The 72,089-nt window shown below is 39.3% G+C and overlaps 1 long non-coding RNA gene and 1 other non-coding gene across 2 annotated transcripts; both read left to right on the plus strand.

Annotated features, from left to right (window-relative positions):
• Nucleotides 1–14,814: 14,814 nt before the first annotated feature.
• Nucleotides 14,815–16,469, plus strand: LOC127102953 (uncharacterized). The gene is made up of 2 exons (XR_007794732.1): nt 14,815–15,232; nt 15,375–16,469. It is a non-coding gene; the product is annotated as an uncharacterized LOC127102953 (long non-coding RNA).
• A 29,787-nt stretch (nt 16,470–46,256) lies between these two features.
• LOC127108913 (small nucleolar RNA R71) lies at nt 46,257–46,363 on the plus strand. The gene has a single exon (XR_007796411.1). It is a non-coding gene; the product is annotated as a small nucleolar RNA R71 (small nucleolar RNA).
• The last annotated feature ends 25,726 nt before the right edge of the window (nt 46,364–72,089 follow it).

Below are 72,089 nucleotides of genomic sequence, written 5' to 3' on the forward strand. Positions count from 1 at the left end.
CCGTTTTATTCTTGTAGCAATTGATTACTTCACCAAGTGGGTTGAAGCGGCATCGTATGCAAACGTGACCAGGCAAGTGGTTGTCAAGTTTATCAAGGACCAGCTTATATGCCGATATGGTGTGTCGAACAAGATCGTTACTGATAATGGATCTAACTTGAACAACAAGATGATGAAAGAGCTGTGTAGCAAGTTCAAGATTGCACATCATAATTCTTCTCCCTATAGACCCAAGATGAATGGGGTTATTGAAGCTGCTAACAAGAACATCAAGAAGATTATTCAGAAGATGGTTGTTACGTACAAAGATTGGCATGAAATGCTACCATTTTCTTTGCATGGCTATCGTACATCCGTCCGCACTTCAACAGGGGCAACCCCTTTCTCCCTTGTATATCGCATGGAGGCTGTGCTCCCCGTAAAGGTCGAGATCCCATCAATGAGAGTCTTGATTGAAGCCAAGTTGACTGAGGCTGAATGGGTTCAGATTCGTTCTGACCAACTGAATTTGATTGAAGAGAAGAGATTAACTGCCATGTGCCATGGTCAGTTATATCAACAAAGGATGAAGAAAGCCTTTGATAAGAAGGTCAAGCCTCGTGTGTTCCGAGAAGGTGACCTCGTACTCAAGAAAGTCTTGTCTTTTGCGCCCGATTCCAGGGGCAAGTGGACTCCAAACTATGAAGGTCCATATGTTGTTAAGAGAGCCTTTTCAGGCGGTGCTTTGATACTTACAACTATGGATGGGGAGGATTTCACTCGTCCTGTGAATTCAGATGCAGTCAAGAAATACTTCACCTAAAATAAAAACAGAATAGCTCGCTAAGTTGAAAACCCGAAAGGGCGACTTAGGCAAAAATGAGCGTCTCGGTGGATTGAAAACCTGAAAGGGCGGTCCAGGCAAAAGTTAGAGACATAAAAAAATGATGAATATATATCCCTCTAGATTGAGTACTTCATCCTGGGGAAATCTAGGAAAAAATTAGGGATTTGGCAAGTAACTGCATCCTGACAAGACTTTGTTCTACAAGTTGTCTTCTGTCCAAGATTCTCGCTCAGTCATCGTCAACTGAAGCTTCAAATACATTGGATTCAGAGTTGGTGGAGAAATAGTCATTATGTTCAATGTAGCCCTTTTTCCAATATATATCACCAATTTCAAATTTGTAAAGATCCATGGAGTCTCGCCATTTGCGGACTACCATTCTATCAAATAAATTTAAGCCTTTATCCAATTCTTGGCACTCTTATTTGTTTCTGTTTAACAAATGTTTGCATGTTTTAATTTATAAATATCATTGTCTTAAAATTTTAAAGTTTTTATAAACTGTTTTTTAAACAAAGTGAACATTCACAATGACTGAAAGGATAAACGGAGTGTCTTCAGTGCTTTCCCAAGGATAGTAAGATTTCCAAAAGGGTAAGACATTTGTTCATATTCTGGCATGTTTGTATCCTCTTCATCATCTTTCAGGTTGTCTCCCCGCGAGCGCAGAGGAGAGTGATACATAATCAAATCCCCAGAGGGTCTGGAGTTTTGGCCTTGATCTTTTTAGAGATGTGTATACCTCTATCTCAAACATCCTTAACTCCCTAGGGAGTCTGAGTCTAGCATTTGTGTTTTATCAATTATATGGTTGTCATCCCTTGAGTGGACTGACCTAAAATCCCTTATAGATTGATAAAAGTTGATATGATATCTATTCATGAAGAAGTTGGTCTTCCCCCAGCATAAATGGAAATCTCCAATAGAGTGAGCAGGAATTCCCAGCATGAGTAGAAGTCCTCAGCCGAGTGAGCATATGTTCCCTGCATGGCTACCTTCCGGATATCTCCTTAGCAGTATTTTCCTAGAGCAGTTGGTGAAGGGTTTATTCCCCTTTTCATCCCTAGCATGGCACGTGTTGATGAATTTAGCCAAGACAGTTCCTCCGGAGATACTTGTAGTTATCCCCAGCAGGTTGGCTTACAGTCTCTCCTCAGCAAGTTTGGTTACAACTCATCCTCAGTAGGGTTGCTCACAGCAGACTGTCCCTAGTTAGATCGCCTACAGTCTATTCCTCAGTGGAGTTGCCTGATCAGAGCCTGATAATTTGTTTTTCCCTCCTTATTGGAAAGTTTCCTCCTAGCAGAGCTGGTGGTGAAGATGTTGTGTCCTTCCCCAGCGGAGCAGTGGTTCTCTCTCCTCCTAGCTGAGATGTCTCTCCCGCGGATGAGAAGGTTTTGTTTTGATTGTTAGAACTCCTATTTGGTGGTTGTTCCCCCACAAAGTTTCATATCATCCCTTGATAAGTTCCCTAGTAGAGTTTCTTCTATAACGGATCTTATCCGTGTTGGATCCCCCAGTAAAGTTTCCTCTAAATCGGATCTTTTGTATGTTCAGGAGCAAATCCCTGGCGGTGACGCTGTATGTTCCCCAGCTGACTTTGCCTGATCCTAGTTTGACATTGGTGTCCCCTCCGAGTGGAAGACATTTTCCAGTATTGAGGAATTTTGAGGAAGATGTGTTGTTTCCTTCCCCAACGGAGCAGTTTGTTCCTTCTCCCGGTAGTAGAGATATTTCTTCAACGGTTAGAAGAGAATGCTTGATTGATGTGTTTCTGTTTGGTGGTTGTTCCCCACAAAATTTCATATTATCCCCTGATAAGATCCCTAGTAGAGTTCTTCTATGGCATATCTTATCAATATCTCTGCATTTTCCCGAGAACTATTTGAAGATCCCCAATAGTTGACAGCTATGACCTTTGCCTATCCTCGGCAACGGTCTTGATCCCCGGCAGCGACTCTGCTTGATCCCCAGCAGCAGTCTGTGTCTCCTGGTATTTGATGCTCCCCACCAGATTGGATTTCTCCTATGGGCATGGCCTTTCTCTTTTTTAGATGTTATACCAGATGTCCGTCCATTGATTCTCAGACCTATTTGTGTTAGATATGTCTGTTTGTCAGCATTAATCATACATAAATCATGCATATACATGCATAATTATATCATTAAGATATTCATGTTGCATTCTTTGCCATATTATCTTTGCTTGTTATCTCCTGCTATTGGTGAAATATTCTTTCCCAAGCAGATGTTGGTGTCTGATCTCTCCATTTAGAGTCAGTCCTATAGGCATAAAGTGTCTATCTTTCCTTCGTCATTCCCCACTGAGTTAGGTCCTCGTGGATGATTATTGTTTCAGTTTCCTTCCTAAATATGTATTGGGATGGAATTACTCCCCCGAGTTATATCCTCATTGGGTTGAGTCTTGTTTCATTGTGTCTTTCTGGTTTGTTCCTGGATTGACTCCCTTCTTGTTATTCCACTGCAATTTACTGTGGTTCGGTTGTTCAATTACACAGTAACCAGTAATTGTCCATCTTCCCCAATGGATATTTCTTTGGCCTTCTACCCAGTAACTGGTAGTTGTAAGTCCTTATTTCTGTGGTTTTCTACCTAGTAACTGGTAGATGTAATCCCCTCTTTGTTGGTTATCCTTATCCAATATTCGGTATGGATATTCCTTCGTTTTGAGTATACCACCCAGTAACTGGTGATATATCTCTCGGATAATTGCTTTTGCTTAGCAATTTATCCCCCGCGAGTCATCTTTCATTTAGCCTTGTTTGGTAATGATTGTTTCTCCTTTTGATTGGTCGTCATTTTATACCCAGTAACCGGTATCCCGATGTCCTTTCTTCTCGGTCGATTTATCATTTATTAACCCAGTAACCGGTTGTGGATAATCTTCCATGCGAGTATGTTATCTACGTTCTGACGGTAATAGATAATGTATCTCATACGCTCTTCAGTCGAAGTCTTTTTCTTCCCCAGATGAGTAAGATTCGTATTTCCTTGTGGAATCGAATGTCCATCCTGTAAGTCGAGTTTGCTTTTTTCAGCCCTCCTTTTCGGATGATGAGTGTCTTGGATATGTTCCCAATTCATGCATGGTTGGTAACCTATTATGTGCCTAGTAACCGTATCCCTGGTGTTCCTTCCTTCTGCTCCCTATTATGACTTTTTGTCCCATGTGGAGTCAAATTTTCCTGAGTTGAGATATGCCTTTTAGGTCTTCCTTAGATGTTTTGGATGATTGATATCTCTCACCCTTATACCGGTCTTAGATATTCTTTCTCCCTGAGCGTGTCGTCCTCTCACCTTTATACCGGTGTTTTAATCATATGTCTCTTTGAGTTTATTACCCAGTAACCGGTAATATCTCATTGTTTCTTCCTCGACTGAGTCCTTTGTGGATTTCCCAATTTGAGTCTGGATTTTTATCCGAATTATCCTTCGTGGATAGTCTGCTGTATTGGCATATTCCCCAATACATGCATCTTTCTGCCAGCTCGAGTCTTTCCATTGATTTATTTTCATGGAATCCCTTCGTGTCTCCCAACAAGTTTGAGTCGTGACCTGCTCACGCATTTTACCCTTATTTCTCCCCAGAGTCTTTGTTTCCCTACTGAGCGTATTACTCCTATGGATTTTCAGTTTCTCCTGATTTCTTTTTCTTTGTGGCCATACTTCCCCATAGAGTATTAACCTTTGCATGCATATATTTGCATCATGAGGTCTCTTAGGGACCAAAATTCGTCTCTTTGTTATTATTTAAGCTCATTCTACCTCGTCAAGATGAAGATTTTAACCTTCATATCTTCGGCTAGAATGACCTTAAATAGGGGCATCTGTAAGACCCTAATTTTGACCCTAAGATCCCTCATGGCATCATATCATTGCTCATTGCATTGCCTCAAGGATCATAGCATGTTTGACCCCTTTACCCTAGGGTTGGGACTTGTGTGAGTTGGTTTGAGACCACCAAGCATGCTTGAATTGTATATTATTTATTTTCTTATTTTTTTTACTAACCAAAAGCACAAAAATATGTCACTAACTTGTTTTGTTTTGAAGCTCGAGCAATCATGAGATCCCTTGCTCCTAGGAGGCTCTTATGCTCAATGAAATGGCTAGATAAAGATGATAGCAAGCATGACAATGGTTCCCAAAGCTCTCAATAATCATATATGTCTCCCAAGTATTTCAATTTGGCAATTTGATCAAGATAAACCAAAGGGCTTGAAGATTGTTTCCCAAGGAAACCCTAATTCTACTGTGCATTGATTGTGCCTTGCTCATGAAGCAACCTCAACCCATGATCAAATTCAATCAAGGGAAGTTATTTCATTCACTATTTTATGCATATATGAGCTTATGTGAGTGTCCTAAATCATTCATTCATCAAGATTTGAAGTTTGGACTTGAGAAGTTGACCAGTCAAGTCATCTGACTATTTTGAGTTCCATTGAGGCCTAACTTTTTATGTGCTTGTCAAATGAAGATGACCCCAAGAGAAACATTGTTCTAAGAACCATGTGAACAACTTTCATGTTCATAAAAAATTCATTTGAAACTTGGAAGGTCATCATTCATTTCAAAACATTATAGGTCATTTTGACTGAAATCCTAATTTTGGGTCAACTTCCCAAGGACCTAACTCCTTATCTTTTATGATTTTGAGGTGATACAAATTGCATTGGAAATTTTAAGATGTCTAATTCAAATGTTATGTTGGACAAAATTTCATAATCCTAAAAGAAATACATGTGATAATACAAAACATTATAGGTCACTTTGGACCAAAACCATTGAATGTTGAAAAAGTCCAACTTTAAGTGCCCATAACGTTCTCATAAAAAATCCAAATGATGCAAAATGTAAGTCCAAATTGATCATCTTGAAACTTTTTATGTTGGAGGGTTTTCCATTTGAGGCTTGCATCATTGAAACAGAAGGGCTTGAAGTTGGTCACTTTTGGCAAATTTTTCAAATACATGTTTTGTACCTCAAACTTCATGATCCGTTTTCACAATTTTCCAAGCTCCAAATAGATTTTTGTCAAACATAGATTTTGTTCCTTATGTCAAGACCTTTCGAACCATTACTCACATGCCTATGTTTGGATTTTCTATATGGGACTTTCGAAGAGGGGAACATTTGTGACCAAATATGAAATTCACATGGAATCTTCATGCACAAGCAATTGCAATTCAAATTGCACGTCCAATTCAACTTGGAATGAGTTCAGCTTACATTTCCACTTGAGTTTGGGCCTCACATGCGCTTGTACAGGCCCATGCATGGAGGACCTAAAGCTTCATGCACACGGATTCTACACTTACTTGCTTGCAGTTCAGCTATAAATACATTGCCATGCCTAATTCAACTTCAACCTTAAGGCTACCTGAAGCTCTGCAAAATTCAAATCCCAACCACACTAAAGGAATTCTGAGTTTTCTTTTCTCAATTCAAGCTTGAATTTCAACAAAATCAGCTGATCTTCAAGACTTATTCCTTAGCCTTGCATTCATATCACACCTCAAGATCAATTTGGAAGCAAGAGATTGAGTGGATCATGCTGCACAAAGCTGCTCTTCAAAGGTAGATGCTCAAACTATTTTGATCTAAATCTCCTCATATGATGTGAATTGCTTGTGTTCAAATGGTTATATGAAGTCCTCGTGTGAGAGGCAAGCCAGTGGTGGCTTTGATTTTGTGAATTGAAGCATTTCAGTTTTCATACCTGGAAATTCAAGCTCGGTTTACTCATTCCATAGAGATCTTGAGAGAAATCCAAGGTTACAGGGGTGATGTACATCACCCTAGCTTCATTTTGGTATAAGGCTCGTGCATTTTGGTTGAGGTTTGAAGACCTGCAACTGGTGGCCGAAATCAGTTAGTCCACCGGAGAAGACGGTGGTTTCCACCACCGTCCCCACGTGGATGCCTTATGTCCATTGGATCTCATATGCGCGTTATAATCTCAGCCATGCATTGTGTTTACTTTTTTAAATCCATTGTGTCACGCGTTTAACTGATGCCTACCATGGAAACGCGCCTCTGAGCCTTTGATTGTGTCCACATCATTTAATGAAATGGATCAAACGCTTCCTGATTTTTCTCTTTTTTCTAATTTCTGTTTTATTTTCTTTTATTCTATTTTATTTCAAAAATTCATAACTATTTTATTTGGAATCACAAAAATATGAGACCAACACTAAAATTTTTCTTGAAAAATCTAGTTTCATAATCTGATTTTTAATTATTTTTGTGGTTCCATTTTATATTTTTTGTGAATTATTTTATTTTTGATAGTTTTTAATTCATTTTAAATACTTTTTGATATCCAAAAATTCCAAAAATATTTTCTTAATACATATGAATCATGATAAGTCTATGAAAAATATTCTCATCAATTTCTTAATTGATTTGAGATTTATTTAAGATTTTAGTTCATTTGTGTTATGTTTCTTGATTTTTAATTGTTTAAAAATAGTTTCTGTTTTCAAAAAATGTTGAGAAAATTTGTTAAAACTCGTTTGACCATGTTAGACTTATGATGGTTCAATTGGACTTATCCAAGTTGATTTGAATTTTATTTGAAGTTTGACCATACTTTGTTCATTTTATTTTATGCTTTATTTTAATTCCAAAAATACCAAAAAATATGTTTGATCTTTATTGACTTCTAATCTTCATTTCTCTTCTGTTTACCATTGGTTGATGTTGATTTCATTCACATTTGATCATTGTGTTTTGATTATGTCATTTGAATTCTTCTTTTGTCCATTTCATTTCATCTTCATCTTCATCTTCTTCTTTTTATTTTGGTCAATGAGTTAACGATTTGTGGTTAGTCTAGTCATATGAGAGGCTTAACCTTCTTTGATCCAAATCAAACTCAACTTGATCAAAGATCAAGTGATTTGCTTTGTGTCCAAGATAGGTTGCTTCTTGGTCAAGCAAAAAACCTAAAATCCATACAAGGCCTTTCTTCTTTTCTTTTGGCATGACAAGTTGTAGGAGCTTGGCTTACTAGTCATGATCTATAACTTGTGTTTATTTGCCTATAGTTTTATTGACCGACCTCAGATAGGTGTGACTACTACATTAGTCCACTTATGATTGCTTAACATAGCGCTAAATTATCTTATGACACACTAACATTAACTACTAACTACTAACTTTAATTCAAGCATTTAATTTCTTGCAATTTACTTTAATGCAATTTACTTTCTTGCTCATTTATTCATATTGCTTTTCCCTTTGCTCACTTGAGCACATACTTTATGTTTATGTCATTTTCCTTTTGCTCATTTGAGCTCATTATTGTATATAAATATATTGTTGCTTTGTGTTTGTTTTGTCTTTGTTTGTGTGAACCCAATGCAAAAAGGAGAAAGGACTTAGAATTAGGACCTTACATATGCTTAAAGGAGTTAAAGAGCAACTAGGCCTCATGCCTTTAGAATGCTAAACTTGTTGAAGAGCAACTAGGCCTCATGCGTTTAGAATGCTAAATCTCAAAGTTGACTTCAAAGGACCCCTAATCTAAACTCACCCTTTGTCCATTCCTCTTATTGCATTGTGAACTTTTTGATTGTTTGTTCTTGTGTGATAGGGATTCCAAACTTGAAATAGTAAGAAAGACCATTGTCATGGATAGCCAAGTTAAGAGAGACAAGCCAGATGGAGATCATAGGAGCTTGATTGAATATTTGTTTGATTGTTTGAGTTAATTGCTAAGTCCAAAGGAAAGGAGCATATTGAATCATACTTATGATCTCAAGAAAGGGAACTCCAAGGGTTTTATCTCTTCTCTTAACTTTGCATGTTTAGGACTAGCCCTTCTCTTCTTCTCTCCACTCTAACCCAAGCCAAACTCATTTTGTGTAAACATTGACATTGTTTTCAAACTAGAAACCTAGGCCTTATGCCTTTGATTTTTCAAACTCTATTCATTAGTACTCATTGTGAATAAATCTTAATTCAACTTTGACTTCATTTTATAAATAAGTCTAACTTGTAAATACAACTCACTTCAAGTTGATTTTGTGGTTCCAATGGCCACCTTTGTTAAAACTTTTCATAAACATTAGCCATAGGTTTGAGTTATCATAGTGGTTGATGTAAACCTCACCTTATCCTTAGTGATTGTACTATAAGTCTTCCATACTTATTATAGGGTGGATCCCTCACTATTATGTTGAAGCTCTCCTCACATGGTGGATTGTTGGTTTAGGTTGAGTTTTCTCCCTTTGATAACAAAAGACCTTATGGCTTTTGATCAAATCAATTCACCAATCTTTTGAGATTTTTACCCCGAACTACGAGGTTTTGATCCTACCTTTGTGATGGTACGTAGGCAATGGGTTCATCCATTCAAACAACAAAATTGTAAATAATGTGTACATTCTCTTCTCATCCCTCCAATCTTGTTTGCACAAATATTTTCACAAATACCAACCTACAATACACATTTGCAAAAAGGGCTCCCTTAGAGTACTAAGGATGTTTTGGGTGCTTAAAACCTTCCCATTTCATAACCAACCCCCTTACCTAGATCTCTGACATTTTTATTAGTTTTTGATTTGATAAAATTCTTACTTGGTTTTTATTCGCTTTCTAACCTTTCCTTTGGATAAATAGAAGTGCGGTGGCGACTCAAATTGTATGATTTACTTTGGATTTAGTCAATAAATCTAAAGGTAACGAATACCCTGCTACAATAGGGTTCGCCATGTTGAATGCCTAAAATTTGAGAAATCCAGAACGAGTAAACTCCATAAAAAAGAAAAAAAATCGCTTACATAGAGGCAAACAAGCATGTCTCCGACATAGGTGATAATTATTCTGAAGAAGGTGAGGTAAACATGTTTGAATTGAAGCCTGAACCTCCTTATGTGGGTAAATTACTAAAACTATCGAACGAGAAAAATCTTGTCGAAACTAACAAAAATGAGAAGTTCGCCACTGGAACTTACACTTTCGACATTACAAAATGTGATGAGATTTTTGATTTGTTAGTCAAAGATGGTCAAATTTTAGTACCCCTGGTTTAAAAATCCCTCCTCTAGAACAAAGGAAGACGAGAAGTTTTTGTAAGTACTATAACTTTTTAGGTCATAAAACTTCTCAATGTATTCTTTTCAGGGATTTGGTCCAGAAAGCTTTAAATGCTGGAAGATTTCAATTTTTCGAGAAGCTAAAGTCGTCGATGAAAGTTGACTCAGATCCCATGCAGATGGAGGATGCCCACTATGCTGAGCCTATAGAGATACGGATGGTGGAAGCTGTTGACGACTCTAACATGCATGTCAATAAGGGAGAGTAGATCTCCGTCATTACTGATTCTGACTATCAAAAGATCTATCCTCAATCTGAAGAGGGATTAATTGACTTTCTTGAGTATTGCAAGCTCAATGAATTTAAAACAATGTTGTGCCTACGTTGAAGTGTCGTGTTCAACGAAGAGGCACGAAGAAACTAAAAAGCTCTTGAAGGGTTAACCCCCGGACGTGGACATGGAGGAGGTCGAACAACTAGGTTCGATCCTAACAATAGAGGAAGATCTTGTAGGAATTATGAATACAGGAGGCAGTTTCAACATCCTCGACAGAAAACCTTCAGACCACCTTCCAGCGCACCCAAAGAGAAGTGGGTGAAACCCCTCGACAAAAAGGGGGTGAATCATCCGAAATGGGAGGAGGTCAATTCCAACACCTGAAGATGCAGACCCTGATGTAGCGGTAAATTCATGACCATTAAGCTATTGGTTAACTCAACGTCAATAAAACCAGAGTCGCCACCGCACTTTTATTATTTCTAAAGGAAAAGGGAGAAAGTACGAATAAAACCAAAAGATAAGAAGTTTTCAAATCAAAACTAATAAAATGTCAGAGATTACAGGTAAGGGGTTTGGTTACACAAAGGGAAGGTATTAACACCCAAAGTGTCTTAGGTACTCCTAGGGAGCCCTTTTTGTGTGTACTTGTTTTGGTTGAAAAGATGTTTGTTTTAAAAATAGAATGAGGGGATGAGAAAATAATTCATTATTTACATTTCGTGTTTATTAAGACTTTTAGTCTTATGCCTACGTACCAACATAAATGAGGGACCAAAACCCCGTAGTTCATGGAAAAAAAATTCAAAGATGGGTGGATTGATTTTTATAAAAGCTTAAAGATATTTTGTTATCAATGGGAGAATACTCCACCAAACATCCACCGATAATGAGGGCTTTACAACATTTAAGAGGGAGGGCTCAAACTCGGATTAAATCAACAAGTATTCCTCTAACCGCTAGTAAATGAAAAGTCTTGCACTGAACATATCATGGAATGGGAGAATTACATCTCAACCAAGGATAACTCAAACCTAAACGATTTCTTTTTGAAAAGCTTGAAAGGAAAAAGGCACCAAGTGTCCAAAATTATTAGATGAGGTTATTAGTCCTTTTTTTTAAATTTAAAATAAAGTCAATATGATTAAGTTTTCTTACAAGTTTGATTAAGAAAATAGTTTGAAAATCAATGGTATAAGACCAAGGTTTCTACGCATTAAACAAGTCTAAGTTGAAAAACAACAAGCAAAGAAGTCTTGAAAATGAGAAGGAGATTTTGAAATTAAAGAAGAATGAGGTGGAGATGAAGAGACTATCTTAGACAAGATTAAGAGTTCTGAGTTGAAAAGATCTAACCCATGGGAAGCATCCACAAGACAATAGTGTCATATAGAAAACCATTTCCTTTTGATTGTCAAGCAAACGACAAAGTCATAATCATACAAGCAATTAATAAGAAACCCAATGGTATCAAATAAATATAACCAATCATCCAAGCTAGCACTCCAAAGCAAGCAATCTTCAATGTCCTTTATGTGCATCTGATGAAAAATCCCTTGAAACATACTCAAAGAGAAAACATCAAATAATAACAATAAGATCAAAATAACAATTTAGACAAAGAGAAAGAGTGTATCAGATAAACCCAAGGGAGTCTCTCAAGCTTGTGTCAGATGAGTGGAATTGGGCCAGTTTTTCTTCCATAGCTCAGGAATGTTGCCTACTTTACGTCCATAGGTCCAAATCAAGTCACAGACAAAGATCCAATAGTCCACCAATGTGTTTTTTAGTGTTTTTTTATTAAGTGTTTTAAGGTCCTAAGACCATAAAGAAAATATGATCACAAGCACAAATATATCACAAGCACAAAATATAATGGCTCAAGTGAGCAAAAATGAAAATAACTGAAGCATAAACATAGGCCCACGTGGGCAAAGAGAAAATAACTGAAGCATAAACAATTTGCATGAATGTAAATGACAAGGAATGATAAAGTGCAAGAATTTAAATTTCATTAAAGTAAATAACAAGAAAATTAAATGTTAGTTGTCAAGTTAGTATGTTAATTTGTGCCTTGAGGAAAATTTAGCGCTATGTTAAGCAATCGTAAGTAGGCTTATGTAGAAGCCATACCTATATGAGTTCGGTCAATAAAAATGTTGGTGTTAATGCATGTTAGAGACAAGGTATCTAAGACCAAGCTCCTAAAGCATACCACACACAAAAACAAGAAAGGATGGGCCTATCTCAATCAAGCCTATGTTGATTCATCTTGAAGCGCCGCGAAAAATACAGAGTCGGCACCTGATTTTATTTAATCTAAAAGAAAGGGAAAATAACGATAAAACCCCAAATGAGAGAAATGGTCTCGCAACCAAGAGCGGATTCGGAAGTCAGTTATGCAAGGGGAAGGTATTAGCACCCCTCACATCCATGGTACTCCACGGGAACCACTTGCTCGTATCAAATGTGTATGGATGTTTGTTTATCTGTAAGTTGCTTACTATCAAGAATGAGATGAGAGGATAAGATGGGGGAGACAATAAGTTTTAATTTAGTGTGCTCGCCAAGGATTTAGGCCCTCGTGCCTACGTATCCCCATACGTGTAATAGGGAAGTCAGAGCTTCGTAGTTCGACTAAAACTGGAACATTTATTTGGTTGTTTTTACTTAATAGTATTGACGTTCGCGCGCTACTGTTCACTTGCTTGTATACTCTGTCATGGGAGCGGAAAGTATTTGGTTGTTTGCGCTAAAGTGGATACACTCGGTTCGCACTCTAACAATTAAACATTACTTGCTCGCACATGGAGGCTTAAGCTTCGTTCATGGTAGAACGGAAGCAACACGTCTTTTTCGAAAGGTTTTGAAGGGAAAGCCCTAAGGCAAAAGATGATTTGATTTGTTGGGGTTAATTTTATATACGGAGACAAGTATCAGAACCTTGGCTAGATACAGTCAATGGTCCAATAACTCGGGAGTTGAGAGGACAATGTTGTCCTAACCACTCTTTTTCATCCAAAAAAGAGATTTGAATTGTGAAAAGAGTTTGGCAAGTCTAACCATTGGAACTTAGAGGGCGACAAGTATCTGACATTTGATTAAGTATGGTCAATAATCAGAGTACTTGGGAATCGAGAGGACCATAAAGTCCTAACTACTCTTTTTCTCCCTCCTAGAACCTATATCTAACTTGTTTGAAGCATTAGATGTTTTAAGGGGGAAAGTCAAGTGTCGGGTCCTCAGGCTAGGTACAACCGACGACCCAAGTAGTTGAATGTTGTGTACAAACACGTACACCCATTTCAAATTCCAATTTGTTATGAAGATGATTTTGAAAAAGGAAATTGACGTTGGATTAAGTGTTTGAATTTATTATGAAAAGAGTGTGTGAAGAATGGAGGTGAGAGATAGAATGAGGTTGAGCAGAGAATGGAGAACAAATGATAGAATGGATCATAGAATAGATGGGGAACACTTTCCGTTGAATCACGTATTCACGTTGCAATGGTGTGAGTTTTATTCGGAAAACAACTTGACGTTGAATCAAGTACCTTTTGTTTCTTTTGAAATGCCTTGTTTATCGTTTTGTATTTTATCTTTATTATTAACATGCATGATGAACTAACTAGAAAGCAATAAATCTAAGCTATTACATGACTATGGGGCGGAGAACATTTGACCCATAATGGGGGATGGATCCATACAATACAACATACATGGGAATGGAAAGAATGCAAGCTACAAACTATTAACTATGTACCATGCCTAAGGCATACAAGTGACATGGCACTTCAAACAATACAAAGCTATTGAATGAAAATAAAATGGTTAGGAGCATGGCTAGCTAGGAACGAACTTGAATCTCCAAGTCACATGTGGACATAAGACAACAAACGAGTTAGCATGAGATTAAGTCAAATGAATGAGAATGATGCAAAAATATGTAAGTACATACAATGGTTAGGATCGATTCGAAAGGTAATGGATTAATCAATGAAAAAAATAATCAAAAATCTATCCTATGATCATGACAAATGAAATTAGACATACAAAATATTCATCACCTAAATTGAAATGGGATTTTCAATTTACAATATGATCGTAAACCAACGAATCGATTAAATGGACAATTAAAATGACTATTAATTCTAAAAGTCTAAATCTATCTAAACACGAATTAGGATCACAATTAATCCAGTGAGAAATCTAACAATCTAAAATCAAAAATTGAATTCTAATCTACATGATCATACAAATCAATTTGAGTGGAAATCAACCTAAGGTCTAATCATGGTAAAATCAACATTAACCATATTAATCCACACAAAATCCACAAAATGAAATAACCGAAATCTAATGACTAAAACCTAATCATGACATGGTTAATCAACCAAGAATTATTAATTCCTAAAAAAATCAAGAAATTAATTCTTATTTTAAAAAATTGATTACACCTAATTAAACCTAAGTAACTCTAATTAAATCTAATTAATCAACACAAAGAAATGAATTAAATCCTAATATCTAAGATTAAGAGAATACCTAATTCTAACCTGGATTAACAATCCTAATCAGCAATATTAATACAACAAATATTGGGATTAAAACAAATTAATAGGGATTAATCATGCATTAAGGAAAATTAAGAAATAGATTATGAATCCATCATTCATGTTCGAACTCCATTGAAGCGAATGGTGCACCAGATGGAAACTCGTGTATTCAAAAACGCACCACAACACAAAAGCAGCGGAGGAGCATCAAAGGGAAACGAAAATTCTCACTGTCGGCGCCGAAGAACCTCCCTCTCTGGCAACCTCCAAAAATCATGAACCAATCAAGAAGCTTAAATCAACAACGCCGCAATCGGCGCAATTCCAAATCATGTTCAAGAAATCACTGAAGCTTACGACTCAATGCCGTGACCATGAACATGATTCCGGCGCAATGCCATGATGCACACCTCAAATACAATTCTCGAAAATGTAAAACTTTGTTCACAGATGGACGAATACGAAGAGAGAAGACTTACCAGACGACAATCGATGCGACAACTCCGGGTAATTCTTTTTGATCCTTCTCTTTATGTATGCTTCGTTATTCTCTCTTTTCGCGCATTACTCTTGCGTTCTCTATTAGAAGACCTCCCTCCCCCAATTCTGTTGTATTTCTCCTTCATGGTCTTGGTGGAGTTCCGCTCAGAGTCTGCAATTGATTCGGTTGATGGAGATTTGAATATGGCTTCGGTTGTGGAGCCTGGAAACGATTAGAGATCCCCCCGGTTCAGGTTGTCGGTTCTGTGATATATCGTTGTGAGGTTTTGTGATATGTAGTTAGGGACGGTTTTTGTAGTTAGTTTTTCCAGGTTTGTTGCAGAGTGAGGAAGAAGTGTGGAGGGTTTTATTTTTGGGAAGCAGGTTATTGGAAGTTGATAGAAAACGGTTGTAGTGATTCTGTTATGGAGGTTCTAATGGGTTGAAATCTCAGTTTTTCGGGTTGATCCCAGAGTGAGAGGAAGAAGTGTGGAGGGTTGGTTTGGAGATGAGGGTGGTCGAAGAAGAGGTTATGGAGGATGGAGTTGTTCTTATATGCTCTCGGTTTTGCAGATTTCTGTTAGTTTTTTTCTCAGTCTGTTATTCTGTTATTTATGAGTTTATTACAAGTGGTTACAAGCTGTTAGCATTTGTTAGTAGGTGGTTACGAAAGTTGTGAAGTTGGTTATGGGATTGGCTTCGGTTGGAATTTGGTGATGCTAATGCTTGTAGCTGGCGTTTAATTTGTTGTTGTGCTGCCGTCAGTTGGCTTTGCAGCGGCTTTGTTATGCTATTTGAATTGTCGGCGGGTGCGTTGCAGGTTTTGCGTTTGGAGTTGCTATGCTGGTTGCTTGATGTATGTATTTTTTTACTTAGTGAAGTGCTTAGTTAAAATCCACTTGTTAATTTGTTTGGTAGTTAAAATTTCCCCTGAGATAATCATGGAAACGAATGCCTTGGATCGTTTTCTGTTATGGATTGTCATTGGAATGAACACGAGCTTCTAGGTAGGATGTTTGGGAGGCTTGGAGCTAGAGTTCTGTCATGATTTTTGTTGTTGTGAATTTATAGCCTTGAAGTTGAATGGAAATATATCGGAAAATAGACAATGAATGGGTGAATTTTAAATGAATGAAATTGGGTTAATGTATGAAATTCTAAATGGTAATTGTAGTATGGAATTGGGTATGGATTTATGGATTGTAGTTAAATTGGATATTGTTATGAAAATGAGTTATTGGTTTATGGATTTGGATCATGGATTTTGGATGTTTGAAATATGGGAATTGGATAATTGGTTATTGAATGGATCATAATGGATACTTGGTTTGATGTGGATAATGATAAATGGATTTTGGTAATTTGGTTATGAATTAGAAGTGGATTTTGTTGGAATTGAATTTGGTAAATGTTTAATGGTTTTTGCTAAGTGGATTCGGATGGATTGGATTTTAAATGGGCCCAACAAAAATGTGGAATGGGCTCAACAACAATGAAATGATTAAATTTCCGAAATCAATTCGATTTTTCAAGAATCAATTTGAATCGTCCAACTCAACTTGAACTTCTAAAATTAATTCGAAAAAGAGCGAAATGATTTCTAAAACCAAATTTATTTTCAAAGATCAAATCTAACCTCAAAATCAACTTGAACTTCAAAAGTTAATTTGAAGTTGAAATCAATACGAAGTTAGAATTAATCAGAAAAATTATTATGACACGATAACAAAGTGATGACTGTATATGCAATGGATTGGTGAATCCAACTGAAGCGACTTATAAATCGGATTGAATCATGCTTATTCAAATGAAATGAATGGATGAGGATGATATAAAAATGTTTGGGGTTAGTGACCTATAGGATTATGTGAAAGGTATGGCGAATTTTGGGGTATGACACATCTGACACAAGGTCATTTATGAATCAACTACCTAATGATCAATGAGAAGTCATTGACCAAGAGATGATTGGGGAAGAAATGAGATGAAAGTGGAGAGATGAAATGAAGGGGATTCCAAATTGGTCAAGGGATGAACCTCACTTGATCAATACCATTCATTCATTTGAGGGATCAAGTTTTAAACTTGATCAACCTCCTAAATCCAATGGTATTGACCAAGTCAAGGTCCAATTCAACCAAGACCAAGGCCAAACAGAAGTAAGGTCAACATAAAGTCAATCCAAAAGCTCACCAAAGCATTAAATCAGTTAAACTATTTTTAAAACATTTTTAAGAATTAAGAAAAATAAGTTTTCAAAGATAAAAAACCTAAAACCCCATCAAAAGACCAAAGTAATGGCCAAGGGATTTATCATAGGTCAAGCAAGGTCAAAGGACCATTGACTAATTTTTTTGGTATTTTTCAAAAGTCATAAGTAATTAAAAATAAATTAAAACAAGTTAAAAATTACAAAATTCACCAAAAATATCAAACTTAATCCAAAAATTAATTTTGAATCATAAATGGGAAGACGAAAATATTTGTGAATTTTTGGTGTTGGTCCCATAATTTTTGGATCAAAAATGATTTTATGGTGAATTTTAAAAGAAATGGCTATTTAAAAATGAATTTAGGAAAAATAAAATAAAAATGGAAAATCAGGAGCCATTAGATCACCCATCATTAATTGAGGTGGCATATCTGATGATCCAAAATGTGTGTTCCACGTGTTCCCTCAGTCAGCGCACCACACACATGGTAAATCAACCAAAGGCTCAGATTAAAAGAGGGAAGAGAGATCCAAGGGTGATGGCATTGCCACACCACCACCAGAGCCCTAGCTCCAATGGTCTTCTTCGTTGAGGGTCACTGGACTGTCAAGAACAAACTTACCCAGAAGTTGATGGATCTAACATCATTTGAAAGGAAAAATTGTAAGGATCACGAATATGACATCTGTTTGCTCCATCTCTCACTCTATAATTAGAAAATTGAAGATCAAACCAGAGGTGTTCAACCTAAGTTGCTTAGAATCAAGCCCAAAACAACTCAGTCATGTTACCTACATTGGTAGGACTTCAGCCATAACAAAATTCAGCTTAGATCTAGAGTATGAAGAGAGAATCGAAGAGATGCAATTTTGTGAAATTTACCTTCTCTGAGCTGCTTTTGAGCTTTGTTCTTGACGTAATTCTTTGAGCTTTCTCTTCCTCTTTCATGCAGAAACTCAATGAAATGGAAAAGGGAATGAATCTTTGGAGTTTTTGTTCATTAACTCGAGTTGAACAAAAACTCGATTTCTCCAGAAATACTCAAAGAATTCTATGCTGTGAGGTTATGGAAATGGCTAGTAGAGCTTGGGCAGTCTCCTCCTTCTATTTCTGAGCAAATGATTTTGATTTATAGAAGCAATTGATATGTGCATCTTTCCAATTTTGAATGAAAAATGAGCAATTCTTGGTGCATGGGTGATGATACAGGCCCAATTAATGATTAGAATCCACTCTAAATCGTGCAAAGAGGTTGCTGAAATAATCACACAAGGCCATGCAAAGTTGTGCATTGTTTGGAGCTCAAAACATGCCAAAACAAGCCATGGAAGGACCTCATGCACAAGTCCCTCATTTCTCATCCAAATGATGTGATCTTGGACTTTTTGGGAAGCTCTCATCTTAAGTAAATACTTTGATATTATGAATTTTCCAATTTGAATCTTGGAAAATGGAGAAAACTGGCCTTGAAGGTGAAGGTATCAAACATACTTAGAAATTTTTCTAAGTTATAAGCCAAATGACCTCTCTTTCCACCTTGAATAACTTTTAATGTGAGTTTCAAATGAACCTGGCTCCTTCTACAAGGTTGTATAAATTTCAATTACATTCAATTTTACCATAAATTTGGCACCATTTGGATTTTGGATGATGGATTTATGGATTTTAGAAGTTAAGGAAATTTTCTTGTTCAATGATGAGGACCAAAATGGACCTATAATGTTTCCTCATGGTACATAACTTTGCAAGTACAATTTGATATTTATAAAAGAATCAAAGTTTAATAAGACATGTCAAAATTAATCATGAAACTTGGATCATCTTCATAACATAAAAATGAGGAAGTTATGGCTCTTGGAAGTCGACCTTCTATCTAGGGCACAAACAAAATGACATATAATCTTTCACCATAAAAAATGCCTTTCCAAGCAAAGTTAGCTCTTGACGCCAACATGAAAGGTGTTTGGAATGTCATCAAGAATAACTTTGATCTTGGAATCATTTTCATATGACAAAAATTGTTGGAGATAGGGTCTAGGAAACCTAGATTTGACCAGTTGACTTTTTTGGTCAACTTCCTTGAATCAAATTGCACACTTGAAGTTACTTTGCTCTTAGGGGCTCATGGAGGATCATATATACTTATGATGATGTAAAATTAAGTATACCTTGATATATTTAATCAACTGTTGAAGAAACTTGCTTCAAAAGGCATACAAGATATCTAGATGAATTAGGGATTCCTTGACAAACAAGCTTTAAACTCTTGATGAACTCTTGATCAAAATGACAAATAAAGAACATGGGGATCCATATATGATGTTTATAACCAATATGGAACTTTTCTTGCTTGATCTCTTACATTCATGGTCTCAAACCCTAGTTTTTGGCTTGGTGGGGTACAGATGGACAGACACACTACTTACAAAAGAACAAAGCTATACTAGTCATATATTTGTATTTTGGTTAGCAAACAAATAAAATAAAGTATGATGCAATCATATATGCTTGGTGATATCTCCCAATGAAAACCCAATGAATGATAGGTGAGGAGAATACCAAGGTGCGATCCCAATTCCAATGCAAAGCTATGAGATGGCATGAGGGATCTTAGGGGTAAAAATTGGGGTCTTACAACTGCCCCTATTTGAGGTCATTCTGTCAGGAGATGTGAAGTTTAAAATCTCCATATTTTAAGACCCTAATTTTGACCCTAAGATCCCTCATGGCATCATGTTATTGCACAAGTGCATTGCCTCATGGATCATAGCATGTTTGGCTCCTTAACCCTAGGGTTAGGACTTGTTTGAGTGATTTGAGATCACCAAGCATGCTTGTATTGTATGTTATTTTTTTTCTTATTTGATTACTAACCAAAAGCACAAAAATATGTCACTAACTCTTTGTTTTGAAGCTCAAGTGATCATGTGCTCCACAATGCTCCTAGGAGGCTCCTAAGCCCAATACAATGGCTAGATGAAGATGGGAAAAAGCATGACAATTGTCCACAAAGTCCTAATAATCATATATGTTTCTCAAGTATCTAAATTTGCCAATTTGATCAAGATAACCCAGAGGGCTTGAAGATTGTTTCTCAAGGAAACCCTAATTTCACTATGTTTTGACTATGCCTTGCCCATGAAGCAATCTCAACCTCTGATCAAATTTAATCAAGGGAAGCTCTTTCATTTATCATTTTATGCATATATGAGCCTATTTGAGGACCCTCAATCATTTATTCATCAACATTGGATGTTTGACTTTGAAAAGTTGACCAGTCAAGTCATCTGACTAAGTTGAGGATTAAATGAGCTATAATTTTTGATATATTTGTCAAATGAAGATGACCCAAAAAGAAAACATGTTCCTAAGAACTATATGAACAACTTTCATGTTCATAAAAAAATCCATTTGAAGCTTGTAATGTCATCATTCATTTCAAAACATTATAGGTCATTTTCACTAAAACCCTAATTTTGGGTCAAATTGCCAAGGGCATAACTTGCTTAATTTTTATGATTTTGAGGTGAGACCAAAAGCATTGGAAAGCTTGAGATGTCTACTTAAAATGTTATGTTGGACAAAACTTCATAATACTAAAGTAAATACATGTGATATTGCAAAACATTATAGGTCATCTTGGACCTAATTCATTGAATTTGAAAAAGTACCCAACTTCAAATGCCCATAACTTTGTCATTGAAAATCCAAATGATGCAAAATTTGAGCCTAAATTAACTATATTGAAAGCTTTCCAACATTCCAAATTTTCACATTCCAAATGATTTTTTTCTCAACATGACTTTTGTTCCTTATTTCAAAAGCTTTCCAACCATTACTCACAATGGTCATTTAGATTTACCATTTGTTAGATTCAAGTTTCTTTTCATTTATGTGCATTTTTTATATTTTATATTATAACTTGAAATGCAAGATGTTTCCATTCCATGTGCATGACCACATGCCTTCCATTTGAACTTAACAGGTCTCTTAAGTCATTCATGGGCCTCTCACACGTCCACAAAGGCCCATGCACTCAAACATTCAAATCCCATGCACATGAGTAAAGTGTGATGATCAGATGCATTCAACTATAAATAGAGGCTTCTTCTCCTTCATTTAAAAACCTTTTGGAGATCCCATATGTTGTAGAACTGAAACCATAACCCTCACCAAAGGAATCATTAACCATTTTTCAAATTTTTCGAGCTTGAAATTCAGCAACATTAGTTGAGTTTCAAAGCTTCGCCAATCATCTTTCATACATCCAGGGATAAAAAAGGAGCAAAAAGTTTGAAGAATTCGTGGCCAGAAACTCACCAACTTGAAGGTATAAACTCAAACTGTTTGGATCTGAAACTCATAATTCAATGTAGTTTTCTTGTGTTTCTGTGGTTCTCTGAAGTCCTCATACTTGAGGCAAGTATTTGGTGCATTCAATTTTCCATTTCATGAACAATATGTGTGGACACCATGATTTTCTCCTTCAATCCAATGGTACAATGATGATCTACATCACACGAGCTTCATTTCCATGCCTTTGTTTTTCATTTTTGATAAGTTTCATTTTCCTGCAAATCTGGCCGGAGTTTGTGTGGTTGATCAGAGAAGATGGTGGTTTCCACCACCACCACCACGTGTTTTGACCCCTGGCCCTTGGATCTCCCTTTCATGATCTAATCTCATGAGTCCGTTTTAATTACTTGCTTTAATCCATTATGTTGCGCTGTTGACTTGAGCCTACCGTGCATCATCAGATCCAAGTCGTGCAGTGTGCCACGTCAATTAATGAATTGGATCCGGTGGTTCAGCATTTTTGGTTTTATTTCATTTTTCTTTATTTTTTTTAATTCATTTCATTTTCAATAATTCATTAAAAATTCATTTGAGGTGAGAAAAATATGAGACCAACTCTAAAATTCTTCTTAAAAAATCTAGTTTCATATTATGATTTTTAATTATTTTCGTGACTTCATTTGATATTTTTTATGAATTACTTGGTTTTTAATGATTTTAATTCATTTTAAAATACTTTCTGACTTTTAAAAAATACAAAAATATTTTTATAGCATCTATGGATCATGATAAGTCAATGAAAAATAGTCTCAACAATTTCTTGTTTGTTTTGAGATTATTTGAGGTTTTAATTCATATTATGCTATTTTTGGTTGTTTTTAATTGATTTTAATTACTTTCTGACTTCAAAAATTTGTGAGAAAATTAGTCAAAGTTTGTTTGACTATGTTGAACCTATGAAAATTTAATTGGACTTATTGAAGTTGTTTTGAATTGAATTTGAGGTTCAACTTTGTTTGTTTATTTTTTATTTGTATTTTCTTTTAATTCAAAAAATACCAAAAAAATATTATTGACTTCTTGACTTGTCATATTGATTCTTCTTCTGTTTGGTGTTGATCAAGGTTGAATTGATTCAACTTTGATCAAATTCATTGGATCTTGTGGTTTGAAAATCCTTAAGGATTATCACCTAGAAAGATGAATGAATTTGATCAAGGATGAGTTATCCCTTGATCAATTGGGATCGGTTGCTGTCTTTTTACCCCTCTCCCTTTCATCTTCATCCCTTTCTTTCCCTCAATGGCCAATGAGTTAAAGTCTTGAGGTTGGTCTTGACAAATAGGAGTTTAATCTTCTTTGATCCAAACCAAGCTTAACTTGATCCATGATCAAGTGAGTTATTTTGTGTCAAAGATAAGTTACTTCTTGGTCAAGCAAATAACCACAAGTCAATACAAGGTCCTTCCCCTTTTGTTTGGCATGGCAAGTTTATGGAACTTGGCTTACTAGTCATGATCTCTAACTTCTGTTCTTTGCCCATATTCTTATTGACCGGCCTCAGATAGGTGTGACTACTATATTACTCCACTTACGATTGCTTAACATAGCGCTACATTGTCTTATGACAAGCTAACATAACCCTACTAACTGCTAAGTTTAATTTGAGCTTTTAAATTCTTGTCATTTACTTTTAATGTCATTTATTTCTTGCTCATTATTCATCTTGATTTTCATTTTGTTCACTTGAGCACATATTTTATGTTTATGTCATTTTTCTTTTGCTCATTTAAGCCCATTATTGTATATAAATATATTGCTATTTTGTGTTGTTTTGTGTTGTTTTGATGTGAACCAAAATGAAAAAGGAGAAAGGACTTAGAATTAGGATTCACACATGCTTAAAGGAGTTCAAGAGAAACTAGGCCTCATGCCTTTAGAATGCAAAATGTGTTGAAGAGCAACTAGGCCTCATGCCTTTAGAATGCTAAAATTCAAAGTTGACCTCAAAGAACTTCTCCTCAAACTTATTCTTTGTCCATTCCCTTTATTATGCTGTGAGTTTTTTGATGTGTGCTTTTGTGTGATAGGAACCTCCTCTTAAGATTGTGAAAAAGAGGACCATTGTCATGAGTAGCCAAGTTAAGAGACAAGCCAAATGGAGATCCTAGGATCTTGAATTCAAATAATTGATTGCTTGTTTTGTATGCTAAATCAAAAGGAAAGGAGCATCTTGAGTCATCTCTATGACTCCAAGAAAAGGAACTCCAAGGGTTATCTTTCCCCTCTTATCTTTGTATGCTTTAGGAATAACCCTTCTTTCTCCCCCCCCCCCCTCTAACCAAGCCAAAAATCATTTTCAAAACTTTGACTTTATTTCAAATTAGAAACCTAGACCTTAAGCCTTTGACTTTTTCAAAACTCTTTTCATAAGTACTCATTGTAAATAAACTTTAATCCAACTTTGACCTCATTTTATAAATAAATTTAACTTATAAATATAACCCATTTCAAGTTGTTTTTTTGGTTCCAATGACCACTTGTTAAAACCTTTTCAAAAAAAAATTAGTCATAGGTTTGAGTTATCATAGTGGTTGATGTAAATCTCACCTCATCCTTAGTGTTGGATTATAAGCCTTCTATGCTTATTATAGGGTTAACCCCTCACTAGCATGTTGAAGCCTTCCTCACATGGTGGATTGTTGGTTTAGGTTGAGTTTTCTCCCTTTGATAACAAAAGACCTTAAGGCTTTTGATTAAAATCAATTCACCAATCGTTGAAATTTTACCACGAACTACGAGGTTTTGATCCTCCTTTGTGATGGTACGTAGGCAATGGGTTCATCCATTCAAACAACAAAACTTGTAAATATAGTATATTCTCTTCTCATCCCTCCAATCTTTTTGGACAAATCTTTTCACAAATACCAACCTACAACACATATTTGCAAAAAGGGTTCCCTTAGAGTACTAAGGATATTTTGGGTGCGTAAAACCTTCCCATTTCATAATCAACCCCCTTACCTAGATCTCTGACATTTTTATTAGTTTTTGATTTGAAAAACTTCTTACTTGGCCTTTGTTCGCTTTTTAGCCTTTCCTTTGGATAAATAAAAGTGCGGTGGCGACTCGAATTGTATGTTGACTTTTGGTTTAGTCAATAAACCTAAAGGTAACGAAAACCCCGCTACAGAAAAGTGGCAACTCTGCTGGGGAAATTCAAGCCCCGTGGGTTTAGCCTACTTTTTGCTTGTATGTGTTGTATGTTTATATTTGTTTGTGGCATATTTTTGTGCAAATTTAGGATGAATGTATTGTTTGTAAAGTATGAATTGCTTGACATATTAATTGCTTATATGCTTGGTGGTTTCTTGTGAGATGAGTTCTATACCCGAACTCGAGTGTACTTATGATAGGAGAATGGCATAGTCTTGTTGACTTGTGTGGAGTTAGTCCTTAACAAGTTAGTTTGCAAGTCCATTCACTCGGTGGAGGTTTTATTGGGATCACTAATGTCACACGAGTAGTCGTGGTTAGGCATTACTCTTTCCAATATGAACCCTAGAAACCAAGGACCTTAGATACCTAGCCCATCTTGGCCTATTTTTAGGACGTAGTGCGTAGGTCGTTCAAGTGTAAGACTTGATGCGATTGTTACGCGATACTACACTCATAAGAGTCCCTCTTGAGAATATTTTTGGAGGATGAGTAGTCGTTTTTTTCCGATAATATCCAAAAGCTGGGATGATGACTATGGGAACCCTTTTAGAACATGATTGTCAGGTTTAACCATAGTACACTTCCGTTGGGTGGTTCTTAACTGAGACTCCATGCTCGTGACTCACAATAAACCCGTGATTCGCGGTCGTTCCGTTCTCGTATATCCTCAAAATCAATGGAACTTGGGTGTTGATAAGGTGTAAACCATAATCCACCAAAATGGATGATTGATATTGACGATGACTTGAGCCATCCCGTGACCTTTGTATGGTGTGACTTGCTTGATCCTTGAGTGTGTTTGTTGCATCCATGCATCCATGCATTCATCCACATTCATGTCATCGACAATAAGATTTTTTCAAGGAACTTAAAGGGTCTATTTGCAAATTTTTAGACATGGATAAGCAAAGAAGGAATACGAAGAAGTACAGTTTCAGACAACCTGACTTGAGAGAGTTAAGGCATCTGGCATCTTATGTATTAGAGCTCTTGGAGTTCAAAGCTCGCCATGGGAAGCTTCTAGCTATTCTCTCTACCAAAGTGGATGAGGGTATGATGAGTGTGTTGGCGCAGTTCTATGATCCTCTGTATCGGTGTTTCTCTTTTCCGGATTTTCAGCTTTTGCCTACATTGGAGGAGTACGCTTATCATGTGGGTTTACCTATTCTTGACCGATTTCCATTCAGTGGTTTGGAGAAGATTCCGTCTTCTCAAGAGATTGCTGACATGCTTCATGTGGAGGTATCTGACATTGTTGCCAATATGACTACCAAGGGTGGAATTCAAGGTCTCCTGTCTGATTTTCTGATTTCCAAAGCTACCTTGTTTGGGAAGGCCATGAGTAAGGAAGCTTTTGAAGCCATATTTGTACTCCTCATTTATGGACTAGTGTTATTTCCCAACATCGACAACTTCGTGGATGTGAACGCTATTAGGATTTTCTCTTCTCTTAATGCCGTTCCGACTCTGTTGGGTGACACTCATTTCATTTTGCATATGAGGAATGCAAAGGGTGGTGGTTCCATTGTATGTTGTCTGCCTCTGTTGTACAAGTGGTTTATTTCGCACTTGCCTCAGACGCTTGCCTTCAAGGAGAACAAGGGATGTCTACGGTGGTCCACGAGACTTATGTCTCTCACTAATGATGATATCTCTTGGTATAGCCGTGTTTATGATGACATTAAGATTATTGATTCTTGTGGTGAGTTCTCCAATGTACCTCTTCTTGGTACATGTGGTGGAATTAACTACAACCCTGCTTTGGCTCGCCGTCAGCTTGAGTTACCCTTAAAGGATAAACCTAACAACATTTCGTTAGAAGGCTTATTCTTTCAAAAGGGTAAAGATCCCTAAAACTTGAAGGATAGGATGGTCCGCGCCTAGCGCAAGGTTCATAGGAAAGGGAGGAATGAGCTTGGTCTGAGGAACTGTGTTGCTTTGGAGCCTTACAACTCTTGGGTAAGGAAGAGAGCCCTCGAGTACCGCATGTCGTATGAGTATCCGAGACCTACCCCTATGGTTATGGTTGGACCTTCAACCCTCCCTAATCAAGGAGTAGAGGAGTTGAGAGACGAAGACTGTTCGCGTGCTTGGGTTCGTGAGCGTGAGGAGCTTCTTCAGCAGCTCAAGGACAAGGATGCAATGATCGAGTTTCTAGAGTATCAGGTTATTGATGAACCCGATGATGTGGTTACTTCTCTCCTGCCTCACTCGTCTAGGTTTTGGAAGAAGAGATACGATCAACTCGCCAAGTCGATGGCGGACATGGAAGCAGCTTATGAGAGAGAGGTGAAGAAGCTTCATACAACGTATTTTCCGATCTCGAAGGCTTTAGACGACTACTTCTAGGGCTCCATAGGATGTTTATTCTCCTTTTCTCTTGAATTGTATTTGGTTACCGAGACTGTACTACTTCTTTGGTGTAAAAAGTTTCCAAATATTATATTGCTATGAGTATTCCACATATGTTTTAAAAAGTTCAATATTTTCAAAACATTTGCAAATAGATCTTTATAAAGTTCCTTCGATAAAAAACAAATCATATGCATGAGCATTGCATGCATCATATGCATAAGAAGGTTTTGGTTCCGAGCTCTTGATACAATGGTCTAACTCTTTGCTCTTCATTTATTTTGAAGACAAGCTGACGCATCCGTACCGCACTCGCGCAAACGTCAAAGCAATGACTAAACAACTAGAGAACAAGAACAGAGAGCTCAAAGAAGAAGTCAGCCGGTTATCTGCTTTGGTGGAATCCCTGCTTCAAGCTTAGAAACAAGTTGTGAATGTGCAAGCGTTTGCGCCCAATCAAGCGCCTGAAGCAGTTCCTACCTCTATACCAGCCCCTGCTATGGGATCAGCCAATGTCATGCCTTCCGGTTACCCTTGGGGGATGCCCCATAATTTCATGCCTAAAGGACATGATCCGTAAGTGCAAGTTCAGCCGGCATCTAGCCCGTCCCTGTGGTGCCACCCCCAGTGGTTAATTATGTTCCTACTCCAGCTCCCATTCCTCAAGTCCGTGTTGACGAGACTATCTACCATTCTGAGGCCTTTGAGAACCCGGATGTGTATGACAAATTAGATGAGATGAGAGACCAGTTCTCTGACTTGAGGAAGGAAATGAAGGCCCTTCGAGGGAAGGACTTATTTGGGAAGAGCGCCTCTGAGCTCTGTTTGGTCCCAAATGTAAAGATTTTAATGAAATTCAAGGTCTCTGACTTTGAAAAATACAAGGGTAATAGCTGTCCGCTCAGCCATTTGGTCACGTATGCTAGAAAAATGTCTATGCATACCGACAATGATCAACTGCTCATCCATTATTTTCAAGACAGCCTGTCTGGCGCTGCCTTGAAATGGTATATGGGTATTGACTGTGGATCTGTACGCACTTTCAATGACCTCGGTGAGGCTTTTGTAAAGCAGTACAAGTATAACGTGGACATGGCTCTGGACAGAGATCAACTAAGGGCGATGTCCCAAAAAGACAAGGAAACCTTTAAGGAGTATGCCCACAGGTGGAGAGAATTGGCAGCTCAGATAGTGCCACCATTGGAGGAGAAGGAGATGACGAAGATCTTTCTGAAGACTTTGAGCTCTTTCTATTATGAGCGTATGATTGCTAGTGCTCCCTCGGACTTTACCGAAATGGTGAATATGGGGATGAGGCTAGAAAAGGGAGTCTGTGAAGGACGTCTGTCCCGTGATGATAATTCTTCGGCAAAGAAATATGGAGGATTTTCCAGAAAGAAGGAAGGGGAGACTCATGTTATTTCTTCCCATAGTAAAAGAAGGCCCTCTGTGAGGAGGAAGGAAGTGCGACCGGTTTTCAACCAACACCAGGTGGCTCATATAACACCTGCTTTCAAAGAAGCTCAATAACCACAACAACAATCTCGTCAACAACAACAGGCTTACCAGCCTCGTAGCAACAATAATAACAACAACACCAATAATTATGAGAGGAAGAGGGTGACTTTTGACCAGATTCCTATGACCTACGTTGAACTGTATCCTTCCTTGATTGATAGGAAGTTGATAACTCCATGTGATCCTTCTGCTGTGCCAGGCAGTCCTCAATGGTGGTACAAGCCCGAACTTCATTGTGTGTATCATTCCGGTGCGCCTGGACATAATGTGGAGAACTGCTTCCTGTTGAAGACAAAGGTGCAAGACCTTATGAGGAGTGGGATACTATTCTTTGAGGATGTAGGCCCTAATGTTAAGAAGAACCCATTGTCCGAGCATGGAAAGGCGGATGTCAACATGGTCCAGGGTTGCCATGGCAAGTCTAAAGTCCTTTATGTGAATGATATAAGGCAATCCTTGGTGGAAATGCATAGGCTGTTGTGTGAGCACAGTCACTATGAGCACGATCACGATAGGTGCCATGTGTGCACTATTAATGAAAGAGGATGCTGCAAGGCAAGAAGGGACATCCAAAAGATGCTAGACCAAGGGATGATCGAGATACTTCAAAATGGTGATGAGGATGAAGTTGATGTTATTACCCCCTTATTCAATATTCCTGATCCTGTTGTCATCAAGTATGATGGCAGCAAAAGGAAGGTGGTACCAACTCTTGTGATAAAGCCAGTGGGCCCTGTCCCATATGTGTCAGACAAAGCGGTCCCGTTCCGTTACAATGCTGTTATGCTGGAAGATGGGAAGAAGGTGTCGTTGCCCTCAACCTCTGTTGTAAGCATTTCCGATGTTAGTGGAGTGACCTGTAGTGGTCGTGTTTTCTCGGCTCATCCGAAATCCCACGAAAACATCGTGAAGAGAGATGTTGTTAGTTATGTCGGTCCCGTGGGGACTTCTTCTTCAAATCATTTCGTTCCTACTGTGAAGGGTGTTGACCCTGTTGTTATCAAAGTTGATAAAGCTCCTATCCTAATTGGCCAGTCTGGCATGTTGAGAGAGGATGGTGATGAGATGCTGAGGCTCATCAAAAGGAGCGAGTACAACGTTGTGGAACAGTTGCTTCAAACTCCATCAAAGATATATGTCCTATCTTTGTTGATGAATTCAGAGCCACACCGTGAAGCACTGCAAAGGGTGCTGGACGTGGCATATATGGATGACGATGTCACAATTGAACAGTTTGATAGCATTGTTGCAAATATAACTGCCTGCAACAATTTGAGCTTCTGTGATGATGATCTTCCCGAGGAAGGAAAAGACCATAATTTGGCCTTACATATCTCTATGAACTACAAAGACGATGCCCTGTCCAATGTGTTGGTGGACACTGAGTCATCACTCAATGTATTTCCAAAGTCCACTCTCGCTAAACTTTCATACCAGGGGCCTCCCATGAGGCAGGGTGGAGTGGTAGTAAAAGCTTTTGATGGACCGCGCAGGACCGTGATCGGTGAATTAGACCTCCCGATCAAAATTGGACCTAGTGATTTCCAGATCACTTTCCAAGTTATAGAGATACATCCATCGTACAGCTGCTTACTTGGTAGACCATGGATTCACGAGGCAGGCGCCATGACATCCACCCTACACCAAAAGTTAAAGTTCGTCAAGAACAAGAAGTTGGTGGTGATAGGGGAGAGAAGGCTCTCTTGGTCAGCCATTTATCTTCCTTTTCCTACATCGATGCTGAGGATGAGGTTGGAACTCCATTCCAAACCTTATCTATTGCCGAGCCTTCTAAGAAAGGACTTTCTTTATTTGTCTCCTACAATGATGCGAAGTTGCCCATCGAGCGTGCCGCAACTAATGGTTTGGGGAAAATGATAAAGATGGAAGATAATAAATATCGGGCTGGTATAGGGTATTATTTCGGTGTCTCTAATGATCTTGGGCTGTTTCAGAGTGGAGGTTTCATCCACACCCATGGAGATCAAGAAGCTGCTGCCATCATTGAAGAAGGTGAAGAGGAAGACCTCGGCAACTTTGTCATACCTGTCGGGATCTGCAATAATTGGGTCGCTGTGGATGTTCCAACGGTTATCCATAAGTCAACGTAATATGTTTATTTCTGTTTAAAACCCTTCTCCCATGCCAAAAGGAGAAGTGAAGACATTGTTGGCACAATTTATTAATACAATGATATTCATTCAATAATCGCATGTTAAATTTTTGTTTTCCAAATTATTTTTTTCATTTTTTGCTTTTTGCATGAAATCGGTGATCACCATAAAACCCTAAAAAGAGAATAAAATCAATTTTTTTCATCTGCATAATGATTTGCCTTGTTCAAATTCTGAAATCTCTTTTATACTCAAAATCATTATGCAGGTTGACCAAAGTCATTGAACATAATGATCCAACACCATCTCCCAACTATGAGTTCCCTATATTTGAGGCAGAAGAAGATGATGTTGAAGAGATTCCTGATGAGATTACCCGTCTGCTTGAGTACGAGGAGAAGATCATTCAGCCACATCTTGAGAATCTGGAAACAATCAACTTAGGGTCTGAAGATTGTATTCGTGAAGTGAAGATTGGGGCACTCCTTGAAGAGTTTGTTAAGAAGGGGTTGATTGAGTTGCTACGAGAATATGTCGACGTCTTTGCCTGGTCGTATGAAGACATGCCTGGTCTAGATACTGATATCGTGCAACATTTCTTGCCGTTGAAGCCTGAATGTGTGCCTGTGAAGCAAAAGCTCAGAAGAACTCATCCTGATATGGCAGTTAAGGTTAAAGAAGAAGTTCAGAAGCAAATTGATGCGGGGTTTTTGGTGACTTCTACATATCCTCAATGGATGGCCAATATTGTGCCTGTACCTAAAAAAGACGGAAAAGTCTGAATGTGCATGGATTACCGTGACTTGAATAAAGCTAGACCAAAAGATGATTTTCCTCTACCACACATTGATATGTTGGTAGACAATACGGCTAAATTCAATGTCTTTTCATTTATGGACGGATTTTCCGGTTATAATCAGATTAAAATGGCACCCGAGGATATGGAAAAGACAACATTCATCACACCTTAGGGAACATTTTGTTATCGAGTGATGCCCTTCAATTTAAAGAACACCGGAGCCATGTATCAACGTGTTATGACTACCTTGTTTCATGACATGATGCACAAGGAGATCGAGGTGTATGTCGATGATATGATTGCAAAGTCGAAAATGGAAGTTGAACACGTAGAACACTTGTTGAAGCTTTTCCAGCGTTTGAGGAAGTACAAACTCCGCTTGAATCCAAATAAGTGTACATTTGGAGTCCGTTCCGGCAAGTTATTGGGACTTATTGTTAGCGAGAGAGGTATTGAAGTTGATCCTGCCAAGGTCAAAGCAATACAAGAGATGTCTGCGCCCAAAACTGAGAAGCAAGTCCGAGGTTTTCTTGGCCGCTTGAATTACATTTCGAGATTTATATCCCACATGACTGTCACATGTGCGCCTATATTCAAGCTCCTCTGGAAAGATCAGCATAATGATTGGACCGAGGATTTCCAAAAGGCCTTTGACAGTATCAACGAGTATCTGTCCGAACCTCCGATTCTGTCCCCGCATGTTGAAGGGAGACCGTTGATTATGTCCTTGATTGTGCTTGATGATTCCATGGGTTGTGTCCTTGGTCAGCAAGATGAATCAGGAAAGAAAGAATATGCAATATCTTACTTGAGTAAGAAGTTCACCGACTGTGAGTCTCGGTACTCAATGCTTGAGAAGACATGCTGTGCTTTGGCTTGGGCCGCTAAGCGTTAGTATATGTTGAATCATACAACTTGGTTGATATCCAAAATGGATCCGATCAAGTATATCTTTGAGAAGCCTGCTCTAACTGGGAGAATTGCCCGTTGGCAGATGCTGTTATCTGAGTATGATATTGAGTATCGAGCTCAAAAGGCCATTAAATGTAGTATCTTGGCTGACCATTTGGTGCATCAACCAATTGAAGATTATCAGTCCGTGCAATACGACTTCCCTGATGAGGATATTCTGTATTTGAAAATGAAAGATTGTGATGAGCCTACGCTCGACGAAGGGCCAGAGCCTGGTTCCCGATTGGGTATGGTGTTCGATGGCGCTGTCAATCAGTATGGAAATGGTATTGGGGCAGTGATTATTACTCCTCAAGGCACACATTTTCCTTTCACAGCAAGTCTAACTTTCAAATGCACGAATAATATGGCGGAGTATGAGGCCTGTATTATGGGTTTGGAAGAATGTGTTGATCTTAGGATCAAACATCTTGATGTTTATGGCGATTCGGCCTTGGTTATTAATCAGATTAAGGGTGAATGGGAGACGAATCAGCCTGGCCTCATCCCATATAGAGATTATGCGAGGATGATTTCAACTTTCTTTACTAAAGTTGACTTTCATCATATCCCTCGAGATGAGAATCAGATGACGGATGCTCTCGCTATGCTTGCTTCAATGATTGCTGTCAATTATTGGAATGAAGTCCCAAAGATTATTGTGATGCGCTTGGATAGACCAGCTCATGTGTTAGCAATTGAGGAGGTGAAAGATGATAAGCCATAGTATTATGATATCAAGTGCTTTCTCCAAAGTTAGACTTACCCGCCTGGGGCATCTGTTAAAGATAAGAAGACTTTGACGAGATTATCTGGCAGTTTCTACCTTAATGGTGATATGCTTTACAAGAGGAATTTTGACATGGTTCTTCTCAGTTGCGTGGATAGACACGAAGCAGACCTGTTGATGACTGAAGTCCATGAGGGTTCATTTGGTACTCAGTCCAATGGACATGCCATGGCGAAAAAGATGTTGAGAGCAGGCTACTATTTGCTGACAATGGAGTCTGACTACTGCAAATACGTAAAGAAATGCCACAAGTGTCAGATTTACGCGGATAAGATTCATGTTCCCACGACACTTCTGAATGTTATTTCCTCACCATGGCCTTTCTCCATGTAGGGAATTGACATGATTGGCATGGTTGAGCCTAAGGCATCAAACGATCACCGTTTTATTCTCGTGGCCATTGATTACTTCACCAAGTGGGTTGAAGCGGCATCGTATGCAAATGTGACCAGGAAGGTGGTTGTGAGGTTTATCAAGAACTAACTCATATGCCGATATGGTGTGCCAGACAAGATCATTACTGATAATGGATCTAACTTGAACAATAAGATGATGAAAGAGCTATGTAGCGAGTTCAAGATTGCACATCATAATTCTTCTCCCTATAAACCCAAGATGAATGGGGTTATTGAAGCTGCTAACAAGAACATCAAGAAGATTATTCAGAAGATGGTTGTTACGTACAAAGATTGGCATGAAATGCTACCATTTTCTTTGCATGGCTATCGTACATCCGTCCGCACTTCAACAGGGGCAACCCCTTTCTCCCTTGTATATCGCATGGAGGCTGTGCTCCCCGTAAAGGTCGAGATCCCATCAATGAGAGTCTTGATTGAAGCCAAGTTGACTGAGGCTGAATGGGTTCAGATTCGTTCTGACCAACTGAATTTGATTGAAGAGAAGAGATTAACTGCCATGTGCCATGGTCAGTTATATCAACAAAGGATGAAGAAAGCCTTTGATAAGAAGGTCAAGCCTCGTGTGTTCCGAGAAGGTGACCTCGTACTCAAGAAAGTCTTGTCTTTTGCGCCCGATTCCAGGGGCAAGTGGACTCCAAACTATGAAGGTCCATATGTTGTCAAGAGAGCCTTTTCAAGCGGTGCTTTGATGCTCACAACTATGGATGGGGAGGATTTCACTCGCCCTGTGAATTTAGATGCAGTCAAGAAATACTTCGGCTATGTAATACCCCAAAATTTACCCTTCATTTTTTCTTGGAAGCATGCGATTATGTTTTACATTTCATTAGCATCATACTAGGTCATACTCATTGCATACTGCATTAGTGACATAGAAATCAGGGTTTTGATTGATCACTCCTTAACAGAAGGAGCCCACACAAATCAAGATTGAGAATTGGACTTCATTCTCCAAGTATACAAGTCTCAAGGGTCTCAAGGTGGTCCAGGTATCTTATTGTGGTCTACAGTTCATCAATGGAGGATTCAGAGCTCCCAGAGTGTGCATCTGGATTTAATCAGAAATTAGGGTTTCATGGCTACCTGCAACAGGCAATGTTTGGTTGGAAGTAGAGGGGCTCATTCATGTCATGATTAGAGATTCATCTTGGCCTAGGAAGACTCACAATTATCTCAGAAAGATCCATTGGCAATCAGTGCAATCAGTTCCTGATCATTTTGCCCTAAAACTAGAGTTTGGTATAAAATCAGTTTATTTCTGATTCCTTGGGTGAAACTCTTTTCCATGGCCCTCCATATGTCCACAAGGGTCTACATACAAAAAATCATCTCTTTATTTGAGCCAGAGGTACTTCAATTGATCAATGGAATCGGGAATCAGACAGTTTGGGAAAAGTCAACCGTGGGGCCAGAAAAGTCAACTCCTGGCATTTTAAGAGTGGAATCTCAAAATTCATGCCTAAGGGAGCTTACATGTGAAATTTGATAAAGTTTGGATCATGGATTCATCATTTAATCAGGAATTAAAGAAGTTACTTAATTTGGAAATGGTTGACTTTCCATTTAGGGCAAGTTTTCATGATTGTTGCAGTCACTTTAAGCCCATTTTCCATCAAGATAGAAGCTCCATTGGAAAATTTCTCCAACATGAAAGTTGTTCCTCTTTTTCCAAGATTTCTAGAGATATAATGTTTGCTCCATTTTTCAACCATTTTGGCATGATGAAACCTGAACTTTAAGCCCATTTTTCACCTTCTTCCATTCATCATTTCCACTTGTGCTCAACATGAAAGATGTTAAGCTCCATGTACTCTTCCTACTGTTTGCATTGCCTAACCATTTGGTCATGTACTCATCAAGATACATAGTCATAAATTCACCATCTTGGACTTATTCCCAAGCCATGCCATGTGATGCGTTGTAAATCTTGATGTTCGCAAGTGTACGAACGCGTCAGAGTAATATAAAAGATTATCGAACCACGGAGACCAAGTGTCAATCTATCGTTATCTATTGTTATGGTGTTTATCAAAGGCAATTAAAATAGGTGTTTTTGTAGTGTGCAATTGAAAAGTAAAGTTTTAAAATAAATTTAATTAATAAAGACAGGGTCGAATGTAATTCACATAATTAAATGATAATCCAAGTACTTGCTAATAGAACTACTTATGGGCAATGTTTCCTACTTCGAAAAGAACTAATTTAACAGGAACTGTCGCTTTCGCGTATTCAGAATCGAGTTGTACTCCCTAATCAAACCCTCTTATTGTCACTTATAAAAAGGTGCACATTGCGTTAGAGTAGTAAACCTATTTTTAAGAAATATAGTATCTTGACTAAGTTGAAAAGTATTATAACTTGGATTTCTTAACCAAAAGAGGTTCTCACGAACCAGACTCTAAACTTATAAACGCGTCTGAAAATAGTTTCAAAATCTCTTTTCTTCTTGATGTTAAAAACTCCTAATGAACTAGACAAAGCGCTTTCGCTGTTTTTGAAATAGTTAAAAACAATTAACTTTAAAGAGACGTTTGACGGCTTTCGATCTTACCCAACGGAATTGAAGTGCGGGAAAACTTAATTTGAAAGTTAAAATAGCCCTTTAAGTGTTTCTACGAACAATTGTACGGATTACTGGTTTAATTACGATCCTTACATTCTAGCCTTATAAATTTAGCTAGACATGATAAAGTAAAAGTGCATTAAAATAAATAAAAGTAGTGCGAGTGCGGAAAGTAAATAATTTAAAGCGAGTGCGGAAAATAAATGAAAGTAGTGCGAGTGTGGAAAATAAATAATTTAAAGCGAGTGCGGAAAATAAATGAAAGTAGTGCGAGTGCGGAAAATAAATAAAGTAAAGCGAGTGCGGAAAATAAATAAAGTAAAAGCGAGTGCGGGAAATAAATAAAGTAAAGCGAGTGCGGGAAATAAATAAAGTAAAGGCGAGTAATAAAAACTTGCTCCAATCGGAGGGCTGAGTAAATTGCAATGCGGAAAAGAAAATGGCGGCAGGATTAACTTTCTTCCAAAGTGCTCCAAACTCGAGTACAGACTCTATCACAGACTCAATTACACAATTGTGGTAACACTCCAATGCGAAGCGATTACCACTTTATAAAACTGAATATATGCCTAAGTGAAACAAAGTTGCTTCTAATTTCGCCTTGTTCCAACGTTCGGATCTTCGTCTTCTCTAAGTTTGGGTGATTGAAAAACTGAATTCGCGTTTCTATTTATAGGAAAATAAAAAAGGTGGAATTTACTTGGATGCCCTTCAACTTGAAAATAGAGGAAACCGTTTTCCTCTTGTGGCGCCCGCCACAAGGCCATGGCGCCCACCACAAGCACAAAGTGGGGCGCCTTAGTGGAAGTGGTGGGAAAACGTGGGAGTTGATGGAAGTTTGAATTGGACACGTCATGACTCGGACTGTGGCGCCCGCCATTGGGTAGGCCATAAGAGCAAAATCCTGATTTTTAGGGTTTTTGGCTCTTTTTTGCTCCTTTTCTCGATCGGGGCTCCTATTAAGGTAAAAACCTGAAAACAAAGGAAAACACAGTAATAAAACAACAAAACGATAATAAAATAACTAGAATGCATGCGAAATCGGAGTCGAAAATACGTAAATTTTAATGTGATCAAACTCTCCCACACTTAAACCTTTGCTTGTCCTCAAGCAAAACATTGAAAAGCTTATAAAAGAAAATTTGTGAAAACGAGTGCTTCAGGTAAAAATTCTAAGTTCAAGTCGGGATGCAGTGATAGGTACTAACTGAGTGAACTAAGGGTATCATGATGACACTAATCCGCAAATACGGACATAAACTTCATTCCTATATTAACCAACCCATATTATCCCACAATACCTAGGTCTGCCTCTTCATCTCTTTTGTGTCCTTTTCATTCAGGCGCAATCACATTAAGCCCGTTATCCGTACATACTTCATAGTAGAGTGGCCTGTTAGTGATTATGATCAGAGCATGGGATTTCTGGCACATAAATATGTGTAAATCCTTTTTTGGACCCAACTGTAGTTGTGGGGGATCGGATCGTAATCCGCCCTACCGAGTTCATTGCCAGATACCTCTGAACCAACTAACAGTGAGTACTGCTTTTCTTTTTCTTTTTCTTTTTCTTTTTGTAGCAATTTTTTACAATTCTTTGGTTTAAATGACTTTGTGAGGGTCACCTATACCGGAGTTGCCTTTTTGCTTTCTTTTATTTTTTGTTTTTCTGGATCATTCACTTATTTGCATTGGTCCCCTACGTAGAGGATGCGTAGGCCGGAGTTGACTGCTGAGATAAACTACTAAGGACTTATACAGAAATGATGATTAAGGCCATGGTATATGGGGTTTCGGGAATGATTCCTATATTTACGAAGCTCATGGTGCTAAAACAGATACTGATGTTTCGCAAAGTTCTCCCAAGTCACCGTATCCTTACTCAAAACATGTCCTTAAAACCTGAAAACTTTCGAAATAACACTACTTTCTTTTTGCAAAAAAATTTTGGTGGGGCTAAAGGTATGGGGAGGTAGGATTGTACTAAGGATCTACTATATTTGGTGACTCGTCAGACTCATGCATTATACTAAAAAGCAAAATAAACAACTGAAAGGGAAAATAAACAACTAAAAGGAAATAAACAGTCTAAAAACAGCAAATAAACTGAAAATAAAAGGAAAACGATAAATGCTTCTCCCACACTTAAATCGAACATTGTCCCCAATGTTTCGAAATAAGATAAGGGAAGAGTTACCTGACAACCTATTGCTGACCACTAGTGCCCTCGCCATCCTGAGGTGGACGACGGGAACGGGTACGACGACGGTCTCTCTGATCCATCCTCGCCTGCAGGGCATCCTGAGCGGTCCTCACCTCTCGAAGGTTACCAATAACGGAACCTTGGGTGGCTTCAATTAGTGCCATGTGTCTCTGGTTGTATTGTTGTTGACGGGCCTGTGTATCGGTGATCACTTGCAGAGACTGTAGAACAGTGTCATAGGACCTGTCTGTCCTCCGTTGCGATTCTTGCATGAAGTTCATAGTACCCGTTATTTGTTGCTGGAGGGTAGAGAGTAGGTCGTCACGCCTTTGCTCTCTAGCCAGGTGGTCACGCCACATCTCCTCTGTAATATAGAAGCCAGGAGTGGTACCTACAGAAGAAGAAGATGGTGCGGTGTGTGGTGGTGAAGGATGATGGGGGGACACATTTGGTACGGGAGATCTCTCTCTCCGATCATATTCATCATCAGTGTCTGGTCCCGCCTCATCAGGAATGTTAGGAGGAAGAGGACCCAAAACAGGTGGAGCATCTAAATCGTAGGTCCAATTCCTGTTATCACGTATATCTGTACGTCTAGTGCATGGTAGAATAACAGATGGGATGGCCACACCATGAATCATAAGTGTATAATCTCCTTCTCTCCTTGAGCGGCACAATTTCGTGTCTCTCAGAAATTTTAAATTAATTGTGCGAGGAGGTAAGGGGTTTAGGGTAGCCATCTCATTGTTCAGGTTAAGTGCCCGAGCAATAGACGTAATCAAGCCACCAAAAGAAATCGGTCCCGCCTTATTCAGAGTTAACATCATATGGGCGAGCATAAACGGAACCGAATTAATTTTCCTATTTGTGAGGCTTCCTTGAAAAAATAGAAGCTCTCTAGCGTTAACCTTATTTGGATTCTCCCAGCCAAAAACAGTGCATGCCAACAGATATCTAAAAACTCTGATGGCCGGGTTATGGATGTTTGACAGGTCCTATGGCGGGCGCCACAAGGCAAAATCCGGCTGGGCCAGATTTTGGTGCTTTGGTTTGCGCTTCGCTTGTCTTTTGGCTTTGAGGGGGTCTGGATAGCATATGTCTTGTGATTCTCCTAGTTTCTTTGACTTGCATAATTTTATAAAAGTAAAAACGAAAATAAAAAGTGAAATTGAAACAAAAACAAAAACAGAAATTAAATATAAATATAAATAAATAACTAAAAAAAATAAAATGCAAAATAAAATAAATATAAAACATATATGGATAAAAATAGAAATACTAATGTACTGTAGTAGTTTATATAGTATCCAAATGCGATAATGTAAAATGAGTAATGCAAATACGATAAATATATGAAAGAGAAATAAAGTGAAATGGTGAGATCAGGTATTAGTGTGGTCGTCTGCCTGAGTGGATTCACGGAGCACGGTTATCTCCTGCCTGAGCTCGGCGATCTCCTGATATAGACAATCGGCTTCAGTAGCGTGGGTGAGATCAGACACTCCAATCTGTAAAGTTAGGTCCGCCACTTCCTGTCTAAGCGCTGCAATCTCTCTACGGCACTCAGCAATCTGGGTGCGTATGTCGGGTGTCTGCAATGAATGATTATTAGAGAGAACAGTGATTCTAGGAGATGGTGGTGTAGGCATGTATTCAGCAACTGGGGGCGATCTCAGCTCCTCAACGGTCTCTCCTTGGCCCTCTAGAGCATAACTCCAATTCGCTGGATCATGCACACTGGTCATCATAGGGTCTGGCAATGTGAAGTAATGGATGGCCTCACTGTCGACTAGCAATCGGAACTGACATGGGTGGAAAGAAGCTCTCCTCATCAATCCTCTAGTCAGACAGAAATCAATGTCCATGGTAGTATATCCACAGTAGGTCCAAAGATGCAACAGCTTGCGAGACAGACCCAAAGCGACTGCAATCTGTGTGACGATTCCACCAACATGGATGACTCCTTCGGTGGATCTAGACATACCGCTGAGATTATACAATAAAAAGTCCCCACATGCTACTGGGCGAGACTGGGATGCGCAAAATAATAGGAAGATCTCCTCTTCACTCAGTAGAGTCTTTGCATCCTGTCTTCCCAAGAAGGAATGTGCTAATATCATCTGAAAATATCTTAAGGCTGGGTTATGTATGACATAAGATAATTGTGTAGATGGATCCTGGCTTCCGCCGCCTGATATATCACTCCAAAACTTCTCCACTTCCTTATCCAGGAAATATCCCAAAGGTGTCTCCAGGATAGCATCAGGAGTAGTCTGGAAACCTAATAAGTCGCCGAACTCTTTCTGGCTGAAGGAGTACTCAACTCCAAAGAGCCTGAAAGCAGCATACCCATCTGGTCCAGAATATGGGTCGTAGTCGAATGAACTCAGAAACTCCAAAGTCAGGTTCCTATATGTGTTGCTCAAGTCATCAACAAATTTATCCCAGTGGAGCTGGTGGCTAAGGAATCAGATACTAGGCTCGATACCCAGTGCCTCCATACAATGCTGATCAGGGTAATGTGTGGGTGCCATAGGGCGCTGGTATAAAGCAATGTAGCGCTCCCTCTGAGCATTGTCTCTATAGGCGACATGCATGTCATCAAAACCCTACATCCTGTAAAAGTTAGGAAAGTGATCCTGAAAATACAAACCATTCAAACTTTAGTCTCAATGTAAAATAAGAGAAAATAAAATAAAAATAAAAATAAATGTAAATAAATGCGAAAAAAAAGTAAAATGAAAGGAAAAACCATGGGTTGCCTCCCACGCAGCGCTTGTTTAACGTCATTAGCTTGACGGTTAGAATTTATACACCTGTAGTAGTGGTAATTGGTGGATTAATCAGGGTGTGGCTTGAGTAGTATGTTGGAATGTCTCCTCCTTCGTAGAGCTTCAGTCTTTGTCCATTTACAAGGAATGAACTACAGGTATCGTTCTTGATTTCTACGGCTCCGGATCTCAGAATCTTGGATACTTCGAAAGGACCAGTCCATCTTGAACGTAGCTTTCCAGGGAAGAGTCGTAACCTAGTGTTGAAAAGGAGAACAAAATCGCCTACATTGAAGTTTTTCTTTACTATTCTTTTGTCATGATAGGATTTTGTCCTCTCTTTATATATTTTTGCATTTTCGTAGGCAGATTGCCTAAGCTCTTCTAATTTATGAATGTCCAGGATACGCTTTTCTCCAGCGGCTAAGTAGTCTAAATTCAAAGTTTTAATGGCCCAATAGGCCTTATGCTCTAACTCGAATGGTAAGTGACAAGATTTTCCATAAACTAGTTGGTAAGGAGTAGTTCCTATAGGGGTTTTGAAAGCGGTTCTATAGGCCCATAATGCTTCTTGAAGCTTCTGAGACCAGTCTCTCCTAGAAATAGAAACAGTTTTCTCTAGGATCTGTTTTATCTCCCTATTAGATACTTCTACTTGGCCACTAGTTTGTGGATGGTATGGTGTTGCTACTCTATGCCTAACTCCATATTTTCTTAAAAGTTTGTCAAATATTCTCGATATAAAGTGTGATCCTCCATCGCTTATGACTAAACGTGGTGTTCCAAATCTAGGGAATATATAGTTTTTAAATAATTTGATTACTACCCTAGTGTCGTTTGTGGGTGCAGCTATAGCTTCAATCCACTTAGACACATAGTCTACAGCTACTAAGATATACCTATTTCCTAAGGATGGTGGAAAAGGTCCCATGAAATCTATACCCCATACGTCGAAGAGTTCTACTTCCTGAATGTTTCTTAAGCGCATTTCATCACGTCTTGAAATGTTTCTAGTGCGTTGGCATCTGTCGCACTTGACAATGTAAGCATAGACATCAGGCCACATGGTAGGCCAGAATAGGCCAGCTTGAAGAATCTTGGCGTATGTCTTAGAGGTGCTCGCATGTCCACCATAAGGTGCAGAATGACAATGCTCGATAATATTATTTACTTCTTCTTCTGGGACGCAACGGTGAAAAATGCCATCTTTACCCCTTTTGAAAAGGAGTGGTTCGTCCCAATAGAAGTTTCTCACATCATGGAAGAATTTCTTCTTGCGGTGGTAGTCAAGATCAGGGGGTACTATATCAGCAGCTAGGTAATTAACGAAATCTGCATACCAGGGTACGTTATTTATTGCTAAGGAATTTTGGGAATGCTCAAACGGATCTAGGTTATTGTCTTCAATGGTTTCTACTTTAGCTATCAGTCTATCATAGGCGAAATCATTGTTTATGGGTACTAGTTCAGGTTTTAGATGTTCTAGCCTAGAAAGGTGATCGGCTACTACATTTTTAGTGCCTTTTTTATCTCTTATGTCTAAATCAAACTCTTGTAGTAATAGAATCCATCGGAGTAACCTGGGCTTGGCATCTTTTTTACTTAATAGGTAACGAATGGCAGCATGATCGGTGTAAACAATAATTTTTGCTCCTACTAGATAAGATCTAAATTTGTCTATAGCGAAAACTACAGCGAGTAATTCTTTTTCGGTTGTTGCGTAATTAAGTTGGGCAGCATCTAGGGTTCTACTGGCATAATAAATGGCATGTAACTTTTTATCTTTTCTTTGTCCTAGAACGGCTCCAACTGCATAATCACTAGCATCGCACATTATCTCAAAAGGTTCCGACCAGTCGGGCGGTTTCATAATGGGTGCTGAGATTAATGCTTGCTTTAAAAGATTAAATGCGTCATTACATTTTTCATCGAAAATGAATTCAGCATCTTTCATTAAAAGTCCGGTTAACGGTTTAGTTATTTTTGAGAAGTCCTTAATAAAACGCCGGTAGAATCCAGCGGGTCCAAGAAAGCTTCGGACTTCTCTGATTGTTTTTGGTGGTTTTAGGTTTTCTATAACTTCTATTTTAGCTTTATCTACCTCTATACCTTTTTCAGAAACTATATGTCCTAAAACTATTCCTTCGGTCACCATGAAATGACATTTTTCCCAATTTAGCACGAGGTTCACCTCCACGCATCTCTCCAGGATTTTCTCAAGGTTAGCAAGGCAATTGTGGAAATCGAATCTGCAAACCGAGAAATCATCCATAAACACTTCCATGATACCATCTAGGTAATCTGCAAAGATTGACATCATGCAGCGTTGGAAAGTAGCTGGGGCGTTATAGAGGCCGAAAGGCATTCGTCTGTAGGCAAAAGTTCCATAGGGGCATGTAAAGGTAGTTTTTTCTTGATCTTCGGGGTGAATAGGTATTTGGAAGAATCCAGAGTATCCATCTAGATAGCAGAAGTAAGAGTGTCTGGCTAGACGCTCCAACATTTGGTCAATAAATGGTAAAGGGAAATGATCCTTCCTAGTTGCTTTATTTAATTTTCTATAATCTATACACATCCATCATCCTCCTTCTAAATGTTTTGCTACATGTTCGCCTTTATCGTTTTGCACGACTGTGATGCCTCTCTCTTTAGGTACTACATGCACAGGGCTCACCCACTTACTATCCGAGATCTGGTAGATTATACCTGCCTCAAGTAACTTAAGAACTTCCTTCTTAACAACATCACTCATTATAGGGTTTATTCTTCTCTGATGCTCCCTAGAGGGTTTTGAATCTTCTTCGAGCGAAATCCGATGCATGCATACGGATGGGCTTATACCTTTCAGGCCAGAGATATTATATCCTAAGGCTGAGGGATATCTTCGTAAAACGTCTAAAAGTTGGTTCGTTTCCTCTTGGCTCAAGGTAGCACTGACTATAACTGGACGGTTCATCTTTTCATCGAGGAACTCATATCTCAGGTTCTTAGGTAGTTCCTTAAGTTCTAAGGTTGGTTTCTTAGGGCAAGGCATAGGATCTGGGGTAAGGGATAAACATTCGTAAAGGTTATCATCGATGTAAGGTTCTTTAAAGTCATCATCTTCCTTTATGGGGGTTGATGGTAACTTAATTGTTTTTATAATTTCTTTTTGTTCTAATTCTCTAATACATTCATCAATGATATCTAAGGCATAACATGAGTCTCCCATCACAGGTGCCATAAGAAATTTCGAAAGTATAAATTCTATTTTCTCATCACCTACCTCAAATGTCAACTTTCCTTTCTTGACATCTATTATGGCTCCTGCAGTCGATAAGAACGGTCTACCTAGAAGAATTGGTATATCATTGTCTTCTTTAATGTCCATGACAACAAAATCAGTAGGGATAAATAGTTGACCTATCCTAACAGAAACATCTTCTAGAATGCCTATCGGATATTTGACAGATCTATCGGCTAACTGAAGTGACATCTTAGTGGGTTGTAATTCTCCTAAGTTTAATCTCTCACAAACTGCTAGAGGCATTAAGCTCACACTAGCTCCTAAGTCTAGAAAAGCTTTATCGATGACATGATTACCCAAAAGGCAAGGAATGGAGAAATTTCCAGGATCTTTATCTTTATTTGCTAATTTATCCTCGGAAATAGCATTACATTCCAAAGGCCTCGGATCGTCAAGTCTACGTTTGTTGGTAAGGATGTCTTTCAGAAACTTTGCATAAGAAGGTATTTGGGTGATGGCTTTTGTGAAAGGGATTCCTACATGAAGTTTTTCTATAACTTTAATAAATTTTTGGTACTGTTTATTGATCTGGGTTTGTTTGAGTCTTTGGGGATATGGTATAGGTGGTTTATATGGCGGGGGCGGTACGTAAATTTTGTCATTAGGTTCTTCTCCTTTCTCTCGACCTTCCTGGTTTTCAGATTCCTCTAGTTCCCTTACTTCGTCTGGGGGTTTGGTACATTCCTTAGAAGTTTCGGGTTCACTTAATCTTGGGTTTGGTGGCTCATCATAAGCGTTCCCACTTCGTAGGGTAATGGCATTGGCTTGTCCTCTTGGATTTTGTTGAGGTTGTCCAGGGAATTGTCCTCCAGGTGTAGTCTGAGGGGCTTGGTTAAAGCTACCTGAGAGATCTGGGTTTCAAGCATCTTGGTATGAGTAACTATTTGGTCAACCTTGGTTCCTAACTGAGTAATCAATTCGTTAACATGAATGTTTTGGTTCATGAACTCCTTGTTTTGTTGGGTTTGAGCGGTGATAAAAATTTTCATAATTTTCTCAAGGTTCGGCTTTGGTGGTATAGGCTGCATAGGTTGATTTGATCTAGGGGCTTGATAACTAGGTCTCGGAGGTGCATTATTTTGAATAGGGTTATTGTTTTTATAGGAGAAGTTAGGGTTATTCCTCCATCCAGGGTTATAGGTATTCGAATATGGGTTCCCTTGGGTGTAGTTCACTTGCTCGGAGTGGGTTTCGTTTAATAGACTGCATTCTGCGGATTGGTGTCCTTGGGTTCCACATATCTCACAATCCGACGAAACTGCGGCTACAGTATTCGGGTTTATGCACATATGCTCGACCTTAAGGGCTAATGCGTCCATTTTAGCCTGCATCATGTCTATAGAGCTTAGTTCATGCACTCCTCCTTGGGCTTCCTTCTTCTCCACTGTCGCTCGTTCGACTCCCCATGATTGATGGTTTTGAGCCATGTCTTCGATGAGGGCACTAGCTTCAGGGTAAGGTTTGTTCATCCGAGCACCGCTTGCGGCAGCGTCGATGGTCATCTTTGTGTTGTAATGAAGTCCATTATAGAAGGTTTGGATGATTAACCAATTTTCTAAGCCATGATGTGGGCATGCTCGTAATGACTCTTTATATCTCTCCCAAGCTTCGAACAACAATTCTCCTTGGTTTTGGGTAAATCTTGTTATATGGTTTCGAAGAACGACGGTCTTACTCGGGGGAAAATATCTAGCAAGAAAAACTCTTCTAAGGTTATCCCAAGTCGTAATGGAATTGGGTGGAAGGGAATCTAACCATGATAGAGCTTTATCTCTGAGGGAAAAAGGAAATAATCTTAAACATATTGCCTCAGGAGAAGCTCCATTGGTTTTAAAAGTATCTGCTAATTGAAGAAATATTTTTAAATGTTGGTTTGGGTTCTCGGTAGCGAGACCCGTGAATTGTCTCTGTTGCACTAGTTGCAACAGGGATGGTTTAAGTTCAAAATTATTGGCTGGGATGATTGGATTTACTATACTAGAACTAGGTTCTTCGTTAGATGGTTGAGCGAAGTCCTTAAGAGGTCTTTGGTTTTGATCTTCGACCATAGCTCTCTTAATTCTATGAAATAATGAACGTGCGCGAGCGTAACGTTCAGGTTCCGCCAGAGGGTATATTAAGCTTAAACTTCCGGTGCTGCGAGTTCTTCGCATCGACCGGCGGGAAATAACCTAAGTCTAAACGATATAACAACAGGAAAATGAAATTTGACGAAATTGGTCCCCGGGAACGGCGCCAACAACTTGATGCGTTGTAAATCTTGATGTTCGCAAGTGTACGAATGCGTCAGAGTAATATAAAAGATTATCGAACCACAGAGACCAAGTGTCAATCTATCGTTATCTATTGTTATGGTGTTTATCAAAGGCAATTAAAATAGGTGTTTTTGTAGTGTGCAATTGAAAAGTAAAGTTTTAAAATAAATTTAATTAATAAAGACAGGGTCGAATGTAATTCACATAATTAAATGATAATCCAAGTACTTGCTAATAGAACTACTTATGGGCAATGTTTCCTACTTCAAAAAGAACTAATTTAACAGGAACTGTCGCTTTCGCGTATTCAGAACCGAGTTGTACTCCCTAACCAAACCCTCTTATTGTCAATTATAAAAAGGCGCGCATTGCGTTAGAGTAGTAAACCTATTTTTAAGAAATATAGTATCTTGACTAAGTTGAAAAGTATTATAACCTGGATTTCTTAACCAAAAGAGGTTCTCACAAACCAGACTCTAAACTTATAAACGCGTCCGAAAATAGTTTCAAAATCTCTTTTCTTCTTGATGTTAAAAACTCCTAATGAACTAGACAAAGCGCTTTCGCTGTTTTTGAAATAGTTAAAAACAATTAAGTTTAAAAAGACGTTGGACGACTTTCGATCTTACCCGACGGAATTGAAGTGCGGGAAAACTTAATTTGAAAGTTAAAATAGCCCTTTAAGTGTTTCTACGAACAATTGTACGGATTACTGGTTTAATTACGATCCTTACATTCTAGCCTTATAAATTTAGCTAGACATGGTAAAGTAAAAGTGCATTAAAATAAATAAAAGTAGTGCGAGTGCGGAAAGTAAATAATTTAAAGCGAGTGCGGAAAATAAATGAAAGTAGTGCGAGTGCAGAAAATAAATGAAAGTAGTGCGAGTGCGGAAAATAAATAAAGTAAAGCGAGTGCGGAAAATAAATAAAGTAAAAGCGAGTGCGGGAAATAAATAAAGTAAAGCGAGTGCGGGAAATAAATAAAGTAAAGGCGAGTAATAAAAACCTGCTCCAATCGGAGGGCTGAGTAAATTGCAATGCGGAAAAGAAAATGGCGGCAGGATTAACTTCCTTCCAAAGTGCTCCAAACTCGAGTAGAGACTCTATCACAGACTCAATTACACAATTGTGGTAACACTCCAATGCGAAGCGATTACCACTTTTTATAAAACTGAATATATGCCTAAGTGAAACAAAGTTGCTTCTGATTTCGCCTTGTTCCAACTTTCAGATCTTCGTCTGCTCTAAGTTTGGGTGATTGTAAAACTGAATTCGCGTTTCTATTTATAGGCAAATAAAAAAGGTGGAATTTACTTGGATGCCCTTCAACTTGAAAATAGAGGAAACCGTTTTCCTCTTGTGGCGCCCGCCACAAGGCCATGGCGCCCGCCACAAGCACAAAGTGGGGCGCCTTAGTGGAAGTGGTGGGAAAACGTGGGAGTTGATGGAAGTTTGAATTGGACACGTCATGGCTTGGACTGTGGCGCTTGCCATTGGGTAGGCCATAAGAGCAAAATGCTGATTTTTAGGGTTTTTGGCTCTTTTTCGCTCCTTTTCTCGATCGGGGCTCCTATTAAGGTAAAAACCTGAAAAAAAAAGGAAAACACAGTAATAGCACAACAAAACGATAATAAAATAACTAGAATGCATGCGAAATCGGAGTCGAAAATACGTAAATTTTAGTGTGATCACCATGCTGCAGCCAGGCCAAGCAAACCATCACATGTGTTATTTTTCCTCATTTGGCCATGTACTCTTTTTTCCACTCACTTAAGTTTTGCCAAAACAAGAGATTTGCTCATACACCTCACTTTGCACCAAAGTGAATTTTGCTCATGAATCAAAACCAAATATTTTAGCTCATTAAGGACACTTTGATCCAACATATATAAGCTTTAAAACCCTAATCTGAAGAGGTGGTGGATGCTATTTTCGAGCTAAGCAAGGCAAGGAGCAAAAGATAAGATTTCATTCCTTAGCATTTCTCAAAGTTGAAGCATTGAAACAGCTCCTTATTTCCTTCCATTCCTCCACTATCAAGAAGCAGTGAACTGACTTCCACTAGGTAAGCTTTTTACTCCTTCTTCCATGGACATGTATAACTTCTTATGATCATCATTATGCTTGTCATTATTGTTTTCTCATGCCATTGCCATGCTCATCATCATGTGGTGTTCCATGTTAATACTATTCCATGTTTGTTTATGAAGCCCTCAACATGAGGCATTGCCATTAAGTTTGAGTTTGTGTTGTGGAATTTCTGTTGTATCCGTGTTCATATGGTCACCTTGTGGTCAACATTTCACCATGTTTGAGCCACTATTTTTACTGAAATAAAATACCATGATGAACTTCACATTGCATACTTGAACTTTGCTTTTTATGTCGTGCCATTTGGTGAATCATGGAGGTTGCATTTTGTTGTTGAAAGTTGGAGAAGATCCACTGTGTTTGTCGCGTTTCACATCTGCATGGCCTTAGGGTTTATGGCTTGTGGGGAAGACGATGACGTGGAGCTTTAATGGCCACTAGATCACACGCTTGGCTTTTAATCATAACCATCCATGCTGTTTTGTCCTTTTGTGATTTAAACTTAACATGACCAGTTGATATGCATGTTACATGACTTTTAAAATAAATGTTACTTCATTTAAATATCACACGCTGAATAAATCATGTGGACCGGGCCTTGGCTATTTCGCTGTTCCCACCCTCTGTTCAAGGCCCATCACCTTCACACATTTATTTTCGTTTTTCTTTTTTTAATTCAATTTATATTCAGGTTTGTTTTTAATTAATAAAAATATTTTATTTATTCATAAAAATACCAAAAAATATTTTCCATATTTCTTAATGTTTTATTTAATTTTATTTAATTTTTATTTTCATATTTATTTAATGTTAATATTTCATTTTAATTATTTATTTCAAGTGGTTCATATTAGCATACTTTTTTGTGATTTTTATTTTCATGACTTAGAATTATTTTTAGGTTCTGATTTTTAGGGTGAAGGTTGACTAATGTCTCATGGTCAACCTGACCTTTTTTTGGAATTTTATTTCCCATTTTCAATTTATTTTGGATTTATTTTTGACCTAGTTTGTTTGGTTGACTTTTCATTTGACTTCTGTTTTATTTCAATTAATTTATACACTATTTCTCATTATTTTTAAAATCTTTTTGGGGGATGATGATGTCCTGACCCCACCTTACTTAGTTTATTTTTTCATAATTTTCTTGATTAATTTTCTATTTATTTCATATTTGTTTAAGTTGACTTGACTTTTCAGTTGACTTTTCTATGATTGATGTTTGACTTAGGGATTGCTTAAGGCAATTGAAGAGATCTTTTGATCCTCCCTTGTTCATATCATATGCCATGTATTAGAGGCCTTTCATCTTGATTTTATTTGATCCTTGCATCATTTCCCGATTAAATTATTCAGTGATCCTTTGTGTGCATAGTTTCATCTGCCTGATTCATCTAATACCAGTTACACTTGTTTCTTTCATTCATGCATACTATGCATGATTGTTTAACATGTTTATACTTCTCACGCATTGTCTAATGCTCCTTCATTTCATTCTTTGATTATTTGATTTGATTATATACCTGTTTATTTATCTGATCTGATCAATGATTGTTGCCTACTTGTATGATGTATGAAACATATATATATATATATATATATATATATATATATATATATATATATATATATATATATATATATATATATATATATATATATATATATATATATATATATATATATATATATATATATATATATATATATATATATATATATATATATATATATATATATATATATATATATATATATATATATATATATATATATATATATATATATATATATATATATATATATATATATATATATATATATATATATATATATATATATATATATATATATATATATATATATATATTCTTATTGTTTGATTGCCATGAACAATCCCCATTCATAACAAATGTACCCCTCTCCCATGAAGTGTATAATATTTATTCTTTCATTCTTTATTCATCTGTTAATACAAGAATTAAAACGAACATCCGATAATCATTTCAAAACAAGATCAAAAGCTCGATCCAACGTCGAGTAATCGTTCTCAAAACTTAACAGAACCAGCACGTATTCATCCATCCTTTTGTAAGTCGATTGCTTCATGCATCGCCATTTCTCTTGTAAGTCGATTGCTTCAGGCATCGCCATCTACCTTGTAAGTCAATTGCTTCTGGCATCGCCATCTACCCTTATCCCTGGTTCCTTTCCTTGCTCCATCCGCCGACTCTTGTTCCGTTCAGGTAGCACCTGTCGCATTCGCGAAAATCAACCGGCGGGAAAAGACACAGAGCCGCCACCGTGCGTTATTTATCCCAAAGGAGGGAAAGGAAATGCTCGAAGTAAACCTGGAAAAGGAAAAGGAATGGTCTCATGACCAGAGATTGCTAGGATCGGGAGTCGGTTATGCGAAGGGAAGGTATTAGCACCCCTACGCATCCGTCGTACTCGACGGGATCCATGCTCAAAAGAATAGAATAAGGTTGTTAATAAAACTGCTCAAAACACTGCACAAGCTGGAATGAAACACAGGAAAGACGGAAGAAGGCGACTCGGCAGGATGTCGCATCCTGGGCCTACGTAGTTTGTCAGAAACAAACATCAGAGTCGACGTAGTTCGGGGATATGGGAAACGTGCTCGCTAGGACATTGTATCCTATGCATACGTATCTTCTCTAACCAGAGTAAGAATCAGAGCACTCGTAGCTCGGCTAACGCACGCCAAACAAAGACACTGAAAGGAGATGCTGAGACGTCAAAGCAAACACACAACAGGAAACGGAATACCAATCGCTGGTCTTACATCCAACTCCACACAAAACAAACAAACGGGAAACCGAATGCCAATCGATGGACTTACATCAGACTCCGAACACACAAACACAAACAGGAAACCAAATGCCAATCGCTGGACTTATATCAGACTCCAAACACACACAAGAGGGTGAAAAAAGAAAAAACGGTGCCCGGAGAGATCAGCTCAATCTCCTGCCTACGTACCTCATCTGGTATGAGGATCAAGGCGACGTAGTTCCCCTTAACAGGGAAAAAACTATCCTAACTAGAGACTAGGGAGATAACAAACTACCAGGGAGACTACGACTCGAGCCTAGAAGTTGTCATGCATACGATCCCTCAGTTGAGGTCTCTAATTAGAACCTAACTCGCACAGGAAGCAAGCTAGCCTAAACAGCAAATAAGCAACACAGGTGAACAGGTATCACACACTATATGCAAACAAGTGGCTCATACAAGGCTGGGCTTTAGTCAAGGGGTCATATCAACCTTGACAAACAAGCCAACTGGAAGGGATATCTAAGGGCTCTTAACCACTGACATTGACCGTCAGGGTGAGCAGATGAATAGGTAATGAGGATTGGACCTCATAGCTCTTAACCCGGGCCTGGGTGAGCTTCAAACAATGAAGGTGTAGGGATCCAGAATGTGGGACTCTACTCCACATGACTGACTCTATATACAAGATTTTGGGTTAGGTTCAAGAGCTCAGCACGTAGTGCGAGCATAATGAACGACTCAAACGATTAGCAGGGGACTGACTGCTAGTCCCTTCTATCTGCCAATTGCCTCTTCACTTAGGAGGACTTGAAGTACATGGCACAAAAGTAAACAAACACAGTCATTGCCTCTTAAGGAGGACTTCAGCCAAATGCCTGCCAAAAGAAACCACAGGGCTTCCGGACTACATGGAGTTAGAGAATTATTACCTAGGTGGTATTCCAACCACAAGCAAAGCAAAGCAACTCAAGCAATGAGTTAAAGCTACTAAAGTACCTGTAAGAAAACCAAACAAGTTAATATTCACATTCAGACAAACAACCAACAGTCAACAGTATTACAACCAATATACACACAAGTAAAGCCTTATGACTCAAGAACTCAAATGATTCCACCACACTCCATGAACCTACAACACAAAGGATTAGTGTACAAAGTAGTTTGCATCTCATGAAGTGAGATCACATAAACCATTGGGACTAGGAGCTTGAACCTGAAATGCAAAACTCAAAAGATGAGTACAAACCACTAGCACCAAGGCTAGGGTCAAAGGCAAATCAAAAAGTCAAAACAACAACCAATATCCAACATGAAGCATATTTAATTAATCATGAACATGTCCTAAAAAGTACCAAACCTAAATCAAATGGCAAAGTCATCTCATGAGCAAGACATGGCAAAGGCACACAATGTGACCATCAATTGGGCATCAAGAATCAAAATTCCATATTAAAACAGAAATGAATCAAACAATCCTGGAAATTTTTATGAGCATACAACATGTCCAACACATTCATCATGCCAAAAATTAGAATCAACAGAGTTCAATTGACCTAGAAATGAAAATGCACAAGTAGGACATCAAATTGTGTGACACACATTGTCACACCATACAATCATGTGACTAAAACAGAGATAAAAAATGAGAAAAATGCACACTCAATCCTTAAAAATCAAGCAACATGTTGGGAATCAGCATATAAAATTTCATGGCAATTGGATCATTATTGAGCATTTCACAATAGAATGAATGAGGCAATGTCACATTTGCATACATGTCCAAAGAATCAATCACAATTCAAAATCCAGAAATGGTAAAATCATGAAATCACAACCAAAAAATAATAGGCAACCACATGATCGTGTAGCGAAAAATTTGGAATTATTTGGATTAATTTCCAATTTGATATGATTTTTTGAAGTTGGAAGAAAATATGAAATAAAAATTGAAAACATGTGAAGTAATGTGAAATGACTAGAAATAGGAAATGGCATCAGCAGGATTCGAACCCTGTATGCATCAAAACGCAACGTATCAATAATTGACGTGGCCTCCCAGTCATCGGGTCAAGGTACACAAGGCTTGGTCAAAGAAACTACAGCCTATGGATTGGACACTAGGACGCCATGCAAGCAGTGACAAGGAAATGAATTGAACAAACAAATGCTGAAGGAAAGGATCGAACTCGCGCTGCAAATGTTATAGGCGCTTCTACAGTGGAAAATCAGAACTGAACCAGCAAACCCTAGGAATAGTAACGCACGACCATGCACGGCGGTTTCCACCGTCTTCTTCATGAAGACGGTGGCTGAACAGTAGCAACCAATAAATTTTTTCCAGATTTTGCAACCAGGTACATTCGAAAGGCTATCCAACAAAGAACACAGATCAATCATCAATTACGTCTAATTCTTCCTAAATCAAGAGAATCGAGCAAAAACATATTTGCACTCAAACTTTCAATTCACCATATCTCAGTCAATACTCAACCGTTTTTAAATCTAAAAGCATCAGCAGACTCAACATTCAAAGATCTACACTAATATGGCAAAAGAAACAAGAATTAAGAGATTCGAAAATCACACCTCTTGAAGTGCAGAACAATGGAATCGTGGCTTTGAGCTCTTGCAAGTATCCAGATCTTCTTCTATGTTGATATTATGAAGCTTGATGCAACAATTGAAGCTTGAGATGGCTTGGATCTAGCTCAGATTTGAATCTCCATTGTCATGTTCTTGAGCTTGCACACCTTGATTCTTCACCAAATGCTTCAATCAAGAGCTTGAATTCTACCAAAAAATGATCAAGAAACCAGAATATGCCATAAAAATCCTATGTTATGTGGAGAAATTTTGAATTATGATGGAGAGAAATTTTGGAGGGAAAGTTTGAATCTAGATCTAGAATCATGAATTGTGTGAAATTCTGTTAGGATTAGCCTTTTATATGCTTCCTTAATCACATCCAAATTAGAATTAAGCATGGTTTAATTGAGATTAAGTAAAATGGGGTGCATGACAAAAATTGGGAAATTGGAGGTGCCATGCAAATGCACACGTGAACAATACCAAATGGATGATCAAATTCACTTAAAATCATCTCAAGATCATGATGGAATGGAAAAAAAACTCATATGATGTACCAAACTTAAATTCATGGTTTTCCCTCCAAAAATCACATGTATGGACCAATGGTCATGTGATGCTCATTCATGCAATGCCATGAGTGTTTTGGAAAATATAGGTCAAAAGAAGTAAGTTGCAAAAAGAGGCACTCAATTTGGAGTTTTAGATCAAAAGTTATGGCATTTTGAAGTTCCATGCACACTTGGCAATGATTTGATCATAACTCCTTAACCATTCATCAGATGCTCATGATCTTGGACTTTTTGGAAATGGGAGAGAAAGATCTTCAACTTTCATGTTGGACAAAGTTTCATTTGAACCTTCTTTGATGTTGGAATGTCAAGTTGAAAGTGGTCCAAAAACTTGCCATTTTTGGAAACTTGAAATTACAGGTCACTTTCCATTTTTGGAAACTTTTGATCTGGCTTCAAATCCTTCAAGGTATGAGTTTGACATGATGAATAAACCTCTTTTGGACATGAATGAAGTGTCTCAAACCATTTCTCCACCTCCTAGCCCTCAGTTGACTTTCAGTTGACTTTTATGGGCCCTAGATGACCTGGACATGTACTGATGACTTTTGAGCCTCTAGCACTTGGTACAATAGCTTCAAAATGAACCTTGGGTTCACATAAGTTCTCTAGAACAACCATGTGGCCTTCATCTCAAGGAAATGCTTGGTCTCCTACCCTGATGAATCCCTTGGTTCCAATCTTGACTGATGAGATGCAATGCACTATGTAATGTTAATGACCTAAAAAATGAAATGAATGCATGAGTAGGGGGTGCAAATTTGAGGTGCTACAACACCCATTAGGTAGAACCCTTTGTATGATAACATAGGTAGAATTCCCTTATTCTTTGCATGCTAACATTAGGTAGATGTTCCCTTTTGTAAATCCTAACACATAGGTCCACATTGCATGACAACTTTAGGGCAGAGCTTCCCCACTTTTAGACCTTCCGTGCGTCTCCGATCTTGTGGCATGTCAGTCCGTTCTATTGCAAAGAGGTAACTGCCTAAGACTCGATTCAGCGAGCTGCGACACCTAATGCTAGGACGTTGAACATATTCCCCACTTTCCTTTGACACAGCTGGTGTCCTCTTTTGTAAGTCCATGTTCAGATGGCAATCCTTAACCCCTAGTTAGTCGAACTACGACAACTCTGATTCTCATGTTCAAATGAGATACGTAGGAACGAGATGTGATGTCTTGCCGAGTTTTTGACACACAACTAACAACTAATCCTTGCTTGCTTTCACCCTTGTTGCGATTCTTTTCTCTCGCCCTCGTTGCGATCGAGACCTTCCCTTTCTCTTGCCCTAGTTGCAATCGAGACCCTTGTTTCCGTAGTTAGTTGAACTACGTTTTGCTCTGATTCTCATTCCAGATGAGATACGTAGGCATAAGACGCAATGTCTTAGCGAGCACACTTCTCTTTCACCCATAGGTAGCCGAGCTACGAAGACTCTGATTCTCATATTCAGATGAGATACGTATGCAGTGGATGCGACATCCATGCGAGTCATTTTCTTTTGACTCTCTTTTAGTAGATTGTACCTTAGATATACACACACCCTTTAAACTAGAACAACAAGAATGAATCCCGTAGAGTACTACGGATGCGTAGGGGTGCTAATACCTTCCATTCTCATAATCGACTCCCGAACCCAAGATTTGGTTGCGAGACCTTGTATTTTCCTTTCTCTTCAGGTTTTCTTTGATCGTTTCCTTTCCCTCCTTTGGGCTAAATAACGAACGGTGGCGGCTCTTCTGTCTTTCTTTTCTTCGTCGGTTGTTTCGTCTCGCATTTTTAGGTTGCGACAGCTGGCGACTCTGCTGGTGACACTGGTCTCCCTATGCGAGTCCCTCCTAGCTTTTGTGGTTTTCTTGTTTGTTGTGTGTTTTTTCTTTTGTACAGTTATTTACTTTCAACATTTATCTGCTTTATCTTATTGCATTATGTACATATGATTGCTATATCTGCTGTTGGGTTGGCTGTTTGTTGGGTTGGGTTGTTCTATGAGAGATAAGCCCACTACCCAGGCTTGAGCGTACACACAGGTTTTAGAGTGGATAGTCATGAGGCTTGCGTGGCATGTTGCTACGTTAAGTCGTTCATGAAAACCCACACCCAGACGAGGTTTCTTTTGGATATATTTTGTCCTATGGGTGTTCCATAACGACAGATGTTCCTTTAGAAATCGTCGACTCTGGTGAGCATTTCCCGAGAACTCAGTCGAGGCCTCTCCTCCGAGACGCGTTTATGTTAGCTCTGGTGGGCGCATTCTCGCTGCTCAATCCGAGGACCCTGAGGCTGGGAACTTGCTTTTAGGATGTCCTGTTGAGGGGAGTCAGTGGAGGTCTTTTGTCTCGTAATAATGCCAAACCTTCAGTGGTAAACATATTATTCTTGACTGAAGGTATGAAGCTGACGAACTTCTGTTCTTAGAACCTACCAGTGAGGGGCGGGCTAAATTCAAGAAACCTTAACCTTCAACCAACCCGGTTTTCTGGAGCAGAGTTTTGATCTCGTATTATATTGCTCAATGGGTTTCTCTTCAGACAGTGTGACCAGACAGTTGTTCAAGCAGATACAGCAACCTTGATTCCCATGTCACTGCATTGCATCACATCATTTTGCATTCACATCATTTAACACATGTTTATCCATTTCTAAGGGTTTATATCTTCTTCTTGATTCCGGTCGGGGTTTTCTGGTTCTCCTAAGATGGATATTGGCAGAAAGAGGCATGTCGCCTACAAGTTTCATGTGGTTTGTTTGGATCCCATTCAACAGTTGATGAAGTTAATGGATCATGATTCTCTAGAAGGATTCCGGAAGGATTATGGGTTGACTCTAAGTTTTGTCACGGTTCTCTCCAAAGATCAACACGATGCTCTCTTTACACTGCTGCAGTTCTATGACCCTCCATTGAGGTGTTTCACATTCTCGGATTATATCTTGGTCCCTACTTTGGAGGAGGTTGCCAGTTTTCTCAGAGTTCCTATCAAGCCGCAGTTGCTATTCTACAGTTCTGAGTTTCTGCCCGATCTCAGCATGGTTGCTTCAGCCACATATTTGGGGAAATCAGTCTTGAAGTATAATATGTGTCAGAAGGGAGGAGTCAGTGGTTTTCATCTGAGTTTCTTAGTGGGAGAGGCCGAGAAAAAGCTTGAAGATGGTGATCGAAGGGGTTTCAATGTTGTGTTGGCTCTTTGTGTATACGGGATTGTCCTGTTCCCTAATGTTGCAAAATTTGTGGACGTAGACGCAATACGCCTCTTCGTGTTAGGAAATCCAGCACCGACCTTGTTAGGAGATTTCTTTTATTCAGTGCATCACCGGAATGAGAATAGAAAGGGAGGATTGGTGAATTGTTGTGCACCCTTGTTTTATAAGTGGTTTAGTTCCCACCTACCCAAGTCAGGAGCGTTCGTTGATCTCAAGGACTCGTTGAGTTGGTCGAAGAGACTGATGGGGATAAGAGCTAAAGATATTTCTTGGTGGTCAGACCAGAACTTGCTTCGGGCGGATATTGTTTACAGTTGTGGGAACTTCCCGAATGTACCGTTGGTAGGAAGAAGAGGAGGGATCAACTATAATCCTTCTCTAGCAGTCAGACAGTTTGGATATGCTTTAAGAACTCCGCCTTTGGAAGAGGATGTGGAAGAATCTCTATTTTTCCATTCTTCATCTGATTTGACTGTATCCCATAAGGCAACTGAGGCCTGGCTCAAGGTGAGCAAGAGAGGAAGGACTGTGCTTGGAAAAGGAGATTGCAGGGCCTATCCTCAGTATGAAGATTGGCTTCAGGGAAGAGTTGAAGAGTTTGGTCTGCCGTTTCCTATTGAAGAACCTTTGTATCCACCTACTCCTGAGCAGGCAACAAAGGTGAGTCGAGAGGAGTATGATAAATTGAAGAATGCCATGGAGGAGCTTCAAACTGAAAAGTCGGAGTTGAGTGTGAAATTGCAAGATTGTATGCATCTATACCATGAGGCAGAATATCAGAAGGGGGAAGCTATCAGATTGCAGGAGGAAGCAGAGAAGAAATTGGCTGTGGAGGTGAACTTCTTCAGGAAGACAGACAAAGCCTTGGGGTCATCCAGTTCTGAGTTGAGGCGAGTCAAGCAGCAGTTAACAGATGCCCGTGGTAAGTTAGCTGGGTGGCAAGAACAGTGGGATGCATTTTCAGCTTCTCGGAAGGCAAAAGAGGAGGATATGGTGGCTCAATTGACTGATCAGTTGGAGAAGTTGAATACTATGCTGAAAGAGAAGAACAATGAGCTCCTGTGCCCATACCACCAATGGTTACATCACAGATCAACTCAACAAGGCTCAAGAGTAGATTGAAGAACTCAAGGTGCTGGCGGGTTTGAAGAAGTCTAAACTTGAAGAGGTTTTCGGGGAGGATAATGGGGATTATTACGTAGAGCACATCAACAAATTGGATGGGATTATTCACAAGAGGAATCTGCTTATCCGACGTTTGACAGAATCTCCAGATCATCCTGACACGGTGGCACTGCTGGCTGAAGTGAGGAGCAGTCCTTATGGGTTGTATACAGGAGGCTGATTCCTGATTTTTGTTCCTCTCTTTACTGGTTGTTTTTCCTTGTTGCTTTGTAGCGATGATCCACAGGTTTGTTGTGGAGATCCTCTTTTGATGTACTGTTGGATAAGGCCTTTCTCTTTGAACTCAGTTGTATGATGGTTTTCCTTATTGCATCTTGGTCTCCGAAGTTTGTCCACAGCTCAGTCTTCTTGCACTATTCATCTGATGTGAGACTGGAATCAAGGGGGTAGAATACCCTTTAAGAATTGATAAACATGTCATTGCATTTACATATTCATTTGCATGTCTTGCATAATAGGTACCGCCGCAGTGGTTCTCATTTTGTTTGGTGATCCCCTAGCAGGATAGCTGATTCAGGCATTCACCGGTACGGTACTAGAAGAAATCAACAGAGAGCAATGGAAGGCCTACAAGCAGAGATCGCCGAGATGAGTATTCGCATGAACCAATTCATGGATGTGGTTCAAGGAGTGGCTCAAGGACAGCAGGATCTCAGACAGATGATACAGAGGAATCCCGCCACTACTCAACCAGAGACGGTGATTGATCCTCCAGTTGGAGAGGTTAACGGACCCAGTGGACCAGGGCCTATCCCGATTCCACGTGCCAACCCTGATCAACAACCCATTCATGATGATTAGGAGGATCAGTTCACCTTGCTGCAGAAGGACTTTGGCATGGGACATGGCATGGACCCCGTGTTTAGAAGATTGGAGGAGAGGCTGAAGGCTGTGGAAGGGCAGAATGCTCTCGGAGTATATGTTGTTGACTTGGGGCTGGTCCCAGGTGTGAGAGTTCCGCCAAAATTCAGAGTCCCGGTATTTGAAAAATACAATGGCAACTCTTGCCCGAAGACTCATGTTCAAGCCTACTTCCGCAAGATGGTTGCATACTCCGATGATGAGAAGCTGCTCATGTACTTCTTCCAGGATAGTCTAGCCGAGGCATCTTTGGAATGGTATGTGAGGCTGGACAGAGCCCACATCCGTTGCTGGAGAGATTTGGTTGAGGCTTTCGTGAAGCAATATCAGTACAACGCAGACATGGCACCTGACAGAACTCAACTTCAGAATCTGTCTCTCAAGAGCAATGAATGCTTCAGAGAATATGCTCAACGCTGGAGAGAGACGGCTTCCCGTGTTGAGCCTCCGATGTTGGAGAAGGAGATGGCCAACATGTTCATGAACACTCTTCCTAGATCGTACTTGGAGCGTCTGGTGGGTTGCAACGCCTCCAACTTTGCTGATGTAGTCTCTACCGGTGAGAGGGTGGAGAACTACTTGAAGACGTGCAAGATCCAAAGTGGGGTTGGATCATCATCAGGGGAAAAGAAGCCGTTCATACAGGGACAGAAGAGGAGAGAAGGGGATGCAAATTCTGTATCTTTTTATCAGAACAGGGGTATCCGGAGGGGTAACTTTCAGAACTACCATCAGCAACCTTATGTTGCAGTTGTGACCATTCCGGCTGCAGCACCAGTGCAACAACAACAACCTCAGCATCAACAAACTCAATACCAGAAACCACCGGGTAGCAGACCCGCCTATCAACAGAGGCAAAAGATGATGGACAGGCGTTTCGACACTCTTCCAATGTCGTACGCTTAATTGCTTCCTAGCCTTCAACAATTACAACTCCTGCAGTTACGCACTCTGGCTCCTCCCGTTGGCAGGCTTCCGGTGGGTTATGACGCCAATGCTAGGTGTAATTTCCACTCTGGGGCACCTGGCCATAATATTGAGAACTGCAAAGCTTTTAAGCACGTAGTTCAGGACCTCATTGATTCGAAGGCCATTAACTTTGCGTCGGCTCCTAATGTCGTCAACAATCCCATGCCGCAGCTTGGTGGTGTAAATGTTAACGTGGTGGAAGAAGAAGCCAGGTCCGTCAAGGATGTGTTGAAGTTGAAGACTCCGCTGTTGGAGATTAAAGAATACTTGCTGAAGGCCTATGTTTTCCCCGGTTGTGGGAGCAGTTGTTTGGGTTGTACTACACAGAGCAAGGGTTATTTGAAGCTGCAGCAAGGTATCTAGGCCTTGCTCGACGATGGTATCCTCTAGGCTGAAGACTTGTCTGTCCAAGAGGCTGTTTAAGGGGTTGCTGAAGAGGTGTTTGAAGACGCTGTTGAAGAATTCACAAATGTTGATCCTGTTGATTGTGTAATTCCCATTGATGAATTTCATTTTTCTAATGTTGTTGCTGATATCCCAAACATTATGGTTGATTCTGATGTACCTATTGAACTTGATTCCGATATTTTGGATGCTTTTTTTTCAATGAATGAAATTTCTGAGTATGACTGTGATGTTGCCACTATCACAATTTTCTACCCAACTGCTCAGATCAGTGTGCCAGAAGCACAACCGGTGCCACCAGTGCGACCATCCACTATGACCATCACGACCCCTGGTCCTTTACCTTTCACCAGCGAAAGGGCCATTCCGTGGCATTACGGGAGGAGTGTGTACACGCACGATCATGGAGTGGGGGAGCCACTGAAGATAGAGGAGGTGCAGAATCAAAAGTCTGAATCTGAGGTGGAGATAAAAGATCCCGCAGTAGACAATGTTGGTGGAATCGGGCGATTCACCAGAAGTGGTAGACTGTTCTCACCACCCATTACCCAAGCTGATAGTGCTGACGCCGCGGCGAAAGCCAAGGGCAAACAAGTTGTGAATGAGGGTACCTCTGCACCACAGGCTGGCTCTGAGCCTGCTTTCACAAAGGATGTGGACGAGCTCTTGAGGATCATAAAGAAAAGCGACTACAAGGTAGTCGATCAGTTGATTCAGACACCGTCCAAGATATCCATTCTCTCACTCCTGCTGTGTTCGGAGGCACACAGGGAGGCACTTCTGAAGGTCCTTAATGCTGCATATGTGCCTCAGGAGATCTCAGTGAACCAACTAGAAGGGATCGTTGCAAATGTTCATGCAGGCAACGGGTTGGGTTTTACTGATTCTGACTTGACACCAGCTGGACGCAATCATAACAAGGCTTTGCACATCTCGATGGAATGCAAAGACACTGTGTTATCACATGTTCTGGTGGATACAGGTTCCTCTCTCAATGTGCTACCCAAGAGAGCCCTGTCAAGGTTAGAAGTAGAAGGTTTGGCCTTGAAGCTTTCTGATCTTGTCGTGAGAGCCTTCGACGGTTCTAAGAGGTCGGTGTTCGGAGAGGTAGAATTGCCAATTCAGATTGGATCACAAACCTTCAACACCGTCTTCTACATGATGGATATCAGTCCTTCGTATAGCTTCCTATTGGGTCGTCCTTGGATCCACAATGCTGGGGCAGTCTCCTCGACTCTGCATCAGAAAATCAAATTCCCGGTCAATAGAAGAATTATCATTGTCTGTGGTGAGGAGGACATTCAGGTCAGTAACCTGTCTACATTCAAATATGTAGAGGTAGAAGGTGAGATCCATGAGACCCTGTGTCAGGCCTTTGAGGCAGTTCAAGTCAAGGATGCAGCTCCAGTGGAAGAGGTTAAAGCGGGTGCCTCCATTCCGTCCTTCAAACAGGCACATGCCGTGGTAAATTCAGGTGTTGCTCCCGGTTGGGGACGTCTGTTGGATTTACCTGCAAAGGAAGATAAGTTCGGGATTGGGTATCAGCCAGCTTTGGCTTCTACAACTTCAACGCCTCAGACTCGTCAGGGGCCGATTACTTTCTCCAGTGCTGGCATCATTCAGTATGGCCAGATCTCTGCAATCAACGAAGAAGATGAGGATAGTGATTGCGACATTGACAATTAGGTGCGTCCAAGGGTCCCGGGTGAAGTCATCAACAATTGGTCTTCTGAAGAGATTATCCAAGTCACTCTTCTCGAAGAGTAATTTTCTTTGTTTGTTCATGCATGTCCAAGTCTTATGTTCCGCCCAGGGCGTAATGACTCATTGTAGGGCTCATCTATGTGAATACCTGCATTTTTTATCATAAATAAAGGACGTCTTTTTGCATTCAAATATTTTGTTCCCTGTCTTTCTATTTTTGCAGTTTTTCAAAAATCAAAAACAAAAAAAAATACATTTGGCAATGTTTTGTTTAGTTTTCACTTTTTTTCACACTCATAAGCACATACCATCACTCATGCAGATGCACGTCACTCAATCCTATTGATAACGGTTCTGCTATGGCTCGCTTTGACTTTGAAAATAAAATCTTTCAAGCTGAAGAAGAGGGTGATGAAGACTGTGAACTCCCTGAAGAACTCGCCATGTTGTTAAAACAGGAGGAAAGGGTTATTCAACCGCATCAAGAGTCTGTTGAAGTGATTAATCTTGGCACCGAGGACGTCAAGAGAGAAATCAAGATAGGGGCTGCTTTGGAAGACGATGTGAAGAAGGGGTTGATTGAATTGCTGCAAGAGTATGTTGACATCTTCGCTTGGTCTTATCAGGACATGCCAGGGCTGGACACAGACATTGTGGTACACCGTTTGCCTCTCAAAGAGGATTGTCCTCCGATCAAGCAGAAGCTCAGAAGAACAAGACCAGAGATGGCTGTCAAGATAAAGGAAGAAGTGCAAAAACAGTTGGATGCAGGGTTTCTAGCGGTTACAAATTATCCGCCATGGGTTGCAAATATCGTTCCAGTACCTAAGAAAGATGGAGAGGTACGGATGTGTGTTGACTACCGGGATCTGAACAGAGCTAGTCCTAAAGATGATTTCCCATTACCTCACATCGACGTTTTGGTGGATAACACGGCTCAGTTCTCGGTATTCTCCTTCATGGATTGCTTTTCTGGCTATAATCAAATTAAGATGGCACCAGAAGACATGGAGAAGACAACTTTCATAACCCCATGGGGCACCTTCTGCTACAAGGTGATGCCGTTTGGTCTAAAAAACGCTGGGGCAACATATCAAAGAGTTATGGTAACTCTTTTCCATGATATAATTCATCATGAAATCGAGGTTTATGTTGATGATATGATTGCCAAATCTCAGATGGAAGAAGAACATTTGGTGAATCTGCAGAAATTGTTTGAGCATATGAGGAAATTCAAGCTGAGGCTTAATCCGAACAAGTTCACTTTCGGGGTAAGATCTGGAAAACTGCTGAGTTTCATTGTTAGTGAAAAAGGGATTGAGGTGGATCCGGCCAAAGTGAAAGCGATACAAGAAATGCCTGAGCCAAGAACAGAAAAATAAGTCTGTGGTTTCTTAGGGAGGTTGAACTACATTGCAAGGTTCATCTCTAACTTAACAGCCAAGTGTGAGCCAATATTCAAGTTGTTAAGAAAAGATCAGGCTATCAGGTGGAATGATGATTGCCAAAGGGCTTTCGAGAAGATAAAAGAGTATTTGCAAAATCCTCCAATCCTTATGCCTCCAGTCCCAGGGAGACCGCTGATTATGTACTTGATAATTCCATGGGTTGTGTTCTCGGTCAACACGACGAGACAGGTAGGAAAGAGCATGCCATCTACTACCTGAGTAAAAAATTCACAGATTGCGAGTCGAGATACTCAATGCTTGAAAAGACATGTTGTGCACTTGCATGTGCTGCTAAGCGATTGAGACAATACATGTTGACTCACACAACCTTACTGATCTCCAAAATGGATCCAGTCAAATATATATTCGAGAAGCCAACTCTCACCGGAAGAGTTGCTCATTGGCAAATGGTACTGACAGAGTACGACATCCAGTATACATCCCAGAAAGCCATCAAAGGGAGTATTCTGTCAGACTATCTTGCTCAAGAGCCGATTGATGATTATGAGCCGGTGAAGTTTGATTTTCCAGATGAAGACATCATGTTCCTCAAGATGAAAGATTGTGAAGAGCCAGTTGTTGAGGAGGGACCTGATCCAGATGAAAAGTGGACTCTAATGTTAGATGGGGCCGTCAATGCTAAAGGAAGTGGAATTGGTGTTGTCATTACCACTCCGAGAGGTGCCCACATGCCTTTCACCGCTCGTCTGACTTTCGAGTGCACCAATAATGAAGCTGAGTATGAGGCCTGTATCTTGGGTATTGAGCAAGCCATTGATTTGAGAACCAAGACTTTGGACATCTTCGGATATTCAGCTCTAGTGATCAATCAAGTGAATGGTGATTGGAATACTCTCCATCCTAATCTGGTCCTTTACAAAGATTACACGAGAAGACTATTGACTTTCTTCACAACAGTAAAGCTGTACCATATACCTCATGATGAGATCCAGATGGCAGATGCTCTTGCTACTCTATCCTTCATGATCAAGGTGATTCGGTGGAAATGTGTTCCCAGGATTGATGTTATGCGTCTTGATAGGGCCGCATATGTGTTTGCTGCTAAACTGGTAGTTGATGACAAGCCTTGGTATCACGACATCAAGTGCTTTCTGAAGAATCAAGAGTACCCTGCAGGGGCATCCTACAAGGATAGAAAGACTTTGAGAAGATTGGCAGGCAGTTTCTTCTTGAATAAAGACGATGTGCTGTATAAGAGGAACTTCAACATGGTTTTGCTCAGATGCGTGGATAGACACGAAGCGAACATGTTAATGCAGGAAGTTCATGAAGGCTCCTTCGGTACTCATGTCGGCGGACATGCAATGGCTAAGAAATTGTTGAGAGCGGGTTATTACTGGATGACCATGGAATCAGATTGTTTCAAATATGCTCGGAAGTGTCATAAATGCCAGATTTATGTTGATAAGGAGCATGTGCCGCCAAATCCTCTGAATGTGATGTCTTTGTCGTGGCCGTTTTCTATGTGGGGCATTGATATGATTGGAAAGATTGAGCCGACTTCTTCCAATGGGCATCGCTTCATCCTTGTTGCCATCGATTATTTCACCAAGTGGGTCGAAGCAGCGTCATTTGCAAAGGTCACCAGACATGTGGTTGCCCGATTCATTAAGAAAGAAATCATTTGTCGTTATGGGATTCTTGAGAAAATCATTACTGATAATGGTTCTAATCTCAATAACAAAATGATGAAGGAGTTATGCAAGAACTTCAACATTCAACATCATAATTCTTCCCCTTATCGTCCTAAGATGAACGGTGCTGTTGAGGCAGCAAATAAGATCATAAAGAAGATCGTGCAGAAGATGGTCGTTACGTACAGAGATTGGCATGAGATGCTACCCTTCGCCTTGCATGGGTACCGTACTTCAGTACGTACATCGACTGGGGCAACCCCTTACTCCCTTGTGTATGGTATGGAAGTAGTCCTACCTGTTGAAGTGGAGATTCCTTCTCTAAGAGTCTTGTTGGATGTCAAGTAAGACGAAGCTGAATGGATTCGAACAAGGTTCAACGAGTTGAGTCTTATCAAAGAGAAGCGAATGGCAGCCATTTGTCATGGTCAGTTGTATCAAAGTCAGATGAAGAGAGCCTTTGATCAGAAAGTGCGTCCTCGATGCTTCCAAGTTGGAGATTTGGTGTTGAAAAGGATCCTTCCTCCTCAGACAGATCACAGGGACAAGTGGACTCCTAACTATGATGGACCATATATTGTCACCAAGATTTTTGATGGTGGAGCCTTAATGCTTGCAACTATGGATGGTGAAAACTTCACTTCCCCTGTGAACTCAGAAGCAGTTAAAAAATACTTCGCATAAAATAGACTCGCTGGACAATAAAAAGAATAGTCCAGGCAAAAAATGGGCATCCCGGCGAACCAAGAAAATGAAAAAGGGTTCACGCAAAAGTTAGGGATTAAAAATGGAAAGATTGTACACCCGGTAAGTTGAAAACCTGAAAAGGCAACTTGGGCAAAAATGGGTATCCCGGTGGATTGAAAACCCGAAAGGGCGATCCAGGCAAAAGTTAGGGATTAAGCGAATGACTGCATTCTGAGTAGTTCTGAATCTCATCTCGTGTCGATAACTAGAAGCTTTCGAAGGATAGGAAACAATCCAATCACCTTTTTCAGAAAGCTGATCATCTAGAGAATCTTGAAGACGAGCGAGTCATAGCAGAATTGGAACCCGATAGAAATCCATTTCACATTGCCATTAGATTAATTTCTATTTTTATCTTTTGTGCAATTACCTCTTTCCAGGGCTTGCTTCCTGGTGTAAATGCCTATTCAGAAACCATTCAATCAATAAAATCATGTTATTCAGTATATCTCTGTTTTCATTTTCATTTTATTGTTTTGTTTGCAAAAATGACGTCCGAATTTTTGATAAACATTGCATCATGAAACATAAGAGCTTTACAGGTACGTGCTCAATAAACATTTAAAATTGCTGTAAATTTTGTAAAGGCAAATTGTCAGACAACATACAATCACAAGTTTCGATGATGACAAATGACCACCATGGACGAATCGGCGTTGTCGATTCCACGTCTACAAACAAATGCAACACATCACCTATCATATCCTTTCCTATGCTTATCTAAATCTGTTATATTCTTAAAACATATGTGGACAAAGTGTGATCATGACGAAATGCATGAAAATCACAAGATACGAATTTTTGCAGATTTGAAGACTTTGAGTCGACCGCAAGGGTCAGCACATAAGCCACGGGTCAGCGCATAACACAGACCAGTTGGTGACTGGTTAGCGCATGATTGCTTGAGTCGACCACAGGTCGGCGCATGGCATAGTTCAGTTGGCCACGAGTCAGCTGATGGAACACTTGAGTCGACCATAGGGGTCGGCGCATTTCCCACGGGTCAGCTCATGGAATACTTGAGTCGACCATAGGGGTCGGCGCATTTCCCACGGGTTAGCGCACGCCGACCTATGGTCGACCGCTCGTGCGTAAACTCAGCTTTTTGAGTATTTTCCACTGTTTGAAAAGCTGTTATTTTTGGTTGGTAAGCTAGTTACTATAAATAGAAGTCAAATCACTTTTATCAACTAACATTTGTCAAATTGATTTCAAGTGTTCAAGGAAACAAGAAAGAGTGAAATAGGTGTCCAAGATTCATCATCTTCATCTTCAACATCTCACAACACATCAACTACACACAACCATTTTTGATGTCTTCGTGATCGGTTAAAGGTGATAAGGTTCGAAGCTGAGATTGGAGAATCCTGTTCGGGTTGAAGCTTGTGGCTGGTTCTTTCTTGAATAAAATCGTTAGGGTTTTGTCCTCCAAGACCGGTTTGTGTTTGGGGGTTTTTGGACAAATTGCTTCATCAATATTCAGCTGAGCGAAGGTGATTGAGAAGAGGAAGTCTTCATCAGTCTAGTAGCGGATTCGGTGATATTGAAGGGAAGGATTCGGGTTCGATTCGTGGTGGTTGAGATCAGCCGGGCCGAGGGTTTGAAGAACGGAAGGTTCTTCAACAAAGGGGCTGGAATCGGAGGTCTAGCAACAACGATCGAAGGTCTTGATTCATCTTGAACCAAGGAACAAGGATAGCAAGCAGCATTCAACATCTTGAGAGTTCTGTTGTCTACTTGCTTTGCAATCCTTGTATAAACGGTTAAATTCTACAGGTGATATCTAATTAAATCATCTCAATTCTAGTTTTAGAATTGAGGGCAGGCGTACCCCGAAGCGAGGACGGCAGGGGAACTGCCTCATCAAATCTCTGTCTTCTTTAATTTTCTGCATAATTGTTTTTTCAGCTTAAAAATTAAGTGATTTTAGTTTAAGCAATTTTACCAAACATTGATATAAATTGAGTAAGAGAATAAAACTCTATTTTTGAATCCAAAGTACAATAGTATATTGTACTAGATCAATTTGAATTACTTACTCAACACAAATATCACTTGGAGTGTTTATGCACACCAAGTGTTTGAAAATTTGCCTAAACCAAAGTTGTCTTAAGTTTGTATCTAGTTTGATTTGATATTAGGATCATTGGAACTAGGAATCCTAGTAAGTGAAACATATCATTGATTGTGCAATTAGTGTAGTGATTTGTATTTTACTTTGTCTCTAATCCATTAGCTTAACGCATATCCGGTTTTCCAATAACGGTTCGTTTTAGACTAAAATTTTCCTCGGCCGCTTCCGCACTTAAAACAATTTTTCAAAACCAATTTTAATTGGTAGCGCCGACTCAAGTTTTTAATTGGGATCTATTCAACCCCCCCTTTTAGATCCGTGCCATAGTCTAACAAGTGGTATCAGGAGCTCCGGTTCACTCCGTGCTTCAAAATATAACTTTGATAGAAAATGGCTAACGACCCTAAAGGGGCTTATAATAGAGCTCCCGTTTTCAATGGGGAAAATTATAGTTATTGGAAAGACTGTATGCGGGTGCACATAAATTCCATAGATAGAAAAATATGGAACGTTATTCTCAATGGTCCAATTGAAATAACCATGACTAATGAGAACAATGAATTGGTGCCTAAGCCCGAAGCACAATGGACCGATGATGATGAAAATAAATACAATTATGATTGGAAAGCCAAAAATATCCTAATCTCCTCATTAGGTGTAGACGAATACTATCGTGTATCCCATTGTCCTACTGCTAAGGCCATGTGGGATTCACTACAAATTGCCCATGAGGGGACGAACGATGTTAAGTTGGCTAGAATCAACACACTAACACAAGAGTTTGATCTCTTTTTCATGGAGCAAGGGGAAACCATTGCTGACATGCAAAAGAGATTCACTTATCTCATCAATCGATTACATTCACTTGGTAGGCCTGTTTCCAATGATGTTGATACTAATAAGATCTTGAGATGTCTTAACAGGGAATGGCAGCCGAAAGTGACCGCCATCAAAGAAGCAAATGATCTTACCACACTAGACTTGACAACATTATTTGGTAAACTACAAGAGCACGAACAAGTACTCTTGAGCCTAGAACAACACGAAAAGAAAGAAAAGAATGACAAAGCAAAGGTGAGTGAAAAGAAATCAATAGCTCTAAAGACTTCCTCCTCAAAGTCTCAAGCAAAAGAGCAAAGTGATTATTCATCGAGCGACGAAGAAGAAGAGGACAAGAGTGAAGATATGGGGTTGTTCGTTAAACGCTACAATCGTTACGTGAGAAAGAACGTCATCCAACACTCCGAGAAGAACTTGGTAAACTTCCGGAAACAATCTAGGTACTCTAAAAATGATGACTCAAAAGGTAAAATGACTAGAGGGTCGTGCTATACGTGTGGAAAGTCGGGTCATTACAAACCGGACTGTCCAATGAACAAAAAGACAAAGGAAAAGGAATCATACAAATCACACAAGAAATCATCAAAGCCAAGGAGAGCATACATAGCTTGGGAAAGCGATAACGACTCCTCAAATAATGAAAGTTCTAGTGATGAAGATGAAAATGCAAACCTATGTCTCTCTGCTCATCAAAAGAACAAAAAGAAACAGGTACGACATGCTAAATATGAAAAATTCTCTAGTATGTCTCATCATGAATTGCAAAATGCTTTTGATACTTTACACTGTGAAGCGAAAGAGGCCTTTAAAAGGCTTGCCTCAAATAAGAATTTTTTTTCTCATTTGGAACATAAAATTCAACAATCCGAAAGGAAACTTGAGGCACTTAAAGCTTCTATAGTGGAAAGCACAAAAACAAGTTATGAGGACCTTAGAAGTAGAATGATGAACTTTGGGTGTGATACTTGTTACATTTGGCAAGGTGAAGTAAGAAACCTAAAGGCCAAACTTGACAAGGCTCTTGAGCCCAAGATTACCTTTGCTATCGACAAATCAAACTTTCGAAAAAGTATGGTTAATCCATATCAAAAATATAAATATGTTATAAAGGATGAAGATAGCAAAAGCAATCAAAATGTAAATTTCTCTTGTCTTTATTGTTGCAAGAAAGGCCACTCCATTGCTAAATGTAGGTTTAGGAGATTTTTAGTTCCTAAAGGCATTTATCAATGGATGCCCAAATGCAACCATTTCGTTCCTCACCATTCAGGACCCAATAAGCCATTGGGTACCTTCTCTTGTTAATTATATTGCCATAGGTACAATGCCTCGAGACTACCGAGAGAAGATGGGTTCTCGACAGTGGATGCTCAAGGCACATATCAGGAGACATATCACTCTTCATTGACTTCGTGGCTAAGAAGAAGGGATATGTAACTTATGGTGACAACAACCGTGGAGCAATACTTGGTAAAGGTAGTGTAGGTAATCCCTCTTCTACTACTATTTCTGATGTATTGTTTGTCGAAGGTCTTAAACACAATCTACTTAGCATCAGTCAATTATGTGACAAATGATACAATGTATCGTTTTCAAAAGACTGTTGCAAAATTGTACATAATGATGATAAGAAGAGTATGTTTAATGGCCTGCGTGTGAACAATGTCTATATGCTTGACTTAAATGAAGTATCGTTAACAAGTGACAAATGCCTTGTAACCATGAGTGAATATTCATGGTTGTGGCATAGGCGTTTAGCACATGTTAACTTTGACTTACTAAACAAAGTAGTCTCAAAAGATCTAGTCCTAGGTCTCCCCAAAATTAAGTTCACCAAGGATCACCTTTGTGATGTGTCGCAACCTGAAAAATACAGTGCGCGAAAAAACAACCGGCGAAAGAAAATGACAGAAGAGTCGCCACCGTGCGCTATTCATCCCAAAGGAGGGAAAGGAAACGCTCGAAGTAAACCTGAAAAAGGAAAGGACAAGA

The sequence above is a fragment of the Lathyrus oleraceus genome, chromosome 7 (genome assembly GCF_024323335.1).
Source record: "Lathyrus oleraceus cultivar Zhongwan6 chromosome 7, CAAS_Psat_ZW6_1.0, whole genome shotgun sequence".
Taxonomy (NCBI): domain Eukaryota; kingdom Viridiplantae; phylum Streptophyta; class Magnoliopsida; order Fabales; family Fabaceae; genus Lathyrus; species Lathyrus oleraceus.